This window comes from Alosa alosa, chromosome 23 (genome assembly GCF_017589495.1).
Source record: "Alosa alosa isolate M-15738 ecotype Scorff River chromosome 23, AALO_Geno_1.1, whole genome shotgun sequence".
NCBI lineage: Eukaryota > Metazoa > Chordata > Actinopteri > Clupeiformes > Clupeidae > Alosa > Alosa alosa.
The window spans coordinates 12293000-12365088 of NC_063211.1; the positions used below are offsets into that span (position 1 = coordinate 12293000).

At 42.0% G+C, this 72089-nt stretch overlaps 4 protein-coding genes across 4 annotated transcripts; 2 read left to right on the forward strand and 2 right to left on the reverse strand.

The window, feature by feature from the left end:
• The first annotated feature begins 3507 nt into the window (after window positions 1–3507).
• Window positions 3508–10413, forward strand: LOC125288970. Its single transcript, XM_048235683.1, has 13 exons — window positions 3508–3548; window positions 3640–3767; window positions 4044–4169; window positions 4487–4680; window positions 6281–6353; window positions 6722–6859; window positions 7080–7190; window positions 7568–7729; window positions 8123–8356; window positions 8752–9153; window positions 9251–9394; window positions 9692–9817; window positions 10176–10413. The coding sequence occupies exons 1-13, from the start codon at window positions 3521–3523 to the stop codon at window positions 10332–10334; spliced, it is 2025 nt and encodes a 674-aa protein (XP_048091640.1). The 5' UTR covers window positions 3508–3520; the 3' UTR covers window positions 10335–10413.
• Window positions 10414–17074: 6661 nt separating this feature from the next.
• On the forward strand, window positions 17075–27134 carry cnppd1 (cyclin Pas1/PHO80 domain containing 1). Its single transcript, XM_048234350.1, has 8 exons — window positions 17075–17255; window positions 18009–18111; window positions 18809–18890; window positions 20169–20289; window positions 20792–20920; window positions 21343–21404; window positions 23326–23443; window positions 24069–27134. The coding sequence occupies exons 1-8, from the start codon at window positions 17193–17195 to the stop codon at window positions 24714–24716; spliced, it is 1326 nt and encodes a 441-aa protein (XP_048090307.1). The 5' UTR covers window positions 17075–17192; the 3' UTR covers window positions 24717–27134.
• A 1541-nt stretch (window positions 27135–28675) lies between these two features.
• On the reverse strand, window positions 28676–33456 carry mylz3 (myosin, light polypeptide 3, skeletal muscle). The gene is made up of 6 exons (XM_048234357.1): window positions 33306–33456; window positions 32736–32808; window positions 30237–30380; window positions 29599–29769; window positions 29389–29466; window positions 28676–29197 (listed from the first exon to the last, which is right to left on the reverse strand). The coding sequence occupies exons 1-6, from the start codon at window positions 33306–33308 to the stop codon at window positions 29169–29171; spliced, it is 498 nt and encodes a 165-aa protein (XP_048090314.1). The 5' UTR covers window positions 33309–33456; the 3' UTR covers window positions 28676–29168.
• A 3957-nt stretch (window positions 33457–37413) lies between these two features.
• lancl1 (LanC antibiotic synthetase component C-like 1 (bacterial)) lies at window positions 37414–49843 on the reverse strand. Its single transcript, XM_048234351.1, has 10 exons — window positions 49748–49843; window positions 49260–49359; window positions 48848–48965; window positions 48326–48530; window positions 46907–47054; window positions 46357–46503; window positions 44362–44544; window positions 40984–41160; window positions 39639–39711; window positions 37414–38597 (listed from the first exon to the last, which is right to left on the reverse strand). The coding sequence occupies exons 2-10, from the start codon at window positions 49335–49337 to the stop codon at window positions 38521–38523; spliced, it is 1206 nt and encodes a 401-aa protein (XP_048090308.1). The 5' UTR covers window positions 49338–49359; window positions 49748–49843; the 3' UTR covers window positions 37414–38520.
• Between the last annotated feature and the right edge of the window lie 22246 nt (window positions 49844–72089).

Below are 72089 nucleotides of genomic sequence, written 5' to 3' on the forward strand. Positions count from 1 at the left end.
TACACCCGCATGTTTAGTTATTAAAGATGCTGTGGAGATTGCTGGCTAAAGATAGGCCTATTTCATTTCCACTCACTCTTCGACATCACCGTTTTCTCTGTTAACTCTTGGGACTGGTGAGGCAGGGAGTGTGGCTTTTATTATTGCCACGCTAGGCGACAGAGACGACCTCTGGCTTCGTCAATCATCGGCAGAGGTACGTAAGCTTCAGTTCTTTTATTTATCATTTCTGTCCTATGGTAGTTTGCATTATAGTAATATTATTATGTTTATGTATACTTTGGTTTTGTTGGCACGGTATAACGCTTAACTTATCCCCCTACTACATTAAGTTTCCTCAGGTTACAGCTGTTGTTTCATATGCAATAGAGTCAAGCTAATTAGCTCGACGTGCTGTAGGCTACCCATTGTTACTAGCAGAGATGAACTTCTGTGAATATTATAACATGGATTTTTATACAAATATAGTCAAAAAGTGGGTTCCGTTACTGAACAGTAAACGTTTAGCTGAAGCCAGCTGCCAAGATAGTTTGTATTATTATTATTATCATTATTATTATTATATAAAAAAATCATGCAGCTTTCAATCATGTATGCATAAGATGAAGTCTTACATTTCACCTTCTTCTCAGATATGCCACATTCAAGGCCAATAAGGACTCAAATGATCTGACTTCCTCTGTGAGCTCTGATGGACACGATGAGCAGGGATGGCTTTCTCAAACTGGCTGCAAGAGGCAAAACCCGTACCTTGGCAGAATCTGCTTTCACATCCTTTGCTGAACTTGTGTGGCCCCAGGCACTTGGTTGGCAGAAAAATTGCGGCTTGACTGAGATTTGGTACTTAATTTAGTTCCAATTGACAACAAATAAGCAATTCAGTAAACACACGCACGCACACTTACAAACTAGGAAATAGTCATTTAAAAGTCTTTATCAGAATCAGAATTGGGGGAAATTTAACTATGTGAACAATTAACAAGAACTAAGACCCAACAATTCTAGTCAGAATATGAGCCTGATATTGCTCCATTGGGATGTGATTATGGGGCACGTTTCAACTGATACAGGAGGCGAATCCTGTAGGAAGAACACCCGAACCATCCTTCTCCACAATTGCCTTAACATTGTTTTCTGGTCGTTTTTTAGTTATTGCACTGTCAATATCTTCTACAACAGACGCAATGGCGAAATCTACATGTCTACCTTCTAGCAACATTGTTTTTGTTAGGGAGAACCAGGATGAATGAAACACTTTGTAATTAAACGTCATTTACAAAGACATCATACCATACTGAAAGCTAATATTTTGTCACTAGCAACCTACATCTGTCCTCTGTCAAACACAGTGGCATTTTCAGCTCTGAACAAAATTGTTCTTCTGGTCCGAAACGCTCTGCTTCCTGACCTCAAATGTTGTGGGTGGGGCTAAGTTCGGCTGGCATCCAGGCTAAACTCCATAAACACACAAAATAGGAGTCATTTAAAAGTCTTCATTAGAATCAGAGGTAGGGGAAATGAACTAATACAACACAATAATTCCCATAACACACACTCAAAATAAAAAATAGTCATCAGATGGTCCAAAGCTGTGAGCATCCACAGGCAAAAGGAAAGCCTCTCACTCCCCCCCCCCCACCCCCAGCCAAGGACACAGGACCGCTATCTTCACTGTCAGCGGCCCTAAGGTGCTTGAGAACAACATCGCCCCCAACAATGAGACCTTTTTTTAGTGTATGCTAAATATCAATAATAATTCTGATGGAGCCAACTCTGTCCAAGGTCTCCCACAACTGCCCCAAGGTGAAGATAGCCTTTTTTTTCAGACTCAACCTGGGTTCCCTTGGGTATTTGGACCTGAACATGGTATGGACGCTGTAGCACCCGAGATGAAGATAATCTTACCACAAAATATTCCATTCTGGTTGAATTCTTCTGATGTAGGCCTGTCTCCAAATGGCCAGTGCAGTGTCTTGGAACTAGAAATACAATGACAATTTCATTACTTTTCCTTTTTATGTCATTCCTGAAAAGCTAAAGGAAAAACTGTAATGTGCCAACCGAGTCATGTTTGATTGTTCATTGAATGACATCACAGGACCAGAATGCTCTGCAAGTGCACAGAATGTTTTTTTGTAATAACTGTGCTAGTTGTTTACTTTAGTAATATCAGCCATCAGGTAATTTATGCCTTAAAGTGTGTTCCAGTTAGTGCCACCCTTGCCTGCTGTTCTGTGCCAGGGTATAAAAAACCTTTGCCATCCTGCATTAGTGTAAGTCTGTTGTGAAGTTCTGTGCATCTGCGAATAAATGGCAGTAAAGGCAAAGTTTTCCCCTGTCTGCGTGAAGTGAATGCTACAATACTATATGATTTCTAGTTCTAGGCCTACTGTAGTGTATATTTAGCCTATAAATCTAGACGCACCCTAGCGGTAGTGTTATTATGGTTCTGTAATTCATCTATAAGCTACACAAATGCTGTTTGGTGTTGTATTAGGTGTTTTTACTACTTGGCTGCGTAATGATCAGTATAAATTGCAATGGCAGTCGCTTAAAAGCTTAGCATTTGGTCTAGCTGGGAGGTAATCACACACAGGGACAAATGAGCATACGACTAAGCAATGCACAACAATTAGAATGACAATAATCAAATCGAAGAAATAAAATAGTGTAGTCTACATTAACACCGTAGTAGCACACTTGATAAAGTAAATACATAATCGTCAGCTCCTGTCATGAAGCCGAAAACATAGCCTACTAGCAACAACACATTGCAAAAGGGTTGCTTTCTCCTAGTTAGCTATGATCAAATAAAACTTGACCAACAAACCGTGTAATAGGCGTAGCGTTAACCACTTGCAACAGGCTACAACGTGAGAAAACTGACGCGCAACATTGAACGAGACAAATTTTAATAACTCATGCAATCTTATGTATCATTCAGTACCACGGTAAATATCGATATAAACTAATGCTATAGCTATATGCTAGTGATTAAAAAAAAGTCAGGAGAACTGCGCTGACAATGGGACTTGACCTAACAGCTCGTCCAGAGATGTGGGGCTTGACCTTGCGGCTCCTCTTACTGGCTCTGCAAGGAGCACCACCTGCAGTGTGGGACAGTAGGCCTACGTTATGCCCCTGTACGGGATTCTGTATGAAAAACAGATGCAATTGAGAGGGATGAGCTTGTGGTTAGTGAATATTTTATTTACTATTAGTTTCAGTCAGTGTATCACAGAGCATGGCTCTGGTGTACCATATTCGTAATGCATTAGTCCCAGAATAAAACTGCAAGTTCAAGAGGCATCCACGTTCACTATCTTACGACGTCACGTCGCAGACTGTGCTTTTATTACGTCATTAGGATTCTGTTGTTTATGTGGAATGTTAGTTGTTTACAGTTTTATTCTGAACATTACCTGGCTGGTGTGCAGACGTTTTTTTTTTTATCGCTCTTGATTTTAGAATAGGCTACATATCAACTGACTTAAAACTCATAAGGTGTGTGTTTGCCCACATGATCATGGGTGCAACGGTGGTCGAAGGTAAGAAAATAATGGAAGGCTACTCCTAGGCCATTTAAATATTGACTGATATTATTTTCAGCACATCCTAATATTCCAATCATGATTTCAGGTGAGCCACACGGTGGCGTACCTTCATACATGCCACCTTCATTGGAATTTTCTGGCCTTGAAGGCCAAACTGAGGCCATGATCATGGATCAAAACAATCCATTCAAGGTCTTAATTGATCAAAAAAAAGTAAGTGTGGCTAAATAACGGAAGAATTAAGAACGGAAGTTAGAATACTACAGTGTATTAACAGAATATATTCTGAGAAAAACAGAATAAATATGGATATTCATTAAGTATAATTACATCATGTACATCTATAAATAATAGAACACTATGGGTGGGATAGGGTAGTGCAACTGGGGGGCAGGGGGGTCTGTTGAGGGGCTAAAAATGGACAGGAGAAAGTTTCAAACGTGAAGACCATTTACCATTTTTTTTTTACCCATCGGCACATACCCACAGGTGCAAAGTCCAAACAAGGAAAAATACCTGTTGGGTATGAAGGTTTGGCTGCAGACCCAGATGGGAATTCAGCGTGTGGGACAACACCTTCCCCAACTGAACGGCACTGTCCCCTTACCTGAGGAGGTACCTGCTTTAGTCAACCCAGCAGTTTAGTGCTTGAGATTCTGAAACTGCTCTGGTTCTGATCTGATCAGCGGCCAAGATGCTGAAACTACTTTAGTTCCTATTCAATTACACACCAACATACTATAAATAAATCACTCAGATATACATACCCTGATTCTCACCCAAGATACTGAAGCTGTTTTAGTTCTGACCCGATTACACACCTATACTGAAAACACTCTGATTCGACATGATGGGCACATACTCCATTCCGGACTGCCTTTCAGCAGATAAGCTGTTCCCCAGTAACCCAGTCCCCCTTTTTGTACCCTCAGGCTGCGTTAGCGGCTGCTGCCTGCCCCTCTGTGGTGGATGACGGCTGGACATCATTCATGTTCAGCATGATCCATCGGATGGTGACGGAGGAGAACGGCCGAGCTGAGCTCTGGGCCACCGTGCTCCAGTTTAAGGAGCAGGCCCTCGTCCAGGAAGCCCAAGCCAAACTCGACCTGCTGTCCTGCCAACCAAGGCAGGTGTTGCCCATATGATCACACACACCTATACACACTTAAAGCACATTCACACTAGAGCCTTTGGTCCGGATCCAATTTCGTTTAGAATGTGGGCCATTTTTTTGCCCATATCATACACCGATACACACGTAAATGCACTCAGCTCTACTGTCTGATAGACTGGTGTCCAAATGTAGATAGATTTACGGTGATAAGATACATTGCGGTGATAATGTAGTGGTTAAGGAGCTGGGCTAGCTAAAGTTATGGATTCAATTCCCGGCTTCCACAGTTGTGCTCTTCAGCAAGGCACTTAACCTCGAGTTGCTCTGGGGACAGTGGCCTTGTAATACCTGTAATATAAATGACATAGAAGTCGCTTTAGATATAAGCGTCTGCTAAATGAACCAGAAATTCAATTCAAATCAATTGCAAATTTGATTTAAAATATATAGTGCACACATAGTTACTATGATGTTGCTAGGGTAGACAGTGTGGTTGTTATGCTAAATAAAGTGGTTGCTATGCTGGTTGCTACGGTTATCATTTTGGTTGCTATGGTGGTTACTAGGTTTATATTTTGGTAGTGGTTGCTAGGTTGCTGCTAGGGTAATGGAGATGGTTGCTAGGGTAGATATGGTGGTGGCTATGTTAAATAAAGCAGTTGCTAAGCTGGTTGCTAGGGTAATCATGTTGGGTGCTGTGGTAGTTGCTAGGTTGGCATTATGGTAGTGATTGCTAGGTTGTCGCTTGGGTAATTGAGATGGTTACTATGGTGTTGCTAGGGTAATCCTATTGGTTTCTATGGTGATTGCTAGGATGACATTATGATGGTGGTTGCTAGGTTGTTGTTTGGGTAATTGAGATGGTTGCTAGGTTGTTGTTAGGGTAGATATGGTGATTGCTAGGCTAAATAAAGCGGTTGCTATACTGGTTGCTAGGGTAATCATATTGGTTGCTATGGTGGTTGCTCGGTTGACATTATGGTAGTGGTTGCTAGGTTGTTGTGGTTTCCATGCTAGTTGCTAGGGTAATTATGTTGGTTGCTATGGAGGTTGCTAGGTAGGAATTAAGTGGACATGGATGTTGATAAACAGATAGTTTAATGGATGTTGATAGATACTATAGTGGATCAAGAACAGACATTTAATCTGGAGATGCAATTTATTCAACTACACAATAGCACACAGGACAACAGGATGAATAGGTGTACAGTATATTAACTTAACACATTAACAGTTATTCAGCTACCCAATAGCATAAAGAACATACCTGGGAGGCTGAATAGGCTAAATTAACAAGCCAGCGAGTCCAACAAACAAGTTAAAGTGCCCTCTTGCGGCTGTAGACGGTATTGTTTACTTTTTGGTTCATGTCAGTCAGTATAAATTAACATTTTAAAACATGTTAAATTATATATATTTTGATATAAGTCACAACTGACTATAAGTCACAGGGCCAGCCAAACTATGAAAACAAGTGCGACTTATAGTCCGGAAAATACGGTAAGTATAAATGTGACTGCTTGAGGCCTTGCTAGTCAAGGTTGATGCTGCTTGTTAAATGACTGGCTGCCTGACTACTGCTCCCTCCTACTCTCCTGTCCTGTCTGTGCAGGTGTGGTGAAGAGACAGGTCAAGGCCCTCTTACGGAGAGTATTCGTGTGACCTCCCAGCTGATGCACCAGCAGGTGGGCTATCTGTTTCCTGCAAATGGTCTCCTTGCAATAGTCAAAAAGCGAAACTGACAGGCTATGCAATGTAAAATACATTTTGATGTCTAACGGAACTTAAATTCAGCACTGTATTTCTCAGTGGTCCTTAAACAAACAAACTGATATAAAATGACCTGATATAAAATGTCTGAATGAATTGTGTCTTATTAAATATTATGATGTCTAATTATGAACTCTCTTTTGTCTGTAATATTTATTGTTATTCTAAGGTCTCCTTTTGCACTGTAGCATGATTGACAGTCCTCGTCTGTAAGTCATTTTGGATAAAAGTGTCAGTTGCAAATGAATACATATAAGTGTAAATGTTTTATTTTTGTCTGCAGGCCCAGATGAAGAAGCTTATTCAGGCCACTCAGGCTGCAAGCGAGGACAGGAAGATGCTCCTGAAACACCTGGCCGACCTCAAGACCCAGAGAGCATCAACCATTCAGCTGCAGAAGCAAGCTGAGGTCTACCGAAAGGTCAGGGGTCACCAGGAAACACACAACCAGCAGGAAAACACACCACACATTGCGGTCATCAGGAAAACAGACGACAATACAGTCACCAAGACAACACACACAATAAAGTCACTAGTAAAAAACACACATACTATAGTCACCAGGAAAACACACACACACACACACCTCAGCCACAGCTGCCTGCAGTGGAATGATTTGACGTCATAATTCAACTTTGCAGGAGGCCCAAATGTCTGAGTCTGTCGTAGAGACCTCAGTTCTGCAACCTGGTCAGATGCAGCGAACAGACCTGAAGGCCCCGGAGGCCAGGCTGGTCTCCCCTGCAGCATCTGTAAGTCATTGACTGATTTGTTTCCCTTTAAGCCACCTGTACTTACTGTGGGAAGGCCTGTGCCTATCTGATGTACAATACCGGTACTCTTACAGCCGGCCTACACCGGCTACACAATTGAAGCTCTCCATACAAAGAAAATTGTTGCAGCATAAATCATTATACTTCACACTGTAATCTAACCAGATTACATGATAGCAGTGTACAGTATTTCCATCTGTGAACTTGTAAATACCATACTGTAATCCACCCAGATTGTGCCCTTGAGTAAGGTGCTTAACCCCAAGTTGCTATGGGGACAATGTAGTCCCTTACAATAGAATTGACATATGTAAATTAATACATGTACATTTAAATAACAGTGCATTCATTTCCAGGCTCCTGACCAGGACACTAAGGTCCTCTACTCTGAGGTGCAGGATACTGAGGACCAGACCTTTGAACAAGATCTGAGTCTAAAGGTGGCGATGGGAGAACACCAGGAGAAGGTGGACAAGTCCTCATACGAAAATGATAAGTATGAAGAGCTCTCCACAAAGGTATGTGGTGTGCAGAGTGACTATAAGGGCATGATCAGACAGGGGCTGGTTTGTCACTCGTAAAACAGTGAGGTGCACTATATTTTGATAAAAACATGATGGTTGTTGGGCGATTTTCCTCCTCGAGTTGATTTTTCAATTGGAGGTGAAATAAGCAGCCCGTTAAAAGCTTACTGCCTTTACAACACAACAGAAAATCAAAACCAGTTTTGTTACAGATACATCATAAATCATGTACTGATCATGTATAGATAAACCATAAATCATATACTTCAGCTAGTCTTATTCGTTCAGACATATCAAGCATAAGGACATTGTAGACACAGAAGCAGGTTGCACCATTTCTCATATGGTCTCAGTGATGACCTTTCTGATACATTTCTGTGTGTCCAGGATCTTTATGACCTGCTTTTGGCTAAGCAAGGCGAGCTGGAGGAGATCTTCCAGAAGAACGGCACTCTCCGTACTCTGTCTCCGAAGTATGAGGTGGCTTCTCATGATGCTGCAGTGATGCCGGACGACACAGAGGACAGTGACCTTCAGTACAAAGACGACTTTGAGTCCGGCGAGGATGAGGCTGAGACCTGCTCGTCCCTCAGCAGCACTGATGACTGCGTAGAGTTTCTGGTGAGACCCTGCCTGACCTCTGACCTTCCCACAGAGTTCTAACCATATATATATATACGTCGATACCGCATGGTTCTAACCATAGATATATATACGTCGATACCATATGGTTTTAATACCCAACACAGGTGACACTTGGCACAGGCTGGGTCACATACTAGAGGCAACAAATATCAGGCTATTTTTAACACTTTTCTTTGGAACCTAATGTTCTGTTTGGTCTGATAAGAACCAGCATCAGACTGACCCGTAAATGTACAACCCAAGTCTTTTGGGGTGATGGAGAAGATTTCTCCAGGCACTAACGTCTAAGCACTAAACTAAGATTGTCACATTCCCAGCCTTCACCTGGTCCTTTAAGATCCTGTAAGTAAAACTCACATTCTCTCTTTTAGCTCACTGACAGTGCCGTGTCCGCTGCGGAGGAGACACGCCGAGTCTCAGCCCATTCTGACCAGCAGGCGTTGGGCCAGCTTAACCGCGAGGACAAGGCCGCCCCCTCCAACACCAGGGCTCAGGACCAAGCCTCCTGGAGCACTAAAGCTGGGCAGGCGGGGTCAAAGGTCACGATCCCCACCAGACAGCTGCAGGTGCAGGCCCTTGACACGCCGCACCACCCGGGCAAGGTGGAGATGCTCGTGCACCACGCCGTGCAGGAGATGTGGCAGAGCTTTGAGCTTGGACAAGACCCAAAGGATCTCTCCGGAGTCCGAACCCCCAGGCCATCGGAGCAGTATCTGGTGATGGATACCCCTGGACAAGCCACAAACACCATCAGCAGACGCAGTTACAACAAGGTTCGATAAGAGTCGAGGGAATAGGCAACAATACAACTTAATTGCATTGAGATGTTGTTCATTGATGTTTGTTTGTATTATTTCTGTACATGTGCAGCTCATCTTTGATCTGTCCTGGGAGACCCTTCAGGACCTCTGTGCCAAAGACCCTACCACACAGCCTGTGTGGAAACAAATTCAGCCTGAGCGCCGTAACTATGTCAACAAGCTGAAATCCTTTGATGGCCTTTCAAAAGTCCAGGTAAAGCAATAACATTTGAATAGACAATATATGACATCTGCCCATCTGTTTAAGACATCTATTTAAAAACTTCTGTAGAATTCCTGAGTCATTTTAACTAACAAACATCCTGTAATAGACCCTTTCAAATATGTTCCCAGAGGGTTTCAATGTTCAGAAACGTTCAAAACCAACGCAGATACTTTGGAATGAAAATGTGTAATGCTCTACAAAATGTTGTTTTTTAAATTTCGCATCTGTTTGTTTATTAAGTTGAAAGGGTCTATAGAGGGCTAATAGTCTCCTGTCTTTATCCAGCATTACATCACTGAGGAAGTCTTCAAGCGTTGTGGCCTCCAGGAAGGAAAAGATGCAGGGGCTTATGGGAAGGTTTTTGCCCACATTTTCAAAGGCCTCAATATGGAGAAATATGATCAGATCTTGGTGAGTTCCAATGCTGCAAGAGCACAACACTACATATGTTCTTTGGAACTGACCCATCATGATATATATAGGGCATACTGTAAAACATCCAGTACATGTTTGTAAATGCAATTACAGTTCCTTATCACCCGGAGAGAAGAAATACTCTTTTCTGATTGGCTGGGTGGCTTTAAATTCTGAATAACGGGACACCTATGAAGTAGATCTGGTTAAAAAAAGTTTAATCGCCGCTTCATATAACTAACATAGTAGGAAGACGGTTGAGCCTGGAGGCAGGCTTCACAACAATGGAATCAAACACAAAAAAATGGTATAAACACTGAACACACTAACTCTTCACATCAACTCGGTCCTCCAGATCAAAGACATACCTGTGGAGGAACACCAGTGGCGTGACCAAGACCGAGAGGCCTACGATGTAAAGAACAAGTACGCCAAAGTGGTTTTTGATCACTTAATAGACGACACCCTCACATGCCTGCTTGGCCTTTCAAAAAAGAAAAACAAAAGGTCCTAAAGCCCCTCCCATCCCCTGTGCCCCCCAAACCCCATTACTCCCTATTAAATGTCCTTGCAATTGTAGTGGTACGCCTTCTTCTTATAGGAGAGTGGTTGGTTACAGACCAACTAATGCATACAATGTATTGTAAAAGAGTTTAATCTAAAGTGTAAACTGGTAGTAATAACAAAAATTATGTATTTATCTATTTATTTATTTACCTTAATATTTAATATATATTTAGATCCAAATACACTTTTATGAATTTTCAAACCAGTTCAAATATATATGATCTGAATCCAGGACATTTTTCGCTCTGTAATACAATCTGCTTTTTCCTGGATAAGCTAAATTCAGGACAATCCCAGAAAGTATTGAAGGCATCACCTTGTTGAATTTATGTTACATTCAAAAGCTGAGATATATTTTGTCACTTTTGTTTTCATATGTTTATTTATTTATTCATTTGCAAGAGCTGTCTACATGTGAATCAAAAGTAAATGTATATATTTGTGAATTAAACAAACAAATCTGACCTCATATCAATTAATTGTAAATTTCACTTTTGTCTATTTTTCCTTCACCTCCCCTGAAGTCCTGAACACTAATTCTCTATGACTCCATTTTGGATTTTCTTCTTTACATTGTTGTTCCAACTATCTACACATGTTTAGTAGGCTACAGCACATCAGCATTTCAAAAAAGCTTGAATGATGTTGCTGCTTTTATTGTAGGGAAACAAGACTGAAGTAGACTGCTGTAAAAAGAGAGAGAGGGAAAAAAGCAAAATAAGTGGGAAGAGGGTGAGACTTTAAATTAATTGGATGAGACTCAAAGGGGGGGTGCAAGTGTGTGTGTGTGTGTGTGTGTGGGGGGGGGGGCGGGTCAGGGCCTTTTAAGGGTCAGTCAAAAAAATTCATTCTTTTAAAAGATGTCACCAGCTGGCCCGTCGCCACTCACACAGCGTCCAACATCAACGTCACTTACACCGTCATGTTGCTCAGGGGCCCTGGGTGTAAAAACAGCATAATTACAACAGAGGACCGCAACCATGCAGTTTGTGCATGTAGTATGAGGTTCTCATTACCTGGTGGAGTCCCCAGAGCAGAACCTGATAGCATCCATTTGCTGCAGGTGCAGGTGCTGTCTCATTAGATTAGATTCAACTTTATTGTCATTGTGCAAAGTACAAGTACAAATCCAACGAAATGCAGTTTGTGTCTGACCAGAAGTGCAAAAAAGCAGAAAAGTGCAATGTGATATACAAAGTATAGACAGGTGGTGCAGTTTGTGCATGTAGTATGAGGTTCTCATTACCTGGTGGAGTCCCCAGAGCAGAACCTGATAGCATCCATTTGCTGCAGGTGCAGGTGCTGTCTCATTAGATTAGATTCAACTTTATTGTCATTGTGCAAAGTACAAGTACAAATCCAACGAAATGCAGTTTATGTCTAACCAGAAGTGCAAAAAAGCAGAAAAGTGCAATGTGATATACAAAGTATAGACAGGTGGTGCATAGGCAGGAAAAGAAATATAGTGCAGTGTAGACAGTAGAATGCAGTTGGTTTACGGAAGGTGGTTTAGAGTAATATAAATTAGATATTAATATGTGCAGTGTATTAGCAGTTACTTTATAAGAGCAGAATAAATATGGCTATGTGATATGAACAGTGTTGGGGAAGTTACTTTTTTTAAAAAGTATTGTTTGCTCGTTGCTCGTTACTTCTATAAAAAGTAATCCGTTACTTTATTAGTTACCCTCTATGGAAAGTAACTTTTTATGTTACTCGTTACTTTTACATTATGGAGGACATAACAGGTATTTCTTTTGTGCTCTTTATTATAAAAAAAAGACCAAACACAACACTTGACAAGAAAACATTATTAGGACAGCGGGTAACCATGAAAATTGTGCACTTTTTGAAAGAAACATGAAACTTCTACCATAGTTAGGTTATACCATGAGGTTTATTTTCAGATTGGGAGGGAAGTCAAATTTGACCTCTGAGGCCCGGGAGAGGTCAAATCCAAGATGGCAGCCAATAATATTCAAAAGTGCCTCACGTTGGAACCAAACACAGTAGAAAAACACTTAAGGTGTCATTTCCCACTAACTTTTGGGTGCCCATTCTGTATCTTATAACTTTGAAACCACCAGAGTTCAAGAAAATGCATTTATGTAAAGGTCAAGGTAAACAAAACATCAAAATATTCATTTTTTATGTATCCCAATTAATTTCTTTGTTGTCGCTGTATTATTCAGTTATTAGGTGTTATTTCATGGTGGCTAAATTCATTTCTTTACAGCACAGAATTATCCACAGGTGACCCCACTAGACCATTTTCACAGACCACCTGCAATACCACCGCTGGTTGAAAAAACCCTGCTTTAGAGAGTTGTTGCTACAGGCCACAATGCAGCACAATGTAGAGAGCACTTCAATCGACATATTCTAACAGGTAAACATATTGACTATGAACAAACAATATTATTACATAATTACATAATATTATTCATGTTGCAAATTAATTTAACCATAGCCAGGAAGGAGTTTTCCTTGGTAGTTAGCTTTTGAGTTAAAAATCATGGACATTGATCAAAATAATTATCCTAGCTAAACTAGAAGATAGTCTGGAACATTTATGTGAGCTGAAGCTAGTTTAATGATTGAACAGAGTATATTGTAGATATGTCAGCTTGGTAATGTGAAATTTGTTATGGCTGAAATAGGTAATGTTAACAGAGTAGCCTAGTTAAAGGGACACCAGGCAACGTTTTTGTGTTAATTACTCATCTTCGTAAGTCGGTATATGGTTAAATGACTCGTTACAGGGCGAGTGAAGACTCTCTCGCCCGCCCCTATTGCCTGTAGGAAGAATATCCCGCTTGCAAGTTCAGTGTATCCTACCCGCCGACCGAAGCAGGCAGGCTAACAAAACGCTAGAGATTGTTGAAAACGTGTGTATGGCAGAGCCGGCGAAGAAGCAACGAAAACCCCTTGACAGAAGAAGACGCTTAAAGAAAAGGAAAAGAGCTTCAGACCCGGCGAGGGAAGTTTAAAGTAGAGAAAAAGCAGCAGGCTTGCCTGGTGTCCCTTTAAATAGTCGGTCAACCGGGCTTGAACACATTTGTAGCTAGCATGTTAATATAAGGCTGTGTCTTTAATTACTACTTAATTAATTACTTCTTACTGTTAAGACTATCAATTGGGAGATTGTTAGGGCAGGTTTTGTGGTGGACTGATGCTCAACGTTTGTACCATCAAGTACCATGTTGATGAAGGCCAAGAGAGATGGTGGCACAGCCCTCTGCTGGCAGTTTTCTTTGAATGATCCGTCAAAAGAGAAAGATGAATTAAGGATCTCTTTGCACACTACTTGTGCTGCTCGCATTAAGTGCATGGCATCACTGTCAGTTTGACAGACTATCATGAGAGCTGGTCCAATGTCCTTCTCAAAATTCAGGAGTGTGTCTCTTCCGCGTAAATGTGCCCTCAGATGTGGAAGCTCAGAAAGCAGTCGTTCTTTCAGTCTTGTGGTGTGAATCCATTACCTATTTCAGCCATAACAAATTTCACATTACCAAGCTGACATATCTACAATATACTCTGTTCAATCATTAAACTAGCTTCAGCTCACATAAATGTTCCAGACTGTCTTCTAGTTTAGCTAGGATAATTATTTTGATGAATGTCCATGATGTTTACCTCAAAAGCTAACTACCAAGGAAAACTCCTTCCTGGCTATGGTTAAATTAATTTGCAACATAAATAATATTATGTAATTATATTGTTTGTTCATAGTCAATATGTTTACCTGTTAGAATATGTCGGTTGAAGTGCTCTCTACATTGTGCGTACTGTGGCCTGTAGCAACAACTCTCTAAAGCAGGGTTTTTTTAACCAGCGGTGGTATGGCAGGTGGTCTGTGAAAATGGTCTAGGGGGGTCACCTGTGGATAATGCTGTGCTGTGAAGAAATGAAATTAGCCACACATCTCATGAAATAACAACTAATAACTGAATAATACAGGGACAACAAAGAAATGAATTAGGGTACATAGGGTACATAAAAAAATAATATTTTGATGTTTTGTTTACCTTGACCTTTACATAAATGCATTTTCTTGAACTCTGGTGGTTTCAAAGTTATCAGATACAGAATGGGCACCCAGAGGTTAGTGGGAAATGACACCTTGTTTTTTTTTCACCAAGTGTTTTTCTACTGTATTTGGTTCCAACGTGAGGCACTTTTGAATATTGTTGGCGGGCATCTTGGATTTGACCCCTCCCGGGCCTCAGAGGTCAAATTTGACTTCCCTCCAAATCTGAAAATAAACCTTATGGTATAACCTAACTATGGTAGAAGTTTCATGTTTCTTTCAAAAAGTGCACAATTCCCCTTGATTTGAGGGCTTAATCGCTGTACTATATAGGCTATTATAGGCTTCAACACCACCACCAAGACCGAGAGGCCTACAATGTGAAGAACAAGTACGCCAAAGTGGTTTTTGACCACTGGTAGTAATAACACAAATGATCAAAACAGTTTTATTTTTTTTAAATTTATTTATTTATCTATTACCATGTTTATGTATACTTTGGTTTTGTTGGCACTGAATAACGCTTAACTTATCCCCCTACTACATTAAGTTTCCTCAGGTTACAGCTGTTGTTTCATATGCAATGGAGTCAAGCTAATTAGCTCGACGTGCTGTGCCCATTGTTACTAGCAGAGATGAACTGTGAATATTATAACATGGATTTTTACACAAATATAGTCAAAAAGGGACTATAGCCAAAAAGGGTTCTGTTACTAAACAGTAAATGTTTAGCTGAAGCCAGCTGCCAAGATAGTTATTATTATTATTATTATTCTAAATAAATTCATGCCGCTATCAATCATGTATGCATAAAATGAAGTCTTACATTCCACCTTCTTCTCAGATATGCCACATTCAAGGCAAAAAAGGACTCAAATGATCTGACTTTCTCTGTGAGCTCTGATGGACTCGATGAGCATCGATGGCTTTCTCAAACTGGCTGCAAGAGGCAAAACTCTTCAGATTTTTGGACACCTGATACCCTGTTTGTACCTCGGCAGAATCTGCTTTCACACCCTTTGCTGAACTTGTGTGGCCCCAGGCACTTGGTTGGCAGACAAATTGCATTTGACCGGTTTGACTGAGATTTGGTACTTAATTTAGTTCAAATTGACAAAAAAAAAGCAATTTAGTAAACACACGCACACACACACTTACAAAATAGGAAATAGTCATTTAAAAGTCTTTATCAGAATAAGATTTGGGGGAAATTGAATTATGTGAACAATTAACAACAAATAAGACCCAACAATTCTAGTCAGAATAGAGTCTGATACTGCTCCATTGGGATGTGATTATGGGGCGCATTTCAACTGATACAGGGGGCGAATCCCGTAGGAAGAACACCCAAACCATCCTACTCCACAATTGCCTTAACATTGTTTTCTGGTCGTTTTTTTTAAAGTTATTGCACTGTCAATATCTTCTACAACAGACGCGATGGCGAAATCTACATGTCTACCTTCTAGCAACATCGTTTTTGTTAGGGAGAACAATGAACAATGTTAGATGAATGAAACACTTTGTAATTAAATGTCATTTACAAAGATACCATACTGAAAGCTAATATTTTGTCACTAGCAACCTTCTGTTTGCCACTAGCAAGCATCTGTCCTCTGTCAAACACAGTTGCATTTTCAGCTCTGAACAAAATTGAATATGATTGAATAAGCCACTTGTCCGTCATCTATTGACGTGCTACTTCCACCACTCACATCGAAGCCAACCCGTGACGCTAATAACAGACTCACAGTTGCTTCTACGCTATGTCACATCTATGAAACTCCCGCCCTGCGTCCTGATTGGCTAAACCATAAAGTTGGTTGGAGAAATCACTCTCAATGGAAGAGGTCCCAGATGGATGTGAGTGAAGCTAGGCGGAACGACATTCATCTGGCTAGGGTCAGGTTATGATGTAGTAGCCTATGTGATGAGATCAAACTCCCAATAGACTTGCTTAAGATGAGTTGAATATAACAACCTGTGTAGGTTTTTATAGACCGTATTATGCTTTCAATGCATTTAATATATTTTAAGTCAATTTATCAATTAGTTTCCACAAAATTCACCAGAAGTCATCATTTAAGGGGTTATTTTTCAAAATGTTCGTCACGGGGGAGCATGCCCCTGAACCCCACTAGCATTTGGGAGACCAAAAGTATTTTATGTTTTGGGGCCCAAATTCTCCAGCAGCAAATAATTTGCATTTTTGTACATTGTGACCACCTATTTCATTTTTGAATCACAAAGTATGTGAGACAGCAAGGGACAAGATTGTGTGCGCGTGTAGCCTACTGTGTATGGTAGTGGGCCTATTTGGAAGAAAGTCCAGGGCCTTTTTTTAGTCCCAGTCCGTCCTTCCTTGCTACCATGTGAATTCGAAGTATTCCACCAGGATGAATGATGAGATGGGTACAGAACTGTATGTAGGCCTAATATAATTAAATTAAAGTTACTTTTCTCGTAACTTTATGCTTTCATGTGATATGATACGATGTCTGTGTATACTTCGCGTGTAGTTCAACAGAGAATAATGGTGAGTTTGGACGCACTTTGGACGTGCGCTGCCACTTGTGTGAGGAGACGACGTAATGTTTACATGCCGTGTACATGCAGTTCTAGCTGTTGCGTAACGTGTTAGTTTACGTTCCAAAGGGAGGGAACCGCTCGAACCGCTAGAGGGCTCAGAAGGAGCAGCAGGAGTACGCCCTCGTCCGTGTCGCGCTTTGTGTATATCTAGATTTTCTGTTTAAATGTTGATATTGTTTGGAGAAAATGGATTTTGGTGAGCTATTTGACGAACGAACGTTTCCATTTTCGGACTTTCAGGAGTTTACGGTATGTAACTACCAGTTCTGTGACTTTAGTACGCGAGTTAACATTAGCTCTAGCTCGTTGGCAGTGGTGGCTTGTCACGTTAGCTGACGTTAATGAGCTTTACTAGCTATGCTAGAAGTATTTAACTAAGGCAACTTATCGCCAAATAACGTTGGTCTTTAAAGATACCTGACATTATTCGAATGTGACGACTGCAAGGCGTGGTACGTGTGTTTGTAGCTGTATAATCGGTAAACAAAGTGATGACTGGGTCGTACGGCAGAACAATTTCCTAACTAGCATGCATCAGACTGGCTTGGTTTCTATGCTATCTAATGTTATCTATAACTCAATAGATATCCATGGCTGTAACTCAAGTGAGTTAACTTATAGCTAGCTAGCTAATGTTACCTTTAATGTGCATGTCAACACTTGCAGGAATAACGTTTTATTTTGAATACATTGTCATCAATGGTCAGGCGCACGGAGTCGGTAAAAATAAATATCAGGAAACGTTCCTGTGACCCACCATTTTGCTGTCGATGTCGTTTCCTTGTAGCTGCTAACCATAACATGGGGAGCTAGTGCTAAGCTAACAATACACAATCAGAAGTTTATTAACTGCAAATGACGTTGTCCTATGTACCTTTTCACTAATATAACTAGATTCTGTCAGGTAATAGTACGTAGTTTGGCATGTATTATCATCGCATAGATTTGGACAGGCTCCTCCCTCTGTATGCAACTAATGCAGCTAACATTGTTTTGTTACAGTTTCTACCCGGACACCAGCAACTGGCAGACCGTGTTCGAAAGCGTTTATACTATGGCCTTGATCCGGATAGTTCGTTGGATACCCTGTCATGCCCAGTGACAGGTGATTTGCATTATACTTGTACACAATGACATGGCAACTGATATTTTAAACACCCAGAGACATTTTTTTGAATTGCATCGCACTCAGTGTCATAGAAGACGGCATTGTCTAAATAAAGATAATGAAGAATATATATCAGAATCATTTTATTGAGTTTTTGTTTTCGTTTCCACATGAAAAAGAAAATACAAGGAATTGGTGAAATAGTGCAAGACACATAAGAAGTATTTAAATACAATAATAATATAATATAAGCCTATACATATATGTACAAATATGACAAAGTGCAGATGCAGAAAGGGGGATATGTTTTGTTGAGGGGACCAATTGCAGAGGGGAAGAAACCAGCTGTGGCGTGAGGTCCTGGTCATGATGGACCGCAGCCTCAGGGGGGAATGTCTCAAAAAGACTGTGTCCGGGGTGGGAGGGGTCTGCAGCATTCTTTCCTGTCCGCCTCAAGGTCAAGGTACAGACTTTGGAGAGAAGGCAGGCTGCAGCCAATCACTCTCTCAGCAGAGCAAATGATGCATAATATACATTTTGGTACAGTTTACATTTAATATAGTGACAAATGACTGATGGCACAATTAGTATTTTTGTCAGATGGGTACAGTTGAGTCAAAGAGCTTGTTGTTTTACGATGATAGACTTGTGGTGAAGTTGGCCACCTACATAAAAAACGTCCTCTGTTTGCTAGACATTGCCGTGGAGCTGCTCCAAAAATCTGCACCAAGCCCAATCCGCAAACTCCAGAAAAAATATGCTGCCCATGTAGCCAGGTGAGTGTCCCAGCCTAAGGCGGAGATCACATTAGGCAGCGGCAAGTGTAACGCAACGCTCAGACCATAATAAGTTCTATCTCATTCCTATGGTAACACAAACGGTTTGCCTTAACTGACAATTGTATACGCTCGCGTTGCGCTTTGAAAGTTGAACCAAGCTCAACGCTCAGCTTGTTCAACGCTAGCGTTACGCCAGCGTTGCCACCTTTCCGCTGCCAAACCATAGAGAACAATAGGAAACCTGCCGCTGGCTAATGTGATCCCCGCCTAAGAGTCAATGTATACCTGGATACAGGTGTACTTGCTATACATGTGTACCAGGTGTACATGTAGTCTCTATATACTATTTTGCTGTTGCAGAAATCACTCTGCAAACAACTTCAATCACTCAGTCACTATGTTTGAAAGAATATCAATCTATTGGTCTGTATTTTCTCTTACTTAAATAGGGCATGTATACAAATGAAAACGTGTGCTGACTGTACACTGCTTTAGATAAAGCATCTGCAAGATGAAGAGAGTAAAATAGATGCTGATAGATTTGATTTCTCTTGAAACTAAATGTTGAAGCTGCATGGAGTGTCTGGGCAGTGCATGCTGTTGAAAAGTGCATGGGCCTTTGGTACTTTGGGTACTTCTCACATTTGAACCGATATCCGTACCGATATAAGGACGTGTTGTTCAGTACCAGTACCCAACGGTACTTTTTTTGGTACTTTACTCTGCAGTGATGTGTATTGCGTACTCATTGGCAAACAAAACAATTTGTTTGACCAGCTCCTCTCACTTGTTCATAGAATATTGAAACTGGGATAGATTGTCTCCTCAGATATCAGATAGGCTGACAGCTGATATCTGACAGATATGTCCATGACAAAAAATTGTTCGATGATAGTTGGTGTGCATGCGAAATTCATTGGATATCTGAACACGCATAATAGCCGTTTTTTATATTACATCAAAACGGCTGTTTCACACCTCTATTTCTAGGTAATTATTGGATGGTGTAAACTTAAAAGTAACTGCCGTATAGCACCTTTTATGGAGGTAAAATCAGAGGATTTTAAGGCCGTTTACTTAAAAACGACACAAACCAATTAACGACTACCAAAATTGTTGTTGATTAATTTAATAGCTGACAACTAATCGATGAATTGATTAATTGTTGAAGCCCTTATTAGTTGTGATCTCTAAAAGCAGGCCAGTTTCATGTCATCATAGCTGTTTGCTAAAGTTCTTGTCCTTTATTGTTGTTGATGTTGTTGTCACTCTCAGGGAAGCCTGCATTTCGCCCTGTGCGATGATGCTGGCCCTGGTGTACATTGAGAGACTACGACACAGAAACCCTGAATACCTGCAACAGATCTCCTCCTCAGACCTCTTTCTGATATCCATGGTACGTGTGTGTGTGTGTGTGTGTGTGTGTGTGTGTGTGTGTGTGTGTGTGTGTGTGTGTGTGTGTGTGTGTGTGTGTTTTGTGTGATACCAACAAATGTTGTATTTGCCAGTAATATTGTCGTATTTTAAGTAGGTGGTTTAATGACGGCTTGTTTTGCAAGGTGAATAGACCTCTGAAGTTCGCCTACAAAAAAGAACCAAAATGGCCATCTTTGTCCATATAAGGAGATCCGGTTGTTAATTGAAGCTAACTACCTATGGCATTTTGTTGTTCTTTTACCATGTAATGCAGTTTCAAACAGCTTTTTTGTGGTGGATGCCATTGCTATATTTATAAAGTGATGAGCAAGATTAAGATGATCGACTCTGTGGAAACTGTCCTATGGCAGCCTATTCTCCTTTGGTTTTGTTCTCTGTAGTAATCGAGAAGCAAAAATGCCTCTTGATGGATGCAAATGGGCAGTGGTGTTAATTTGATATTCTTGTATGCTCATATGCAGATGGTGGCCAGTAAGTACCTGTACGATGAAGGTGAAGAGGAAGAGGTTTTTAATGACGAATGGGGAGCCGCGGGGAAACTGGACGTGCAGACTGTCAACAACCTGGAGATGAACTTCCTCAATGCTATTGTGAGTGTCACACAATGCTATTGTGAGTGCCAACGCATGCTGACCTTAAATAGTTCAGTACATGTCGGCACAGACATTATTTATGTAAGGAGTATATGTTACAGCTCAAAGGGAGTGTGTCTACTGCGAAATGTTTTTCTACCGTAGGAAAAAAAATGCCACTGAAAAATTGGGCTATCTGAGGGCACTTGAAAACAAGCACTAATTCCTTTGTTCAGTCCGCATTGGACACAGATTATTGTCTGAAAGCCTTATCCTGCTGTGGTTAGTATGTCAGCTCATAATTGAACGCCAGCAGTAAAGATTTTGCATGGCAAAGACATTGCTTGGTCATGATGTTGGGTCTGTTATGAAGTGGTGCCACAGCATGTCCAAAAATGGGCGCCCAGCAGAATGTGAGGATTGTGCCTGTTGTATTTTAGGAATGGAGCCTGTACACGGACCCTAGTGAGTTGTTTGACATCCTGACTCAACTGGAAGCAAGGTTAGTGGCACACACACACACACACACACAGATATAATTACTTCTTGACTGGAGTTACAACATACTCTGTGGCTGGGGTCGTAACCTGTGCAATAGGGCATTGGGGTTGTATTTCCTAAGATCAGAGGTGTTAGTGTGAGGATCATAACGCTTACAAGCAGGGCTCTACGCTAACATTTTTTTCCAGGAACACTTGTGCGCCCAAGTTAAAAAATTTAGGAGCACAGACAAAAATTTGGGCGCACAGTCAGTTCTGTACTTAACTTAAACATAATCTAACATTACACTGCAGCTAACACTTAAACATGCCAGTGCACCAATTCTTGAATATTAAGAATGACTGACAACATTTAGGCTACAGGAAATAGGATTTTAAAGATCAGTGCCTACTTTATTTTCAGTCTGTTCTATTTTCCTACATTTTGTTAATATAAAAAAGTATAATACATTGCCATATTTGCATTTAGCCTGTATATCAAGTATCCTGCCAAATGTAGGCTAATTTATTTATTTGTGAATCCATCTGTAGCTAATCCAAATATGCCCATGGTGACCTATCTGACTGCATACTGCCTAATACTACTACTAAAACAGTCCATTTTCTCTTCCACAAAACCCAACATAGGCTAATCAAGGATATATATATATACTTTTACTTTTTATTTGAAATATCTGCATTGATGGGGGCAGTAGGCAAACTTTAGGCCTACTTTCGTTTTGCACTTCAGCTTGTATTCGGTGTAAACAAACAAGCATGCGTGGAAGCCTGGAGTGGTCAGTAGCGTTCTACCTTTGAATAAAATGGGAGTATTATGGGAAGCTACTTTTGTGCCTGTTCGCTACAGCAAAATTTTGCATATTGCAGCCAATACGTCAACTGGGCTAAAAGGCATGTTAGGTTACCTTTCCTTCTCTCACTGCATTCTCAGAATCTCATCCTGTTCCTCCGATATCCAATGAATTCGCTGGATAGAAGAACTAATTTCTTCAATCTTTGCATCTTGGCTGGCTAGTCTAACTTTCCACTTTTTCTGCATGCTCTTGGATTTGATAGAGGCGACTACTAGCGAGTCAAGCTTGAAACTTCTAGCGTTGATGGGAGGTGTAGTTTTTATGCTGCATTCGCGACGTGATTCTTTTGCACCAGTAATGTTTCTTGATGTTGCGGTGTATTTTGTAGACAAACATTGACATGGTTAGAAGTCATTCGTACCAGTGCGTCTAAATATTTTTTTGCACTCACACGCCATCATTTTTACTCGCATGTGCGAGTGAAATGGGCGCACTGTAGAGCCCTGTTACAAGAGAGCATGAGACTGCTGAATATTGTAACATCTTTACAACTGTAGTAGTGTTACTCTCAAATAGCACATTGTGTACGGGCACATTGTGTACAGACACATGAAGAAAAAACTGCTTCCTGTGACCTCCATTCATTTGTTCACCTGTGCATGGTGGCCTAGTTTATTCTTTATCATACTGTTTAGTGTAATGGAGTCCCTTCTTCCTGTTTCAGCATGTTCGCCTGTGCATGGTGGCCTAGTTTATTCTTTATCATACTGTTTAGTGTAATGGAGTCCCTTCTTCCTGTTTCAGCATGTTTGCCTGTGCATGGTGGCCTAGTTTATTCTTTATCTTACTGTTTAGTGTAATGGAGTCCCTTCTTCCTGTTTCAGCATGTTTGCCTTGACCCACTTAAAGGTCTTTGAACCATGGGACATATATAGTGTACATAATGCATATGGACTACATAGATTTAAGCTTTATGTCCAAAACATCCTATTCCCTTGGGTGTTTTAGATTTCACAAGGATGCAGTCTTCTTTAGATTGAAAAAGGTCCTAATTTTCCCTGAAATGTTAAGTCTTAAGTAAATAGGGGATTTTGTCTTGTAATCTTTGATGTCTCCGTGGCAACCTCAGCATTGCAGAGCGGCAGGGCATAAAGCGAGGCTGGTTCACCTACACGGATCTGTGTGTGCTGTTGGAGCAGTCGTCATGGCGACAGGCTCTGACTGCCATCTATCTACACTTTACCAAGGTGAGCACCTCTCCCTTTTCACCACACACACACACACACACTGTTTTAGGGCCGGGACATACCAACCCGACGACCGACCGTTGGCAGAAAAGCAGTCAGACTGATTAGTCAGCTCCCGTCTCCCCAGGCAAAAGTAAATTGTTTATTCCGTGTCCGAAAGAGTGTTTCATTGGCATCAAACACAAGCAATGACATTAAAATAGTACACAATATACAGTATATTTATATGTTCTTATTGCTTAATCAGTGAAGTCCGAAACTAGTGCCATTTCAGTCTATTGGCTGCTGTTATGGAAATGTACTGTATTACGTCCTGCGCACGCGCAGAATGTACGTTTGGCATTGCTTCAGTGTGTTCCGCGGCACTTTTTTGACCGACTTGGGGAGACGGGAGCCGACTGATCAGTCCGACTGCTTTTCTGCCAACGGTCGGCCGTCGGGTTGTTGTGTCCCGGCCCTTAGAGACACTTAAGCCCTTGTGGTCACACCTCCTGAATAGGTTTAGTTTCGTTCATCAATTGATATGCAAACCAGGTTCTCAGAATCCAGTGGCCGGCGCTCCGCTAGTTCCGCTAGCACTCCGCTAGCTATCATTGACATTCTCCCTCTCCTCTCTCGCCCACAGGTGGCCTGCATGATGGGCCTCCTGTACCTGACCAGCGTGGCCAGTCTGATCGCTGTCTCCTCCGTGCTTCACCAGCTCAGCACCAGCTCCAGCTCCAGCTCCACCCGCGTCGTCCACCTCCTGGACTCCCCCCTTCTCGTCCCAGCGTCGCCCGCAGGCCACCCCAACTGTTGTGTCCCGGACAACGAGAGTCAGGACCACCACGACCACCACCCCGACGACCCCTTTGCCTCCTCACCTTTCCCCATCCTCTCCGACACCCGCCCGGCCTCTGCACTTTCGCCGAACTCGGTGCTCTGTTTCTGGGACACGCTTCTCTCCTCTCTGGCCTTCTCTGATCCAGCTCTACCTCCCCTGCCGAAACCCCAGGCCGTGTTCCCTTCCTTCCTGCTCGGTGCAGCCTGCTCAGACCAGCACCACCCCCTTCAGTGTGCCACTGCCCAGAACGCGTCAATCTCTCACTGCGGTCGCTGGAACCCCTCCGCACTCCTGGGTCCCTGGTTCCCTCCTCCAGCCCTGCTCAGTGGCTCGCCCCTGGCCCAGAACCCCCCCCACCAGAGCAGATGGGTGTCCCTGTCGGGGCACACGTGCTGCCCACACACCTCGCTGCCCTTTGGGAAGGTCCCAGCCCTGCTTGTCCCTGGTTAGGCAGGGCTCACCTTACTGAGGAGAGGCTTTACACAGAATCTAAACCAGCGCAATTGCATTTCTCCCCTCCCTGCGCCATGTCCCCTGCGGAATTCAACTTACGACACAACCAACCTTTATAAAATGATAGTGCTCCCTATTACGGCCCTCGATTTTTCAGTCATTTCTTTTCAACAATTTTTGCCTGCAAGGCAACAGGCCTAGTCACATGTCAGAACCCCTGTCGTAATTGAAGTGGCATGATAGATTATGTTAAATGAAGTTCACCAGGAAACTTTGTAGCTCAGAGATACTGCAGGATGTGGAGAGCTCTAGCAGGTAGTAGAAGACTTTGTTGACCAGTGTCTGTCCTGGTGTTGTAAGGAACAGTGGTGGCTTTGCTGTGTGTGTGTGTGTGTGTGTGTGTGCGTGCCATAGACCGTTCTATACAGTCTATGGTGTGCGTGCGTGTGTGTGAGCATGCTCTTTGCTTCGTTGGCTCAGCTTCTTAAGGGGTGATTTGATGCTTTGGGTTGATGGGGCTTTTTGTGTTTGAGTGCTTGGCCACCACTTTAGAGTGTTTTGTTCATTAACCCAGTTTGACAGAGAGAGACTCTGGAGTGACTTGTAATTACTAAAATGTGTGTGTTCTCGGCAGTTCTCGGGGGCCTGGGTTTGCTCCTGCAGTTTAGGCTCTCGGGTGATGAGTGAGATCAGATGGGGCAGAGAGGGTTTTCATTAAGTTTACATTATCGAAGGTGTTTTCCAAGGTTTGCCTTAACCCAATTAAGCTGTTGGCATATCCTGATATGTTCAGCTAGGAGTTAAATTGAATCTTTTGCAAAAGGGATTTTGTGTGAATGAGTATGCCATGAAAGACTATTTTGGAAGTCCTTGTTCAAAATTATAGTAAAAAGAAATGGATGACATAGTCTGCTCCAACAGGAATAGATAATCTTTCACCATTTTGTTTTCTAGTCACCCTCCAGGTGTACAAATAAGCACTTGTATATGTGGTTGTACAGAAACATAAGACAATGTTGCTCAATCCAATAGAGAGATCAAAGAAGAAATACCGCTACGGTGGAGTAGGAGCAAGGGGCAGTTCTTTTTTTCAATACAGTCAGAGCACAGTTCATATCTGGCCGACCTGCTACTCTGTGGCGGATTCTGTCCACCACTTCATTCTGTAGATAAACTTCACACATGTTCTTCTTGGAAGGTCATTTCCTAAGTGGACAGTTCCCAAGTTCAAACTGTCATTCAGTTGTATCAGAGACCAACACGATGACTTTACAGAAACCGCTTCTGTTAGACTTGACCTTTTCCCTATGACATGGATGTATTATTAGATGTATGAAGAAAAACATTTAAAGATTGGTCAGGAGGGGAGAACAACTTGTTTACAAAAAAAAAAAAAAATCCGCCTCATTTATAGTTATTTTTTCACAGATCCATGACCGATGGGATAATGCAACATTTTATTAATGTAATTTGAATATATTTTTACACTTATTTAGCATTTTGCCAACCAACATCCACTGCACTGAACTGAGAAACAAAACAAAAATGCCCATGTTACTGGTGTCTGTTAGCATCCGAAGTACCTCAGTATGGCATGTCTGGTCATTCTATCTAATCTTCACCTACCAGACCTCAACAGAAAATGTTAAGATTGCTTTTTTTCCATGTTTATAAGGCGTTTTGTGGACATAAGGAACCATTTAAGTTGGATTTCAAGCAACACAGCTTATACAGCAGCAGACCTTGTTCTTTTTTCTCCCTAGATATGATAAGGTAATATCAGTTGAACTGAACCTCAGTTGTTAAAGGATATCTGTTCAGTTTTGAAAACCAGATCATCTGAACACAGTTGGAACACAACACAAACATGAAGTTGTTTTAACGTGCGCACTGTGCATTAATGTATTTATGTTAATGCTTTGCAACCTTATATTTGCTAATGCTACTTACTGTCCCTTTAATACCTTACAAGGCTGTATACACTCTGAGAGAAGACTTTTGTTTTCTTACTCGTGTGTGTGGACTGGAGTCGTGTGAACCGGGAGTGGTGGTCTTGTGCTCAGCCTCATTTCACCTGTGGTCACTCCGTGTCCAGTACTGCCACACAGGGATGTGGCATAGACCAGCAGAATCTGCACTTACATTGGTCAGTCGTCATGGGATTAGAGACCCAACGCACACACAGACACGCACACACACTTCTGATGTAGTCCTACGCCACCCATCATAATTTGGATTGTTTCCGTCTGCAACCATGACGTTATGTTCAAAGCATTTTGGTTCAAATGTGCCATTCCAGAGTTTGTGACGAAGCTGGCAAGTGTAAACAGCCATTGATTAAGGGTGCACAGTATCCTGTAGATAATATGTAAAAAGCGCTCAACCATCTGTAATAAAGCAGCAGTTTCAAAAGTTCAAAGTTGTTGCTTGTCATTTCTATGGCAATAAATCATTTTGTTATTTACTGTCTTTGAAGATGTGCTGAGCCACAGCATGCAAAACCATTTACATGGCTGTGTAAGACTAGAATCTTTTTTTGTGAATTAAGGAGGGATTTGCCTAAAAGGACTTTGGTAAGCAGAACTTGTAGCCTGGGTGCCAGCTGAATTTAGCCCTGCCCACAACATTTGAGGTTGGGAAGTTCGGTCTGGTATGCCAGAACCAAAGCGGTTTTGGACTGACTAGAATTTTGAGTATGACAACGTCAGGCTACAGAACCGGAGGAAGTTATTTGTGTTCATGTTGACTGTTGAGCCACAAATATCCACCATCCATTGCAGAGGTCTTTGAAACCACATGAGGGCGCAGTTGCCCTATGATTTGTGCTATGACGTTCCATTTACAGTACTCGCACAAACCAAGAGATGCAAGTTTCTGTAAAACATTTTTTGCTTCCATTCGATGTTAAAGTCGCATTATTCGCTGTTTGCTATTCAACAGCACTGTATTCAGATATTACACGCTGTTTGCTATTTAACAGCACTGTATTCAGATATTACACGCTTCAGCTGTACTCTCTTTTAATGGTTGATCTCTGTGTAGTTGAATCACTAAAAGACAGTTACATCTCAATGCTAATGAGAACATCTGACATGGAGATAAAGGAACATTTTACCTTGTCAAACATATTCTCACTATCAGTTCCATTTCCACTTAGGGACTTTGCAGTACCATATTGGGAACAATGGATGCAGGCCTCAGAAGATTTCAGAATTCAGTGAAGTAATTGCTTTATCACAAAACTGTATGGTATCTTGATAGCTATTTCTATCTGAGAATATCAGATATGCATTGCATGCTTATGAGATCATGTCTCTTCTATGCAATGCCGATTTCTCCTCTGTATTAATAAACTTCAGTGGTGAACCAACACTATTGATTAATAAATCATGGCGTAGCCTACTCATTTAAACTGGCAGAGCATGGTGCTGTCAAATTTATTCGTATGGGTTCGATTTCAAATTATGTCTCACTGAAATACAGATATCTAATATCTGCTAAAATATATTGGACTACTACTATAGGTGATATTTAATAAAGTTATTTGGTACCATATGGATATTGTATTTACCCCTGGAAAATTAGTTTGAGATATTATCACTTATTTTATCATAAATCTGTACTTACACCAAATAAAATTAATAATGTAGTGTGTGATACAGGTGTTGATAAATCTGAACTGGATACATCTGTGTAGACACTGATCTGTATACACAAATTTAGTGTTTTACTTTAAATTGGAATAGTAGGCTATTGTAAACTTCCAATAGATGAATAGCACATCAAACTACCTTCCAGTGAAAGTGAAAGAGAACATACTATCGTGTCACTCACATGAAGTATACACATTGATGCTAGATTTATGAATAAAATATATATTTATTACATTGGAACATTAGCAGAGGAATAATGGAATAAGTTAGTGGAAAAGATCAAGAATGAACAAGGTGAGTGTGTACTTTTGGAAAAGGTTTTATTCTGAGTGAAAATAAAAGATGACTTTGTGTCTGGGAGGGGAACGTTTCGGCGAGCGGTTCACAGGCGTGCCAGGTGCCTTTAGCACGGCTGGCCGGTGATGAAGTGACCGGGGCGAGTCGGGGCAAGGCAGGGGGAGACCCCCACTTCATGGGTGGCCCACCCTTCCTCCCCCGTTTCCCGCCAAGCCAGGGAGCGCCGCCCTGGTGGGGAGGGGAGTGAAGTGGGCGGCACAGGGGGATAAAAAGAAGAGAGAGAGAGAACGGTAACGTCCAGAAAGAGGTTGAGCGGAGAAAACAAGGGAAAGAAGGTGATGTGGATAAAAGAAAAAAAAAAGTGTTTTTCTTGAATAGTGACATCCCATAGTCCTTTTAATTCTCTTAGGTTGGTCTTAGAAACAGAGTTGGATGTCCTGACACCCTGAGGGTTTGTAGATTGACTTCATCTTCTTCACCACTTCCACCTGGGGGCCTCTTACACAGACATGACGTGCTTGACGAAAGCTGGGGGTTGAAGGAGGGGGGGGGGGGGGGAGAGAGAGAGAAAATACCATTTAGAGCGCCTCGCCATATTCCGTTTAAGGACATCTCTGTAAATAAACGTGTCAGGCACTGGGAAGGCCTGAGACTGCAGTAGGCTAACCATATGTGTCTGTGCATCCCGACATTAAAAGGTGAAAGGGGACAAAACTTACCCTCGTAGTTGACACAGCCGTTGTCGTCCTCCTGACCTGTCATGAGGGCATCAATCTCATCCTCCTTCATCTTCTCACCTGTGGGTATTGGAAAGAAAATAGGCTGTGATCTAAGGGAATGCTAGTGTAGTTCTTAGTCTATACTTTAGATAGGCTAGTAGTTTAAAAATAGACAAAAGTCTCCCATGGTTCTCTGGCGTGACTACTCACCCATTGTGCCCAACACGATACGCAGCTCAGCGCCCAAGACTGTGCCGTTGCCCTCCTTGTCGAAGACGCGCAGACCCTCAACGTAGTCATCATAGGTACCCTTCTGGACCTTGTCCTGCTGTGCCAGCAGGGGCAGGAAAGCGTCGAAGGCCATTCTCTTGTTGGCCATATCTGTCCAGAGAAGACACACGGACAAACCAACATTCGTTAATGTCTGACACACACACACAGATACGGGCACTGCACGCTTTTATCACCTTTTCGATGAATACTGAACTGATGGAAGCCTATAGATATAGAATAGAGCTGATACTTTACTCACTAAATGATACAAAACTGAAATGTAAATGTAAAACCTTGTAAAACAATTAGTACTCTATTCAGTGAGAAACAGGCATGTATCCAGCAGGGTTGTGCAAAATTAAAATTGCAATTCTGCTTCCTGTTTGCTACCTCAATTGAAATGCAAGTGAAATTCAAGAATTTAATTGGAATTTAAGAGCCAGTTTCAATTCAATTCTGGAATTTTGCACACTGCAACATATCGAAGGGTAGATATCAAATATGTGTCATAATACATTCAACAGTCAAGCATGATTCAGAAGCTGATTTAAAATATGTATATTGTAGTGGCTTACCCTCAACGGATGGGCTGCCCAGCAACTTCTTCACCTCTCCGTTGGTGGGGTTCTGGCCCAGAGCGCGCATGATATCGGCAACCTGGTTGTATCCAACCTGGTTGTCACCAACTTTGTCGAAAAGACCGAAAGCCTCCTTGAAGTCTGGACAATGGGAGAGAGAGGTGATGAGAGTGTTAATAGGGTGATAAAACATGGTGGTTTTACTTTACTTAGTGCACTTAGGGACACTTAGTACACTTCCGCTCTCTACTTCTCCTAGGCACGATACTATTGTTATTACTTAGGACTGGAAGTGCACATTAGTACTGCAATAGGCGTTCCTCTCATAACAACTCAGGAAACAAACATTGTTAAAAAAATGTCTTTGCCCTTCCAGATATGTGGTAATTTATACTACATGGTGAGAACTCGTCACATTTCAAGCCACACATTGCTCACATGTTTTTGTACCATGCTTTCCTACCACCTGTCCTACAGTTAGTTCAAAGACATTTCTCCTCTGCTGTCTCTCTCTGTGTCTCTCTGTCCTCCTCCACTAATTGAGCTGAACAGCTGTGTAATCAATGCCCAAGCGGAAGGTACCGCATAGGCGACGTCTGTAGGAGTGAAAAACAAGAGATTGCAATGTGTATGGGATCCACTGGGGTTGTGGAATTGACAGGGATCTGCTGACAGATTAATGGCCATGCATGATTTTGAGCAAGGCCAGCTGCTGCGGGGCAGATCATGTTTAGATGGCATTTAACGGAGTGCGCTGGGCAATCAATACGCCCCAAGAAGCCAACCCTGGCCGTAAAAGGGCAGTGGAGGTCTCGCTGCGACCCAAGCTGCACGCAAGAATGCTGACAGCAGCGTAATCAACACCCGCCAGCATGGACTCTTGCTGAGGAAGGTGCAGCTTAAAACCTGCACACCGATATAACTGACAGATGTACTCGTCATGTCACAGTTCTAATTAATCTAGCGATGAGATTTTACTAACACAGTAGGCACTATCACTATACTTTATTGAAACTAAAGAACATATGTATATTACTAAATGTTTACTCCCCATTGATTGTCTTACATCTAATATAAATATATATTTTGGAGCACACTACTTTTTGAATTAAGAATTATTCTAAATGATCCTCAATGGATGTCTTAATAAAGGACATCTTAGCAAGGGGCTGTAAAGTTCAGTGAATGAAAAAAACTTGAAGGGGTGGCAAGGGCGTTGGTGCAAATGTATTTTGAAAACTGACCCTACGCCATCTTTGAATCTTCAGCCCGTAGCTAGAGATTAGTACAAAGTCCAAGGACCACTGTGCAACTGAAGCCTGTGTTACCACCACTGGGAATAGAATAGTTAAGAATGGCCTCAACAGCTGAGAAACATTTTCCAACACTTTGTGTTGCTACCAAGACAGCAGGTGTTTTGGGGCATGTTTTTATTATGGATACACAAGTCCCATAACAAAAGAATGTTTTTCTCTTTCTGAGAAAAAAAAATTGTGGTTTCGTGGTTTTACTCCCCAAAATAACACATCTACCTGCTCTGGGTATTATAGAAATGTCTTCTGAACAGACTTTTTCACATTATCTTTGTGAGATTTTGTTCATGCTTAACAGTAATTCTGACAATAATTCTATATATCATGGAGAAGAGTTTCAAGATGGAATCTCTTCTTTATCCTGAAAGCTATGTCCATTGACAACCACTACATCTACAACAAGGAAACAAGAGTCTGAGTGTCAACTATCTTGTCAATTGTGTTGTAACATCACATGTGACGACCCATCCTTCAACTGGTACATATATATATTTAAACACTGTAAGATTAGCTAGCCCTCAAACATGCCTGAACACTCCGGCATCTTGTTTTTTTTTTCAGTCAAAGAGGGTACACAGAGCATTGGCTAATTCACAGACAGTACAGCAACTAATTTACACAGAGTACACCATGTGGCCTACTATAAGTGCACAATGCCATGCCGTTTAAAGATGCACTGAGAGTGCTTCCCTGTACTTTTGCTATAGTTGTCGTAGTAGTGATAGAATAGCATAGTATTGTAATTTGTAGTGTAGTATGTTGATTCTGAAACTTTAGAACTGATCAACAGCACACCAAGCTACCTTCTACTGAAAGTGAAAGAGCACATACTATCATGTCACTCACATGAGTATTCATATTGTTGCTAGATTTATGAATAAAACATTTTTATTTCATTGTAACATTATTGTACTTTGTCATGTCATGTCCAGTGATAGAGGCATACCCTCAAAGTCGTGTCCAGCAATAGAGGCCTCAATCTGGGCAACTTAGAATGCCTCCCATACTGTTATTTTCCTATAAAGTTGTGTCCAGCAATAGAGGCCTCAATCTGGGCAATTTAGAATGCTTTCCATACTGTACTTTTCCTATAAAGTCTTGTCCAGCGATGGAGACTTACCCTCAATCTGGCCAAATTAGAATGCTTCCCATACTGTTGGTTTCCTATAAAGTCGAGACTTACCCTCAATCTGGTCAGCGGAGAAGTCACCACCTGCAGCGGGGGCCGCGGCGGGAGCCTCAGCGGGAGCATCACCCTACACAGGCACAAGCACCATGTTAGTTCTACTACTAAAGAGTATCACTACAGAGACACACACAAAGGCATGCACACACACACACACACACACACACAAGCACACATACATACACACACAAGCGTTTACATAGACGTACACATCTTCTTCCGTCAAACACTGTAAGTCCATCTAGAAGTTACTAATGGTAGTGTAGGAACTGAAACGTCTTCTATTTTTTCTTACATATTTCTTTTTTCATAAATTGTATGTATTTTCTGACAAAAGTCTTTTTTTTGTTTTTTTTTTTTGATTATATGATATGAAATCATCCCTGCATATGTCCAATATCTGTTATTCAGAACCAATTGCAGAGTTGAATTGCATGCCTTGACCAGTTTGGTTAAAGACGTATCCTATATTCGCAAAAGATGTGTTGGCAGCCACAGATCCAAACAAAGAGAGAGAGAGAGAGAAAAAGAAATCCATAGAATAATGCAAATATCCACAGTACACACCATGATGATATGTAGATGGAGGAGCGGTTAGGCAGAAGTCAACAGAAGCCGGAGTCCCAGGAGAGTGGTCCTGAACCATGGGCTTAGGCCCTTCTTATTTAAGTTCAGACTGTGATGTCACATGTCGGATCAAGTGTCGCTTTGGAGGTTCTTTAGCTTTCTTAGGGCAAATGGGGAAGGAGACCGATGGCCTTGGCTAGGGGGCTGGACACCGCTCCAGAAGGGGAGGGTGATAAATTTAGAACATGTTCAAGGACTGTTTGAAGACTGCTTGGCTTGGCTCGGCTCAGCAATTTAATTACTCAGATCTGAATAATGGGTTAGTCTTGGGGGCATATAAGATTTGGTGCTAGTGTCCAGCACAATTGACATGTGAAATGCATAATTCAGCATTGTAAGATTTGCTTGTAATTGTGAAATGACTCCTAACCTATGTGTCTAGTTTGCATGGTGCGATATTTTTAACCCATAAGACGGTCGACTCGTCCTCTTATGGTTGGATCATGGGTGCAGTAAAAAGCTGAAGTGAAAAGTGAAAAGACTATGTTCTCTGATTTCCTCTTGTTTCATCTTTACACGCAATACATTAGGAGGGTGTGAAATTCCACTTCATGTGCCAAGCTTTGGATGCTGCTTGTTAGGCAGTTGGCCACTCTATAAACCAACATCAAAGCTTATAACTGTGTTACATTAACCAAAGAGAAAACAGGCAAGTCAACAAATCTTTCTTTGAATCTAAGCTTAATATAACACTTTAAGATTTTAGCCTACAATTCACACAGCATTTGTGGGGCCACTGATTTGTTTACAAGAATATTTATATTCTGCTGTATGTAGCGACTGCATATGTGCTATCCAGTGTCACAAGAACAGGTCTTTCATGTAACATGCCAGCTTCTGAGAGCCACTGATTTAATTGGACGCTTTTGGAGCTATCCGTGGTGCTGATGAAAAGCAAATATGGATGTTTGAGTGCAACAATGTTTCATGTTGTTGGCGGAAACAGCATAGAATAGGGGGGAAAACAACCTCGACAGTGGACACCGTGTTAGAGGGTCTGTTCGACGCGTGTTACATAATTATATGGGTAACACAGAGTAACGCAGCTTCTTTATGCATCCAAGAGGACCTAACCATCGGCGAAGTAAAGGCGATCATGGAGTTGTGTTGTGGTAATGCAATAGTTCCATCCTTTGCAGTGATGCACTTTTATAGCCTCTTTTGAAAGACTACTAGAATAGCCTACATATGTGGTCTCACTTTAATTATGTTTGTTTCGATTTCCACAGTCATTATACAGTGATAGCACGTCAATACAGAAAAAAAAAAACTTTACGGACCTCTCTGTAAGCATAAGCCAGCTAGTTTGCCTCGTGACCTGTGGAACTGGAAGATGCGTCCTTAAACAATATCAATGTACTTTGCATATATCTGTGGTTTATCAGCTACGCTATTATGAGCCCACGTGTGCGACCATACAATGCTTTAAAACTACTATAAAGCAACTTCGAATTAGCCTCTGAGTGCATTTCCAAAAAGGCACACGTGCACGCGCGCGTAGGCTACAGTATACGTCTTCAACGCTCAACACAAGTGTTTATTGCCACCTAAAGTTAGTTGTAACAGAGAATTGACAGAGACAATCAACTCAACTAGCCATCATGTAGAAGCAATGCAGTGACGGACAAAATGACAGTGGAGTTCGCAGCCTGACCCCTTCCCGTTTCTCCGTGTTCCGGTCTGGAAGAAGTGGTGCAGAGGCCGCGCCCCTGAGCAGATGAGTCCTATATTTAGGATCTTCGTCTTCTGTCGTGTCGTGTTTCTTCAGAGGTATTCTGAACAGGTCGCTAGCTTCTCAAGGGGTTGGCGACATGTCTGTCACTCCCACCCACACTCAACCCTTGTCCAGAAGCCTTGGCCTTCCCCCCCACCCACACACACACACACACACACACACACACATACTCTCACCCCCCCCCACCCACACACACATACTCTCACATACTCTCACATTCACACACAGTTGGCTCTTTGTTATTAAACCTACAACACATATTTAGTTTCTAAAGGTGAAAAGATTTTTAACAAGCTTTTAATAACTTTCAACATTTCAGAGAAGTTGAGATGAGATATTGAGAAATTACACTTGAACGTGAAAACATGTGTTTAGTGCCAGCTCCAATCAGTTATTAATTGGTTGTAGGCTAATAGAGATGTAAATGAGAAACAAAATACCACTGCTATCACTGATCATATATTTCTAGAAAAAGGTCATGATCTCTCAAAAATATTTAACATGAATTGAAAACGTGTGACTGTTTGTCAAATGATCTCACAAGACTTTCAATCAAGTGTCTACTTTTCACCTGACTTACATCACATTTCATGTCAATTATTTTTGCTGCAAAACAGTGGAACAGACATCAAAACAGTTGTCTAATGATCTGATGGTTTTTTGATGATTCCAAACGTTTCAAGTATGGGACACTATCTGGACACTATCTTTTTTATCCATGGCACCTCTGATATAACCTGACCATAGCCAGATGAATTTCGCTCCGCCTAGCTCCACTCATCCATCTGGAACCGATCCATCGGAATGGTGTTTCAGAAGGCTGGGCCTAATCAAAAAATGCTTGCATATGATTGAATAAGCCACTTGTCCGTCATCTATTGACGTGCTACTTCAACCACTCACATCGAAGCCAACCCGTGACGCTGATAACAGTCTCACGGTCGCTTCTCCACTACGTCACATCTATGAAACTCCCGCCCTGCGTCCTGATTGGCTGAACCATAAAGTCGGTTGCAGAAATCACTCTCAATGGAAGAAGAATGGTCCCAGATGGATGTGAGTTGAAGCTAGGCGGAACGAAATTCATCTGGCGAGGGTCAGGTGACCTCTGATATACATTATTTTCATTTCATTCTCAGCCTCTTATGTTTCTGCCATCTTTTACTACTTTGAAGTTTAGTAGTATGATGGGTCCATATTTTACCATTATACTATACTATTGTTATTATTGTAATGAGATGGTGACCACAACTTTTTAATTCAGTTACAAGTTTTAATTCTGACATCGAAAAAACATGTCAACTGAAATGGGCGTATAAACATTTAGTCCATGATACAACATAACTCGAGAGGATATCCATTTTGGTTAGAACCGATTTAGAATAATTTTGTGTAGCTGATGTTTGAATTGATATAAAAAAGTGGCACTGGTAAATTCAGTGATGAAAATATTCCACTGCACCACACCACTAGCCTGGGTGTTCCCATGCTGCCTTGCGCGCGATTTGATTCACGCTGCTAAGGCAGCCTGGAGACCATGGAGCAAATTTTCGCCTGAGATAGGGAACCAATCACAGAACAGGGGGGAAAGCAAGACGATGATGAGCTATGCACAGACGCATTTGATAGACATCCGTGGCACCCAATAAACGGATCTGGGCATTTTTTTCTAATACGAGAAAATGAACGTTTGGTTCCCAGACCACGTCTCATTGAGAAGTGGTGGCGCTAGCCAGGCTACCACACCACAGCATTCACTCCGAGAAACCCAGGTCTGCAGAGCATCCCCCGAGACATCCTGGTCTGAGATGATCATGTGGCAGGCTTCGCTTGGTTCACATCTTGTCAAAAGTGCCATTTCTGCCTCAAGCGCAGATTAGTGCCGTGCAGATAAGCAGTGCCACTTTGTGGAAAAGCTCTGCTACTACAGGCTTGCTATGCTACTTTAACTGACCCAAAGGTGGAACTCCTTACTTTATGCAGAATGTCATTTCATGACTTAATGCATGCAGGGCTCCATTAGACATTTAAATTCAATCTCTGTCTTTCTATAAAATTGTTCTGGTACTTTCCCCTAAATAACAGTTATCCTAACCCTATAACTAGAGGAAATGAACGACACCACTGAAAAGCCTGAAAAGTTGTGGGTTCTACCGTTGTGTTCTTGAGCAAGGCATTTAACCCCGAGTTGCTCTGGGGAGAATTGCCCTTGTAATTTAATTGACATCACTTTGGATAAAAAGCATCTGCTAAATTAATAAATCTAAATCAAGTAAACATTGTCAACGGTGCATAAAAAGTGGAAGACAGATGGACAGACGTAAAAATATTATTTTATTATTGAGCTAATGGAGATGTAAGAAACAAAGGTCAGGCAATGTTGCACCTACATGGTCTAGCTCAGTGAACAGGTTTACAGTTACACTGTTTAGTACTTATTTACAAGTCATATTAATGCCATAAAAAAGAAACTGCCTGTGTAAATAGCAGGCATGACAAATTCAAATAAAAAAAATCATACATAGCCATGCTAAGTGAATAAAGGACTTAGAAAAAAGAGATCAATAAGGGGAAAAAAAAACAGAGTCATTATGAATTGCGCAAGTGACGTTCAATCCCACTGGCTATATCCACATACAATACTGACACCGAAACATTTTTTTTTCCTTTTTGCTTGTAAGCAACATACATATAAAAATGAATGGGCAGCACATTTTATGCACACAATTAGGTACCATACATGAATTTGATTCCTAACACCACTACTTATGCCTTTGTTCAGTCACACCTTGATGACAAGCAGACAGAATTGCAACATTCTCTCCCCCTTCCCCACACATTTCCTTAAGACAACTCTTAATTCAAAGTAATATTCTTTTTTTCCTTTTTTTATGAAACCTATGATGCCGGCGGACACTTACAAGCTTTTAGCATGCAAACCAACACGGCAAGTGCAAAGGGTGTTCGCCTACAGATCACTGTTCTCTTACACGGTTTCTCTTAAATCCTTGGAAGCTTTGGAGCAGTCCAATGACTATTCATACACCTATGGGCAATAGGCATGAGTTCAAGACCAGACTATAGAAAATTATACCAGGACTTGGACATATATTGAGACTTCTGTGGGTTCACACTGACTTGCACATCACGTTACCATGTGTGGTCACAGAATGTGTGTGTGTAGTGATGTAAGTTGTTTTGTCATCTCTGTGTTTCATGCCAATTCTTTTTTTTTTTTTTTTTTTGAAAAAAAAAAAAAAAAGAAAAATTTTAAAGCATGTAGCCATGACAACTAATGTGTGTCAAGACTTTAGAGTTCTCATGTGCAAGCAGAAAGAGAGAGAGAGAGACGTGAAAGAGCCTTCCAAAACATGGTAGTTGAAGTAGCCTTGGACTCGATGAAGGTGGCCATGGATACCTTTATATCTCAAAGGCTGGGAACTTTGACCTCATAGGCTGAAGCAGGTCAGCCAGGAAGTAAATAGTGCCTGCCATGCCTGTGTAGAAAAGAAAAGAGTGTCAGCATAATAAATCACACTTGTAGCAAAAGCCTTGACACAAGCTACACACCAGGATCATTGGCACTTGAACACAGTGCAGTTCATCTACCTAACCTCACTTATAGTATGAAGTGAAATTCCTAACAATGGCACTGCACACAAGGAACACTTGATATTGCACTTTAACGTTGTTAGGATCACGGTCCAATAGGATTGTGATCTTTTTAAATCAATGTATGACTAACTGGGTACCGTCTTAGCACTAAGTGGCGTTGCATATTGACGCTACGGGGCATAGATTGTGTGTTCTAATTTAGAGAACTCTTCTTAACAAACAGGAACTTATCTAAACCTTTAATAACCTCATCTTACTTAAATATGCTGTCTGTGAAAGGTTGTAATTTTTGATTAACATTTAATCAAACTACACCCCTACACACGAGATGATGCAGATGAAGTGCCTTGTCCAAGGGCACGACGCACAACATCAAGTGACCATCTGGGATTCATATCGGCAATCTTCCGATAGCCAGCCTAACCCCCTAGCTATGCATATCAGCTATGCATACTGGACTACTGCCTCCCTAAGCAAAAATGCACTGATCCAGCACATACCTCATCAATACAACAATCTGATGTCATTTAAAAGAAGGGAATATTAAACAGACTGGAGAACAGCTCTTAACTTATGCATTTCTTTTACACGATGCTCACACTGGCGAAGATCAGGGGGCTAAGTATTTAAAATAAACGACGTAATACAGGCAATTAAGGCCTCAGTAGCCCACAACCTCATTTCTGCAAGCTTGTGCGTAATTGCTCACTAATGGCAAAGACTCCTGCCAGTAAGTGCTAAACTAATCTGCGACCTGAGTAAATCAAAATTAGGGTGATGAACAATAAAAAGGCAGTAATTAGGAGGCAGCAAAGTTTAATTACCCATAATTAGCAAGGGAGGCACATTTATTAAAAAAAGTGCGGATTATAATGAGGCATCATCAACTTAATGAATTGGCATGGATTTTCGGTCGGTTTTACCTTCAAAGAGAGAGAATGGAGTGTCTGGAGTTCGGCAGCCATGTTTGCCATAATTCATGCACCAGTCCGCAAACTGCAGGAGGAGACAGACGCTATTAGTCATCAGGCAACTTTCCAACAACCTTGAGGGAATTATCCCTCGCCTCAAACCCAATCAACAACGTCATCAGACTGTTTGTGACAAGACACATATCTGGAGTACATTTCAGAAGTGAACACAGCTTGAAGGGAACACTGTGAGAAATATTTTGTTATTACAGTAACTGTTATCACATTCAAAGGTTCGTCTGATTCAATTTAATCAAAGTTGAACGTCAAGAAAGGTCACACACGCTTTGCTGCTCAAAAGCAGGCCACCATCCCTCAAAAACAAACACACACATACACACACACACACACACAGAGTACATGTAACACACACACACACACACACACACACACACACACACACACACACACACAGAGTCCATGTAAACACACACAGAGACACACACACACACACACACACACACACACACACAGATCCCCATCGAAAACACAATCCCAATGGAAAGCAGTGCAGAACAAAGCTGAGTGTGAGTGTGAGTGTGAGAGTATGCTTGCAGCCTTGGCCCGTGTGGAGTAGGCGCGTCTATTTTGGGGGACGGATATAAATACCCTCCGCCCGATGAAACTACCCTCGAGGGCGCCTGCTGCCACTTGGAGGGCCTCCAGGCGGTGCATGGGGACCAAATGACACCCCCCACAAGCAACCACCCCCCGCCTTCCAACCAACCCCCCCAGCTGCCTGCCCCCTCCTCTGATGCCAGAGAGAGAGCGGCTTCCAATCGTCTATGTAAATAAGAGATGGACATTCCTGCGGAATCAGACGTATTCAAATTGTGGTATACTTTTCCATTTAGGCCTGGGCGGCGGCCAGAGCCTGCAGGAGGCAGCGCTTGGCTGCACAGCAACAGCGGTGTGGTGTGCCTGTGTGTGCCCTCGAGAAGCACCAATGCACTTCTCACAGCAATCACCATGGACCTGTCTAGGACACTGGCCAACACCTTCTGGAAAAAACAAAACAAAAAAAACACCCTCCCCCCCACCTCTCCTGCCCAACACATTTGAGACTAGTATGGCACATTGCCTTGGCAGGACTGCAAGCATAGCCAGTAAATGGCAATGCATTGCATTGTGTAACTTCACCTGGATACACACCATTTACTTCCAAAATGTCCCTCTCTATCCAAATGGCACATTTTGGAGACAAGCATAAAACTAGAATAGGACATAAAACTAGAATAGAAAAAGAAACCAACTGTTCGCCGTTTTTCATGTGGGTATCTCTCTCTCTCCCTCTTACCATGCAGGCGCGGTAGAGGTGCTTAGCCTCGCGGGTGACCTTGAAGAGCGCCAGGAAGCCGTAGGCGTTGCCCGCGGCGCCGTGGCACAGGCCGTAGCCCTTCTTGAGTAGGCCACGCTGCCACAGCACCTCTGCGCACTGGGAAGCGTCCTCCAGGTACTGCTTCACTCCGAACACCTGCAGAGATGAGAGGGATAGAGAGAGAGAGAGAGAGAGAGAGAGAGAGGGAGAGAGAGAGAGAGAGAGGGAGGGAGAGAGGGGGGAGAGAGAGAGGTGAGAGAGAGAGGGAGAGGGAGGGAGAGGGAGGGAGAGAGAGAGAGGGGGAGAGAGAGAGAGAGGGGAGGGGGGAGAGGGATAGAGAGAGGAGGAGAGAGAGAGGGGGAGGGGGGAGAGGGATAGAGAGAGGGGGAGCTCTGGTGATGGCTGGTTTACACAAAAATCTGGCAGTGACTGTAACAGCAAAAAATAAGCTTTTCCTTTCATTTCTGATTTCTGATGACATAAAACACACACACACACACACACACACACACACTTATCAAAGAAACATCTACAGAGCTATAAAATGTACCAAAAGGTTTATGTAAAATTGTCAGACATTTCAGATGAACTTATTCTGCACCTCTGACTGTTTCCATTCAAGAAAATTGTAGAGAACATCCAGAAGACTCTATCTTAGTGTATAGATACAGACAATGTAAGTATAAGTACTCTTTTGATCCCGTGAGGGAAATTTGGTCTCTGCATTTATCCCAATCCGTGAATTAGTAAAACACACTCAGCACACAGTGAACACACAGTGAGGTGAAGCACACACTAATCCCGACGCAGTGAGCTGCCTGCATCAACAGCGGCGCTCGGGGAGCAGTGAGGGGGTTAGGTGCCTTGCTCAAGGGCACTTCAGCCGTGGATGTGGGCATGGGAGAGCAGTGGTCAACCACTTCCCCGCCACCTTTTTCCTACTGGTCAGGGATCAAACCAGCAACCCCTTAGTTACAAGCCCGAAGCCCTAACCAGTAGGTCACGGCTGCCCCCCTACAATAATACCTATCAGGTAAAAGGCAAAAGCATCCAAGCACAATGAGAAAACTAAATGATGAATGAACAATCATTTTTTATAATTCATAATTCAATTTTGTTTCTCAAACTACAGGAACAGTAACTACACACTCTGCTTTCTACCATCTGAATCACATTTAAAAGTCACCATGTGTTTGAATTTCAGTTCTCAGTGACAGCCACCAGGTGGCAGTAACGCGTTCCAAGTCTCCATTGGTCACAGTGACTGAGTTTCCATGCAACTCATTTGGATATTTTAAGTGCATTCGTGAAAATTACACTAAAATGCAGGTCTGTATACCTTTCCATCCGCTGTGCTCTGTGAATTACAAACAGAAATCTCAGGCTGTCTAGGGAACTTTGTCGGAAACACTAAATTGTGAATAAACTAGTTCTCTAGTCAACAGTTGCATAACTTATCGTGCCTAAATTTCTTAATTTAGATTTGTATGCTATATTGTATGCCGAAGGCCTTTGTTTGCTCCAAATCTGTCACCTGCTCTCATTGATAGCCTTATCATGTGAAGAACAGAAAGTATGCACATACGTACACGTATGACTTATGACAGTTGATTATACACATACATATATGACTTTTGATTTATGACTGCTGTTTCAGACATAACAACAGCTGGTGAAGAACACAAGCAATAATCTAGTGAAATTAACAATTAAGTGGGTCTGGTTTAATTAATATAGACAACATATTTGATTCATTTATGAAAAATACCCTTTCAATAATAGATCCAGAGCTTGCTAAGATTATTTTCATAACCAAAACCATAGCAGCATCACAATGGTAGTATCATGCTCTTCCAGAGAGTTTAGGGAAGTTTTGTATCAACAAACCTGTTGATTCTGCAGTAATAATTGGTGTGTTTTTAATAGTAATACAAATCTATTAAAGTTTCTATTATCTGTAATGTAATGGTTTGAATTCAATGAAAATGCTTTCACCGGGTTTGTATTCATGTAATTCAATGAAATATATTTAATTTTTCATGGGACCATGACTTCTTTGGGAAAGGATTGAATACTTCTTTTAATCAATTAAATGAACACTAAATGAATTAACATTGGTACTTAAACCCGAACAGTCATAGCAGCCGCTGAATAAAATAAACACATTTTTGTGAGAAATGATTCGAATTTCATAAATGATAGGACACAGATGCACAGGAGTCATTTTGTTTGAGTTTTCCTCTGGGGGACCAGCTGCTTAGGCATATTTCACACCTCTCCCTGCACAAACCCACCCGACTGATCTCATCACATCATCATTAAGCTCTTCATTAGATGAACTACTCCGGCTGTGTTCAGCTAATCAAGAACCAGGTGAGGTGTTATACTGTGCTGCTGCACTCCAGAGAACTCGTGGAAGTTGGATATTTCCTTGAAGTTGGGGTAGACCAATTTTCCCTGATTTTATAGAAGGTTGGAGGAGGTGGGGGGGGGGTCGGGAAATCGGTGATGGTGGAAAATGACAATTTCTGAGTTTGCTTGGAATGGAACCGAAGCCCAAAATGAATTCCAATAGCCCAAAGAGAATAAAGAGGAATAAATCGCTTATTGGAGAAAGCGATTATATAAGCAAAATAAAAAAAACATTTATTTGCCAAGCACAAACTGCAACTGTCAAACATAGATCTGTCAATACACTGACAGGTCAGATTACAAAAGAGACTGACAAATCTAATGGTGTGCTCAGTCTGTCTGATTCTGACTTAAAGCCCTCAAACTGCTACTATTATTAAAAAGAACTGTTGCTTGCATAGTGCTGCTTTATCCTGGAAAATCCAGACCAAAATCTAAAAGATTAAGGGTCTGGGTACGAGTAATGAAAATGGCCCAACTCGAGGGGTGGCACCCAGCATGCATTTGAAAATATCACTGCACGCAATTGGATAACACTATGACCCAATGTTTACTGACTGATTCCGGACTTCGGTGTTGCAGCGCTGTCGTCATCTGTTTAGCTCGCCTCTGGCCCGCCTATATCAGATACACCAATGTGATTGGTGCAGCTCGGCTACATGGGCATAGGTAACAAACATCATTACTTTTCGCCAGAGTCGCTCGCTGAACAAATTCAAATTGTGCTCTCGCGAGAACTCTGGATTTCCAGGGTAGTGCTGCTTGGTGACAGCTTCACTTTAATCAACCTACACTTTAGTAATGCATGCATACCACAGGCTGCAGCCTCTACCTTGTAATCTGATATCTTTTAAAAAATAAATAAATCAAAAAATCAAAAATCAAATACAAAGGTTTGTTTTTCTCCTCGGCCTCTTTTCTCTATTCTCTTGCCTTCAGACTCACCTTGTAGGCCTGCAGCAGCATGTACATGACCCCCGGGGAGCCGTGGCACCAGTGCACCAGGAGGTCGCGCTCGTCGCCCACGCAAGGCGGGTAGTTGCCCGATGGGAACTTCAGCTGGCACACAAAGTCCACGCTGGGCTTGACCAGCGTCGTCAGTCTCTCCTGGCCCACCACGAAGCCTGGCTACAGTGCGCGCGCACACACACAAGCACACACACGCACACGCACACACACACACACACACGCACACAAACACACGCACACAGAGAGGAGTGTTAGGAATGCAGGATAGCTATGGCAACAACAAGGCTCTTTGGTGTTTAAGAGCGTGTTTCTTTCTACAGGAGATTTGAAGTTTTCTTAGTCACCACTCTCCACTCTTTGCTACAGGGAGAACTGATGGGAGATAAGTTTTAAATTCCGCAGCGGAAGTCACCTTAGGGGGCTTCAAAAGAACAGCACCAATAGCCCATGATCTGCAGCTCTCTTAGAAAAATCCATGTTTTTGAAGCAAATGAGTCATCTGAGTGGTTTTCTTAGACCACTCGAGTGGTCCTAGCTCACATTTGGGTTCTTTTAGCCCCGACATCCCATTCGCTGCTCTGATGGGTCTTTTTTTTCCAGAGCACCTGAGATCAACTGAGGCCAAACTCAGAAAGATGTTATCAACATGACTGTCAAGAAGTAGACAGAACGCTTTGAGTGCTTCTCCAACTTAGCCGAACGCTCCCAAGATGATTCACAGTTCATGCCTACCAGCCAGGGAGCTGACACGCAAAGCGCTTCTCCCTACCCACTGGGAACAGCTAGTGCTCCAGCCTCTCCTTAAAATGCACTTTTACACACGCAATGAGAGTGCAATGTGCAGCTCAACTCCAACTTGGAGTTTGTTCAGTAGCCAAACTACTGGCGCTCATAACACACAAGGACTCTTCCACAGTTTGAGACATATCATCAACCTTTCAGGCCATGCCTCTTGCAATTTGTCTTCGTTATGGTTATTCTTACTAAAGTAATACAGGAGCCATAGGAACAGGCTTCACTCAGTCTCTTTAGTTTCTTAGTGCTGGACTGAACTTATAACTAAGTAAAAGAAGAAGGAAAAGGCCACACTTGGCAGTTCTGTGGAAAACTGGAACCTGGAAACACGCAACAAAAGTGAGAGAAAACCTTTCACAGCATGACATTGCTGTCTATATCGCCACAGACAACAGTTACACTGTAGTATGTCCGCAAGCATCTATCGATGTCAATTGCTAGGCTCTGGCGGTGCTCAAGGTTTTGGCACATGCCTTTTCAGGGTTTCAGCTCATCAACTCCGTAGTGTTGCTTTAAGTGAGTAGGTCATTTTCCATATTATGTTTAGCTTATGTTACTAGTAACAAGTGACAGTTGAGCTAAGCAGATGGTTTAGGTCAAAATACTAGTGGGCCAACACGTTGAAATCCTCGTTGAAATGACATACAGTATGTGTAGCCTGACCCACATCAAAATGTAGGGTCTGGGAACTTACCATTGGCAATGCTACAACGCTACGCTACAACTCCCATGCATTTTCCCACCAGCGGAGCTAGTTGGCTAGTTGATCAAACTTTTGCCAATTTAAAAGAAAGCTTAACTCGAATCGTGATTCAAAGACCGCTGTTCGCCAGCAGCAGCATCCATCTTCATTGTTTTCAAGTAGCAGGGAATTCACACGGAACCGCCACCGACTCTATATACAATGTTATTGGCCTGATTGAAGTTTCAATTTTCCAGCGCGCAAGCCAACAGAGAGTTGCTAGACTACCTTGACTGCAAATTATATTTGCTGCCGCTAGGGTGCGTCTAGATTTCTAGGCTAACATATGTGTGTAATGGTTATACATCTCATAGGGTTTGTTTTCACCATGTTGATTATTCTCGTTAACTTGTTTTTTAAATTCTCTTTCTTGTTGTACTGTCCATATCGAGATACGGCCATGATGACAACCTGCTGAGCCAATCAGACGGTACCTGCATGAGGAAGTAGTAGATGCCGGCCAGGCCGTGGGCGGCGCCAACGTACTGCTCCTGGTACCACTCGTACATGAGAGGGCTCTGCTCCTGGGTGCGGTTGCGCTTCGCCAAACTCTCGCCCGAGGCCAGAACCGCGTCACAGATCTAACCCAGAGATATATCACACACACACACACACCGAGCAAAGAGGAATAGGGTTATTAAAGCTGTGATGTATACTCTTTCTTTGAGGTTTCAATAGTTCTACTGCACATCATCAGCACCTAGAAAAAAGAAGGGCTGTGCACAGGGATTTTGAACTTTGAAGGAATAGGGTTAACTTTACTTTTTGTCACTTAATGTTGTGTCCATCATATCTATCTCGTGTCAATCCATGATTTTGGTAATTTTTTTATGTTACAAAAAAAATGCTACCCGGGGCCAATTCTAATATACACAAAACAACAATGAGAAATGCAAGAAGCATGCCGAGTAAACATGTACAAGTGTAGAATCTCAATGTCAATGTGAGGTGTTGCTTCAGGTGTGCCAGGTGTCCGGGGCTCACCTGTTGGATGTACTGCATAGGGATCTTCTCCTGGCCGAACTGCTGGTTGATGAAGACCAGAGAGTACAGGTAGCCCACACGGCCATACAGCAGCTCGTCAGGCAGGTTCCCAACGCCCTTCACCACACTCTGGTGCAGCTGCAGCAGCCTGGGCGCACACACACACACACACACAAAACACAGAGAGACACACTGAAAACCAAATCCTTTCTGAGTCTATGGGCTAAACAAGGACACTTTTCCTCAGGGGACCTGGTGACCTTGTTTTGCAGTGACTGGCTGTACATTATCTATTGCATTTGATTCACAAAACGTTGACAGTGGCAGTTGAAAATGAGTCAGACAAAGCACATGGGAAATTTGCTTGGTGTTAAAATAGACGGGGTAAATTCAGCATTAGAGACTTGCATGAAACGAATCATACAGACATATATGAATCTCCTACAGCAATTTATGGCGAAATGACCACAATATCAACTGTGATCAATCATCAACCATCTCTCAAGGTGGTAAGGTGACAGAGGTCAAGAAGTTCACATAACACAATTATAAAAGTATAATAAGCAGTGAAATGCTTACATACCTTTCCGGCTGTACACAATTTGTGGATAAGATGATCAATAAAAACAACCTAAACAGCAGTCCAGGGTTCCTACACATTTTCCATTTCAAAATTCCATACTTTTTCCATACTCAAATGTTCAAACTTCTCGGTAGATTTTTCTGACCATATTCTAGACATTGTCAATGGAGTGTTCTACTAGCATTGTAAATAGCTGTATAACAATGTTTATTATTAACTTGTTAGCCCTCAGAAAACACTTGCCCATTGTTGAATACTTTTCGTTGGGGAAGTGCTGAGTTAGAAGGTGCACTCACATTTGATCCAGCATAGCCTACATATGTTGGAGACTAGTGCACTGCTGGCAGAGGCCTCAGAAATCACCGTAAACAGTATTATTTGTTTGCAATAACAGTTTATCAGATAATGCAGTATCCATGTCTTGGTAACTTTTACAAAATCAAAAAAGTCTACTACTGTAGTGTTTTAGCCGAAAATAGCAGATACGCAAACAAACCAGTGCACAATGGTGTAGAGCATGTGCATAGAACAGGGGTTCTCGATTTGGTTTTGGTACCAGGGTCCCCTTGTGGGAGAGATTTTTTTCTGAGGACCCCCATTCAATTGTATATTGATGTGGACTGACAACTTAAGCTACACAACAGTAGGAATGGTTCATTATGACCTGAGTAAAGTGATTAGAACTGTAGATGCAATAGTCTGGAAACACAAATATTTCTCCATACCCTTGTTTCTTTTTTCCATACTTATTCAGACCTGGAAATTACTAAAATCAAATTCCATACTTTTCCAGGTTTTCCATACTGCGTAGGAACCCTGGCAGTCATGTGACTCACCTGTTGACGCACTCGTCGGCCTCCTGGTTCCTCTGCAGGCGGTGGTAGACCACAGCAGCGATGGCCAGCGGTCCGGCGTCACCACACAGGAAGGTGATCCAGCGGCCAGTCAGGCTCAAGCTGCGGCTCACGTAGTCCAGCGCCCTCTGCAGGTAAGAGGGCTCGCCAAACACGCCGTGCAGGTGCAGATAGAGCAGCGCAATGCCTGTGTGTGTGTGTGAGTTTGTGTGTGTGTGTGAGAGTTTGTGTGTGTGTGCCAGGAGAGAGAGAGAGAGAGAGAGAGAGAGAGAAGTTTCAGAAAGGGGGAGTGTATTTGCATACCACTTATTAGAAAGCTGTATACTGAGTTCTGTAAATTAGTGAACACTTATGATTAAAAAAAAAATAAAAAAATTAATTAAAACAAATTAACTTAAGCAAAAACTCTTTTTGTATTGACAGAGTAGTTGTTCGATTTATTTGACTAATTGTTTATGGATGTCTATAAAGTCCAAATTGTATGCAGAAACATGTTGTCTTTACCGGCCCATCCTGTGTAGCCTGTGCAGTCCCTGGGATCAGCCGACTTCAGGCCCTTTTCCATGGCCGTCAGAAGGTCATTGATCTTATGTGTGATTCGGCCAGCAAAGGATGCCGTTAGCTGGAGACAGAAAAACAGCACATGCAATTTGATACACTGCACAATCTGTGCCTCTTAGGTGTTTCTCACCTTTCCTGAACTATCTGGACTCAGGACGACATAATATGCTCTAAATATGAATGAAGGGCTTTTACAACAAAAGTAGGAAATGTTGATGAACTGTCTTGCCGTTTTTGAGGATGCTTATACTTTGTCTCAAGCATGTTGACAGATCAGATGATGGCAAATTGTGCAGTCACTTTGTTGCCTCTAAAGGAGAACAATGACGTTACGGTACATTGACGACAAACTTACGTTTCCTTGAGCGTCAAACAAGGTTTGGGTGCCATCGTAATCTTTGTAGGGGTTCTTCAAAGCGCGCTCGTCAGGCATTTTCTGCTTTCTGGGTCAGACGCTGGAGAATCGAGACAGGAGACAGACAAATGATGATGCAGAATGCAGGATGCTCAGCATCTGGATGCTGAAGTGACATTTGAGAAGTCTAATTTACTCAATAAGACAACATGCAGACATGAACAACTAGCTGATGCTACATGATTTAAGCCAGCATTAGCAAGCTAGCTGCCAAGTGGCAAACGTGATCAAGTTAGCAAGCTGGCAAGTCTGTCAAAAATGGATCCATTGAAACGCCCCCCTTAGCTATTGAAGCTACAGGGTCTCTTTCTGAATACACCGGGTCGCTGATATCAATATTTGAGCATTCACTGATATAGTTCCGCGTTTCAACTAATCATATATCCTACATAAGTTTCAACATAATGGAATATTTAAAGCAAACATACCAATGCTTAGTGCTACCTGCCGCACTGTTGTTGAATCTGCTCTTTCTTCGTGCGTTTTACCGCTATCCAAAACTGTATACGCTATGTGTATTAGTGACATCCAGTGGTCGGGAGGCGCACGGGAGCCAGGCAGGTCCCGTAACCAGCGTGTTGAACATGTCACTGACCTCAGGTAAAGTAGCCTATAGCCTCAGAAATGTACCCTACATAATCTAGTATTTAACGTAAAACGTATCAAAGTTGTTAACTTTGCGTAAGCGTAGGGTACTGTAGCCGACAAAGATTAAATTTCACTGTTTCATAAAAAAAGAAAACGGGTAGCTTGCCTTGCCTTCCCACCCAAGGATGAACTTGCTGACAAACATGATTGAGGTGATCATCACTAGCAGAATATGCTAGGAAAATATCAGATTTCCCCCTACGTGTTAACAAGGAAGAAACAATTGAATAGGATGGTTGGTCGTCGGTACACATTTTGCTAAAACACTTCTAAAGACGTTTTCCGTTATGATGAAGCCATGCATGTTTTGGGTGCTGCCACACGTGCAAAATCAACCCCCCTTTTGCGCCAGTATTGTCCCATCCATAGATGGAAATCGGCCTTTGTTAGCAAGCAAGCAATGATGTGAAATCAGTGACAATAGGCCTACCTAACTCAAAAGTAGGCAAGCCTGTTTTGAGTGAAAGGAGTAAAAAGGAGTAGCCTTAGGAGTAAAAAGTGGCCTATAGGCTACATATTTTCTGTAAAATGTAGGGGAGTAAAAGTAAAAAGTTGTCAAAAATAAATGGCTTAGGCCTACTCAAGTTAAGTAGGCCTACAGAAACCTGAAAACTAAGTAGCCTAGGCTGTTTGTACATTATGTATAATATACATCTTGTTCATGAAGAAAAATAAGTCTTACACACTTAAAGCAACTTAATGCCTAGTTTTTACCTTAAGAAACACTTTTTAAATTGACCTTAAAACAGCTTCAAACTTATTTTGAAGGCAGTAACTGAAGCCTTTCGGGAGAATGCCAATGTCATTATCACTCTGCTCTGAAGATCTGCACTACTTTGGTGTAATGAGCATGACCTCTGTACTCTTTAAGTGTCATTTTCCAACATGCTGGGCAAAGATGTGCCATATGTGCATATTGATGCCAAAAAATAAATAAGCAATTCTTGCATCTTATTGCTTTTAAATAAAGGCCTCAAAAAATACCTTTTGATTTGGGTATACTGACAGATTTTAGGTGGTAGAAAGAATAGCCATTGCATGTGAAGTGATCCTTTTTGTCATTTTTTAACACTTTTTTGTCATTTTGGGGTTATGGAAACTTTCTTTGCATAATGAATCGCTGCATGGGTCATTATGAGTGGAATCAGTGCTTGTTTTAAAGTTACAGCAATGACAGCACTGAGCTATGAAGAGATACAGTAGCCTATAGCAATTCAGTAGCAAAGAAAGTTGAAGAAAAAGCAAATGTATTCATCAAGTGCAAAGACATTTCTTCCTTCCTTGCGGTTACGGAAAGGCTATCAGCTTACGCAGTGAGTGGTGAAGTCATCTGATTAACCCGAGGTACACCCATCAGGATTGGAAAGAATCCCCAATGGAGCATGGCCAGACCCTATTCACCCAATCTGTTAATGGCTAAAAAAAAAGAAGAAAACAATTGCAGCAACTGCAGAAACACCATAATGAAATGAAATCTACCTGGATGTAAACATCCAGTTGAAGAGCATTTGCACTGCTGCCTTCTGAGTACTGTGGAGGGCCAGGACAGAAGGGGGGGGGGGGGTTAGGCAGCTGGAGCGGGAAGAAAAAAGATGCACTCTTAAAACAAATGTTAAAAGATAACACAACTTGTGTTGTTTTTTGTTAACACATCTTTATGTCCAGATAGGGACAACACAGTTTGTGTTGTTTCTAACACATTCGTTTTAAGAGTGTGTGCTCTCAGGGCTCTGTGTGTGGATGTCCTGAAAGAATACAGGCTAGAGGCTCTACTTAAAGTAAATAAATATTGACATATATCAACAGACAACAAACAGAATCACAGACTGCAACATTAACTATTTGCATAATGTCAGGATATAAAATGTAAGGGTAGCGTAATTTTGAAGGTCCACATTTCTGCCTCAACTCTTTTGTTGATGGACGGTTATAACAGTTATATAATAGTCCAACTAGTCTCCTCAGGACCTGTACATAATACCATAAAATAGGCTACATGATACTCGATTTTGCTGCTGTGAAAATAAATGGTAATCCACAGCAAACACATGACGTTCTACTGACTTTAAGTAACGTTAGCCTATAGTTCTCCTGTGGTTAGTTTTTCAATAACCTTCTGTGTATGTTTCGAGAACGTTAGCTCCAGGCAGAGGAACCATCACGCAGAGGAACATTCTCCTAATGTTCTCGGGAACTAAAAATGCAAACGTTATGGTTGCATTGTGCTTTTCACACAACTACTGTGCTTTTCACACAACTACTGGGTTGTTGTTTTTTTGTTTTGGTATAAAGCTTTCTGCTCTGCCCTCCATCTCCACACCCTGTCTGTCTGTCTGTCTGCCTGTATCTAAAAAGAGATTCCAGAACATGGCCCACCCTGTAAAAAGGACCTCCAAAAAGGGATGTGTTATCCACTGAAAAAAAATAAAAGGGCACCTGTGCTTGTGGGGTCGATATGTGATGTGAAATATGGTAAGGCAATTCCTTCTCTCACTCTCTCTTTCTGTCTGTCTCTCTCTCTCTCTCACAATCTAGAATACCGTACCTCTGATTTGGCAGCCTCACCTTGAGATTGGGTAAGATAAGTCAATATTCCCTCCCATTGTCATAGTCCAGCATAGACAAAATCCCTAAAATGCCATCATAGACCTTTTCAAAATTGCAAGCCAGTTCTCACAAAAACACTCAAATCTTGTTTTTTAATAAGTCCATATGGTTTGACTCTTTAATATTTTTACCCCTTTTAAAATAATATGTGGCTCAGACTGGGATCACATTCATAGAGTTTCCAATGTTTGTTCATAATTCTTTTCACCTGCTTAGAGGCTGTGCAGTACTTGGACACAAAGGTCACTGTACTCTCTGATTTTTGATGATTCCTATATTTTTGGCTGGCCTTTACAATTGCCTGATTAATCACTGTATGGACATATCCTCTTTCTGTGAATCTTTGAGACATTTCCTTGGCTTTGACCTTAAAGTCTTCCTCAATGCTACAGATTCTTCTAAGCCTAAGCCAGATTCTTCTAAGTTATGGTTATGGTATTAGACGCTTTTGTCCAAAGCGATAGCCAGTTAGTTACATTAGTAAAATTAGTTACATGGTCAGGGTGGAAGCTTGATGAATGAAGGATAGTGTTCCTGTCAGTTTCCTGCCTATAAATTGAGGTCTCCAATTTATTGTTATTGATCGTAATTAGTAGATCTATAGATGCTTTTACAGCTATACTCCATAGTGAACCTCAAAGTAGGATCTGTATGTATTCATTAAAAAGACTCAATTCCTTTTTAGAGGTTTTTTTTTATTCACATGGTTGGTGGAACGTTACTGCAACCAAATGGAAATGTTCTCTAAAGGTTATCCCAGGTTGCCATAAAGAAAACGTTAGAGGAACATCGGGAGAGCATTCTGTAAACCAAAAGACATAACCAAAATCTAACATAAAATTTCCGTCAGAAAAACTTTCCTGGACATCCAAAGCAACCTTCAAGCAACATTCCCATAACAAAAAAAAAAAAAAACTTCCCCCTAACATTCGGTTCTTATAACCAAAATCAATAAGCAATAAAATAACATGAAAGATGAACGATTGAGCTAAAAAAGATGAAGGATTGAGCTAAAAAAGATGAAAGATCATCTGAAAGACTGAGCTAAAAAAGATGACCTATTAGAAATAATATTTGAAAGATTGAGCTAAAAAAGATGACCTATCAGAAATAATATTTTTTTGTCTTGGAACATAGCCTACAACAATGCATCCTATAAGGAAACTGGCTGTTACTTTATCTCTAACCGATTTCTTCATATAGTGGATTTGTGGTTCCTAGCGCAGTGCACATCATGTACAATGCATTATCATGTACAAAACACAGAGATGCATGTCTTAGAGGTACCAAAACACTCATCTTTTGAGTGTTATAGACCTCCAGATTAAATCACCTGCTTGGAAGCTCCATTGTCGGGATGGAAATTGAAATCCCTCTTTGCGGTCGCGCTTCATTAGCCACTGTCATTATTTGCCTGATACGCCGGGATCACAGTGTAATTGTTTGATGACTAAGTGCTTATGTGTGCTCTCCCATATGTCACGTTAATCCCTCATCATGAAGTGAGTTAGCGTGCCGGCTGATCTGTCAGTGCCACTCAGGGGCGCTGATAAGGTGAGCTAGCGACCGCATTTCCAACGGATTAGCAATCGTCATGGGGATCGCAATGGGGATTGGAGCTCAGAGAGCACTGAAGGGTTCGGACATGTCGCTGCCATGGAGATGCGAGCATTCCCAAATGGTTTGCCTTCGACTTTCCACAGGGAACATACATCTGGCCCAGATGGATGAATAATATATAAATAAATAAATAGCAAGCGACTTGCTCTGAATCAGCAGGTGCTTGTTTCTCTGACACATTTTTTCTTGCATATTTGAGGCCATATTTAATATAACACTTGGTATCCTACAATACATCTCTTGAATTTCCCCTGGGTATCAATAAAGTATCTATCTATCTATCTATCTATCTATCTATCTATCTATACATGACATATCATACATATTTCATAAGTTACTTCCCTGGTCTGGGACTTGACTATATTATTTACTGTGAAGAGGCATGTGTCAGTCATTGGAACAATGTCAGCATTGAATATATTACTTTGATACTCCAATGATAAATATTAATCTTATATCACCATTTCCGCATGCACAGGAGGCCAGAGGGTCGGTATTGTATTAGCATTCCAGGCGTTCAGACATGACCAAGACTGTGTCCTTCACATTTCTAATGATTTGTTTCATTGCCACAATTCTGGTTGGTGCCATGCACGTAAACATATAGTAATTGACACAACCTCCTAACAGCCCCCCAGCAACCTGCAGGGACTCACACAGCTGAATCCTGGTGATGTTGTCCAAGAGAGAGAGCGAGAGTAAGATGGAGAGAGAGATATTCTGAAAACTAGGACAAGATAACGACCTTCTTGCAGATACATATACATTATTCTATGCATTCCAGCTGTCCGAGGAAGGAAGCATGGTACAATGACAGTGTTGTGAGACTCCAGTGACAAATCATGACGGACACTTCTTAGATCCGACTTTGACACAGCACCATCTCTCTCTCTCTCTCTCTCTCTCTCTCTCTCTCTCTCTCAAACACACACACACACACACACACACAAACACACCCTGTGAAATATGCATAGGCTGACACTGACTATTTCTCAGACATTAATTATCATTCCCCAGCTCTCGCTGTCTTCTCCCTCAGTAATGTGATACAACAAAAAGGAGAAAACATGCTTGCTCAGAGGGTTCAGTCCTACAGATCCTTTTGAGATGTTTAAAAATCACCTCGAGAGGATCTGTACTGTATGACTGGAGGAAAGAGAAGATGAAGACGGAGAGGGATATTCCATGAATGTCTCTGGGAGAGTTACAGTTACAGTTACTGTATACATTTTTCAGAAATAGCAGCAGAGAAGTACTCTGGTAATGCGTGATAGGCTAACATACAGTATCCCTACTGCACTAAAGTCTTGGGCACCCATTAGATTTGTTGTATTAGCAAATGCATACATATTTATCACTCCATATTTATGTATTTATTAGAATACAACCAGATGATATAGGAAATATTTTGGTTTCGCCCTTAGGCCACCATTAAAGTTGTTGTTTTAGCAGGGTTAGGACCAACCTTGCAAGAGGGAAGCTGGTATGATCAAAGATTTATATTCAAAGTGCTTCAATGATACAAACGAGATGGTGTTCCTTCTTGGGTGAACAATGAAGAGGGTCATTGGAGACATACAGTATGTACGTTTTGGGTGGCCCCTCCTCATTGCGCCCTGCTGCAGGCGCGCGGGAATCTATTTTTGACCAGGGGTGCTGAATAACAAAAATAATGGATGTCCGATGATTCTCCCCCCCCCCCCCCTCCCCTCCCCTGGACATGTTTCGGATTTTGACTGCTAAATAGCCTACGTCATTTTAGTGCGGTGTGCGGGTGATAGCGAGAAGTTTTAGAAAAGTCCTGGGCAGCCACAAATTCCAATGTTCCGCGTCAGCACTCCGAGTCCACTGCGCCCACCCTAACCCCACAGAAGCGCACTTGACATCATTAGCCTATTTCAGTATAGCTAAGGAAAATTACTTTTCTGATTGTCAAAACCACACCAGAGATGTTAGGTAAGGGATAATGCCCGACGAGGTGTCCATTATCAGAAATAAATGGACGACGCGGAGGCATGAACTGTCTCCATTTATTTCTGATAATGCATTGAGGGCATTATCCTGTTTATACCATGGTCACTTACGAAATAAATAAATATGAAATCAATTATTAATACTAAATGAGTTTTAGAGTTAAAATCGTTCGTTTTTTCAGCTGTTTATCGCAACGCTGTGGAATGTTGATAAGTCACAGCTGAGCGGACTAACTCAGGTGTTGTCAAGCAACGTCATAATAATTTTATAGGTGTAGGGCCGTTTATACGAGAACGATTGCGAAGGAAGACGACAAAATATTTTATCATAAGTGCCTTTCGTTTACACGGCGACCCCGCCATCGGGGCTTGAAGACGCAAAAATCTGAAGACTCCTTCCAGAGTGTAGAGTTTTGAAGACGACCCGGGTTGCGTCTCCATCTAAACGGCTAAACCAAAGATCCTTGATTACCTCACTGGCTAAACTGTCAAATTAGAATGTCTGTGCGTGACGTACCGGGGTTCTATCACACCACCACCCAGCGGTCTGGAATGCATATCCAATCGAATATCACATACTCTTGCGTCTTCATATAAACAAAGATTTCCCCCTGAGAATGCTTTCGTCTAAACGCGAATAAAAAAATGAAGACGAGACGCCACTTCTGCGTCTTCTCTTTTCATCGTCACCGTATAAACGTAGCCTTATGACACCCTTTTCAACCTAGACCATGGTATAAGTAAGGGATAATGCACGACGAGGTGTCCATTATCAGAAATAAATGGACGACGCGGAGGCGTGAACTGTCCGACACGAAGCGGAGGACGGTTGCTTCCGCGAAGTCCATTTATTTCTGATAATGGACGCATCGAAGGGCATTATCCCGTTTATACCATGGTCACTTACAAAATAAATAAATTAATTAATACTAATACTATTAATACTAAATGAGTTTTAGAGCTAAAATCGTTCGTTTTTTCAGCTGTTTATTGCAACGCTGTGGAATGTTGATAAGTTGATTGTTGATAATGCTGCCTTGGTTACCAACTAGCGTTTGAGCCAGCACAGTGATTTAGAACTGTCATCAGGCAATTCGAACGGAACGTCTTTTTATAGGTGTAGTATATCACCTTTTAAACGACACCCTTTTCAACCTAGACCATGGTATAAGCTTTAAATATAGGCTAATAATCAGGCTGCAATGATCTCGCAAATAATTTCTGAATAGCCTAAAGTGTGTCGTCTCCACAGAAAGTATGTGTCCTAATAATTTCTATCTTAGCGACTAGGATAGTGAAATGATTTCTCTAGCTATACATTTATTAGTTTCTTTCAGCTTATCCATGCTTTTTTTGAACGTGTATATCGCATAGAATATGTAGGCCTATATCAACCGTAGGCCTACACACTTGATCGCTATCACATAGCTGAAACCACGCTACGGTTCTTACAGTAACTGACTCACGTTCACGTTGATCTCTATAACTGTTAATTTTTAGTAGCCTATATTCGAACCTATCCATAACCATGACTTATCATTTCACATACAAAAATATAAATAATGTCAGACAGCGAATTAGTAATCATTTAAAATAATATATAATAATTTTTTATAATCTATCTCCTGCCAGCAGGGGGTGCTGCAGCACCCTCAGCACCCCCCTTCCCGCGCCCTTGCCCTGCTGTGGTGGTCTTGACACCGCACAGTCAGTAGCTGATCTAGAGACCTCCATCACAGACGAATCTGCCAGCAGCTTCTGGCGGGCAAGGCAGTGGCCTGGGTGGGTAACGACAGCTCCGTCAACAGCTTCCCTGTTGTGAGTCATTGAAGGTCATTATAAATAAATATATATTGTCCTTATAGCATTGCTGTAGTAAAAAGTTGTAAACTTGATCACAAGTTCGATTTGTGTGATTTTCATGCACACACACACACACACACACACACACACACACACACACAGAAAGAGACACGCAGACACACACGCACACTCAAGCACAGACACACACTGTGCACACAGACACATCAACACTCACACACACAGACATACTGGCAGTACACAGAGGTTTTAAAGACACACACACACACACACACACTGTAAAAATGTATGTCAAAATAGATGTACATCACAGCAATGTGTACTATGAGCACCAATAAATGGCAGAGGAGTACTTGGATATTTGGGAGTCACCATAGTATACTTTACCGGTTGCTGCAAACTTGTCAAACACACACATTCACACAAGTTCGAACACAAGTTTGTGACCTTGTAAAGAATACAATGATGTGTGTGGCTTTAGAACATATATTTATGTACCAAAACTTGCAACAAACATTTTGTGAAATTTACATGTATACTTAATATAAGCAAACCTGTGAGTGTCAATGATCATTGAGCAAACAACTGAGTATGTAAAAGTTGCTGTTTACAAGGAGCTGAAGGAGTATGGGAGATGATTTATTCTGGAAGATTGATTTATTTTCTAAGCTTTATTTGTATAGCACATTTCATACACAGAATGCAGCTCAAAGTGCTTTACATTTGAAGCATGTAACACAATAATAGTCAGTCAGTCATTATCAATCACTTTCACTTTCATCTCTAATGATAATGAGGTTTCCTTTGCCAGTGATTTAAATACATTATTTTCCAGATTTGAATCAATTTAAACAAAGGTATATCCTCATAACCAGATATCCAGATATCCTCATAACCATCACACCGATAGGACAGACAGACAGAATGATCATGACTACCGAGGATGTAAGAAAAACGTTTCAATACACAAACCCAAAGAAAGCAGCAGGGCCAAATGAATGCATTCCTTTTCTTGTGAAGAATTTTGCCTATCAGATGGCTCCAGTCCGGCAACCAATTTTCCAGGCATCCATTGACACACATATTGTTCCTTCACTTTGGAAAACTTCCCACATCAATCCGATTCCAAAAACCCCATGTCCAAAAGAACATACTGTGACTTCAGGCCAATAGCTTTGACCTCAGTAATTATGAAGTCTCTTGAAAGAATTCTACTCCGCCATCTGGTCAACACTATAGGCCTGTACGAAACAGGAAAAAATGCTGCCTTTAAGATATCTAACAGGGGAGCAAGGCATCGTGGCATGTCCGAATCAAAAATGCTGCCTTATAAGATATCTTCGTTTTGCCCAATTTTGAAGGCAGCATAGATGTATCCTTCATGCTGCCTCCAACGTCCAAAATTCTATTTTATTGTGAGCAATCGAACATTACGTTATTCTTCTTTTTTGGTGTTCTGTGTTGCTATCTTGCTAGGCTGTCCGAAACAAAGTTCGTAGCCGGTACCTTGATGTCTGCTGCGGCAAGTGACTCGGTAGAGAGCTGAAGACAGCGAGGCAGCAGACAGCTGCCTTCCATTTCATACAAACCCTATGAAAGAGCAAGCTGATCCAATACCAATTCGCCTACAAGCAGGGCTGTGGAACTGAAGATGCTGTCACCACACTGGTCCATTTCATAACAAAACACCTGGATAAACCTAAGACCTACGCCAGAGCTCTCTTCCTAGACTTCTCATCAGTGTTTAACACAATACAAACAAATCTTTTAGTGAACAAGATGATCCAGCAGAAAATAAACCCATTCCTAATCCATTGGTATGCTTCATTTCTCACCAACAGAATCCAGATAGTTACGGTTAATAGAACCCTTTCATCTGCCACCATAACCAATGTAGGAGCCCCACAAGGCTGTGTGAGCTCAGCAGTGCTTTCTACCCTATACACCAACAACTGTCGCACAGAAACACCTAACCAGTATATTATAAAGTACTCTGACGACACAGTCGTACTGTCTCTCCTGAATAATTCCAACTGCCCCAAGATACACCAGCAGGGGGTGCATAAAATGGTAGAATGGTGTGACCTTAATGCTCTTAAGATTAATGCAAAGGAAACAGAAGAAATTGTGCTTGGGTCACCACCTGACTCACACATAACCCCTATTCTAATCCACAATAAAACAATCAAGCAGGTTCCCTGCTACAAGTATTTGGGCGTATGGATAGATCACCTGTTAACCTGGAATGACCATTTAGACTTTGTCTCCAAGAGAACAAAACAGAGGATATACTCTCAGATTCTTTGGGGTGAGCAGTCAAATTCTTCACCTCAGTCATAATGAGCATTCTACAATACACAATAATAGATGGCGTATAAACATACAATAGTATTATAACATTGTTATTAAACACTAATACAATGCTAATAATAAGATACTGGGCCCTAATGTAAATGGTGGGCAAAGAGCAAAGTCTATCAACAAGCAAAGTTCTCATCCATGAACTACCTATTGTGTGGCATGTGAAAGCATTGAGCTGACTCATCAATGTTCTTATCCATGAAGATAAACTTGCAAATTGATTTTGCTTGGTTATTAAATTAGCTTTAGTTAGACTTAATGACTTTGTACTTTGCCTATAATTAAAAAAAGAGCCCACCATTTTGAAGACTGATATCCCACCCAAATGTATATGTGTATGAGAAAATAAGATAGAGTAGCCTGTTTCAGGCATCACAGCAATAAAATCACTTTGACACATTAACCCTTCACAACCCAATGAGCTATTTACATCCATGCAAATGGCCGACACAGCCCATCTGGCTGGGCTGATCTGTGAAGTTCAGTGTCCAGGCCTGACAGATGAGATAAGGAACATTCCGGTCCCTGACACACAGCCCCGGATTCAGCCATGACACGTCTGGAAATAGAAACGGGGTGGTGGTGGTGGTGAGGGGTTGGTGTGGGGGGGTTGTGGGGCAGTGCCTGTGGGAGAACACAGAGAATTCCCCGTCCGTCACACATCACTGCCATTAGGCCGAGAGAGAGAGAGAGAACAGCACGGCGGGTCACTTTAGGACCTGTTGGGAGGCACTATGGGAGTAGTTCTTAAGTGTGCTCGGAGTGCACGATTGCCTGTCAGATCGAAAGCGATGACTGTTTCTATAACACATTCTAGACTCCTGGGAGATGAATCTGTTTTCGCTTTATGGCGGCTACAGCACACTGCAAAACTCAACACTCACTCACTGACTCACTTACTCACTCACTCACTCACTCAACTTTTTTGAAATAATGTGCTTTGTCATTTTAGTCATCTCAACCACAGAAAAATCCCAGCAGAAGAAAAGAATCAACTAAAATATTGGCAGACATGCAGGGCAGAAAGTTGGAATGTTGAGTTTGAATGCATTATCTTGAAAGGATATATTGTTGTATGTACACATGTTACCTTGATGACCACCAAAGATGTTAGTACTTTTTTTTAAAAACGAAAATGTAACTATTTTGCAGTTAATTTTGTCTTTTTTCAGTTACAACACATAATTAAAATAATTTTGGCATTGCAAAGATGTTTTAACTGTAAGTTAAAGACACTTGCTGTGTAAAGGACATCCCTGAATTCTTTCCCAGAAGGCAGAAAGACAGAACCTTGACGTGTTGCCAAGTGGAGGCATGCCAGGCAAAGGAGACCGGATGGGATCAGGAGAAGGACGATCAGGAACAAGGTGAGTCACACCTAAGTCGAACCTCCCCACCTCCTCCCCACTAGCATCCTGCCAAATTGAGTTATGAAAATTTGATCAGGATGTAAATAGAAAATAAATAAATAAATAAGGAAGCAACAACACGTCGGCTGCTCTCTGTGCTTCCTCTTCACTCAGTGTAATTGGGAGGGTGAGAATAATCAGGCAGTTATTTTTCCTTTTCTGAATGGACCAAGTGGAGAGACGGAATACTAATATATCGTTCCATTCCTCAGGTGAAGTGTGAGGTTCCGTTTTTTGCTAATCTCAAGCTCTTTCACATTGGCAAAGGGGGCGCGCGTTTACAACAATGGAGTGTGTTAAAACTTGTTGCTGATTGTCACACGGTCACAAGGGTCGGGATGTAGGTGGTCATTATGTTTCGGATGCGCGTGATTACAGTTGGTTTTGAATAACTGAACCTCGGCTGCATGTGTGTGATAGGGAGCACGCCGCCTGGGGCTCCTTGAACAAAAACCTTTCTCTCACACACACCTATTGTCTGTATAATTATCAAGGCTATGGGGAATAAAGGCGCAGTCTGAGAAGTAATTGCGCAGGTATAATCCCTGCCACCCTCCACTTGAAGAAGTTTTAATACCCAAGTGGTGGCAGTGATGAATATTAAGTGATGTGTTGAATGCCAAGTGGGTATCTTGGAGTATAGATCTGTGAATGGAGTAATGGTCAGACGAAATGAGAAATGCTTTTCACTTTCCCCCTCCCTCTCTGTCTCTGAAAAACATATTTTGAACTCTGACTTTTATTCCAGTTTTAGAAGTCTGAACATGCAGTTGATCTCACTGTATACCGACAGTTACTCACAGTGTATCAATAAAAAAGTAAGTCAATTGATATAAATGTATGCATTACTGCTAGCATTTCTTTTTAATAAAAGGAGTATATGATTATAGGCTGCTGTTAATTCTTTTTCCAATTTAATTGTGCTCATAGAGCGCCAAAACATTACACATGTATCATGTTGGCGCTTTACAAAGTGTAGACAATCAGAGAAAAAGAAGAAAAGAAAAGAAAAGAAGGCCCATGGGCAACAGGGTAACAGGGGCGAGGAAAAACTCCCTAGAATTGGAGATACATATAGGAAGAAACCTCGAGCAGATCCATGACTCAAGGGCCTGACCCATCTGCCTAGGGTCAAATACAGGACAGTAAGGTCTGTATACATGACAAATGCATATGATAGTCAGGTATAGAGAATAAGACATGGTGTTTAAAGCCACCTGAGGTGAAAGTTAGGTGGGATGATTACATATCCAGTATGATAATGCATTAATCCTAATTTAAGGATTAAGGATTGTTAAAGGCAAGCAATGTGTCATAGAAAGCTATGGCTGATGTCTCCAGATCTGGAACCTTCTGCGATCTCCATACACCATATGACTTGAGGTTGCTACACCCACAGTTAGTCTCTAGGTGTCAGTGTTGTAGTGAGCACTCACCAGGAACAACTCCTCTGAGAGCTCATGTTTGCCTTGTCGCTCTAGTTTCTATCAAGGTCTCTGACTCATAAAGTTTTCCCTTCACTAAAAACAGCACCTGCAAAATTATGCAATGCCTTTTTGGCCTCTCGTAGACTCTCTCTCTCTTTCTCTATCTCTCTTTCTCTCTCTCTTTCTCTCTGTCGGTCTGTCTCTGAGTGTCTCTCTGTGTAAGTGATGCATATGTGCTGCGCATGTATAACCAGCTTCTCTTCCTCCTGTCTGTCCATCTCCTGGTGAGAGTCTGCGTGATTCACCCGTGACATATTAGCAGTCTGCCCAGCCACAGCACAAAACAACACAAACAATGCAAACCCTCACTGCTGCCTCTGTTGCCGCGCTGCCTACTTAGCCGCACCTTATCTGAGAGTGGGGCGCTAACAGCTCGGGCTGCCGGCTCCCTGAATGGACTTAATAAACATGCTCCTCATTAAAAGAGACCTTGATTTAATTGCATGGAGGCCCGGGCCTCCCCCTTCTATGTGCCCTCGCGGGAAGAAAACCTTAATCAGGTCTAAAGCCGCATTCATTGTTCCGCGCTGTACACCTGCATGCCACTCCAGGGAGGGAGAGAGGGAACTGTGTGTGTGTGTGTGTGTGTGTGTGTGTGTGTGTGTGTTGTGTATTAGAGAGTGGATATGATTGTGTATATTGTGTGTGTGTGTGTGTGTGTGTGTGTGTGTGGGTGGGTGAGAGAGAGAGAGAGAGAGAAAGAGAGAAAAGAGAGTAACACTGTAAGGGGAGAAATCGAAACAGAGAATTGATGAGAGAGAGGGAGAAAGGGTGAGAATTAGCATGCAGGGATAGAAAGAGGAGACACACACACACACACACACACACACACAACCAGGACTGTGAGACAAGACAAGACCAACAAATCACACATATCAGAAAAAGGAAGTCAGAATCCTCTGGAAGGGTAACCTCATGACAAACGATTTATGATTATTACAGTTTGCGAGAGGCCAGTGCTGTGAATGACTCTGACCACAGAGAGGGGTCATTTTGGATGGCACCACGAACCACATTGACTCAGTGACCCCCTCCTCGGAAGTTCTTCGAAGAAAACCTTCAGAAAATTGAATGAAGCGTTTCCTCTCCCGTTACTTTGTCTCTCTCCAACGCGCTGTCAACACACACGTCCGATTTTTAAAATTGGTGTCTTGCTAACCTCCTCAGGAGCCTCTGCTGACTCCTCCAGGGTGCGACTGAAAGAGGAACATAACAGTTGAATGGTGAAAAGCGAGGAAAAAAAGCCTTGTTTATAGTCTGTGCATAGCATAGCAAACCAATCTCCAGGCCTTAGCCCTAACCCGAGCCAGCGTCAAAGCATCAATACACTTGCCAGAATATAAATAGTTCCTCTGTCAGCATCTCCGAGGCATTTGTGGGTGCAAACTCATCTGTTGAGCATTTATTCCTTACCCTGAGCGTGTGTGTGTGTGTGAGTGTGAGTGTTGTCCTCTAATACACAGTCCACTTAACTTTCTCTCTGTCCCTCTCTCTCTTCCTCCCTCTCTCTCTTCCTCCCTCTCTCTTCCTCCCTCTATCTCTTGCCCATTTCTGCACATCTGCAGTCCTCCTGCTCCATTTCGCTGTCTGGGGGCTTAAATCTTTTGAAGCGCAGATGGAAGCTGACAGCGGTTATCTCTCATCATGCCATGGCAGTTTCATGTGTCACAAGCACTCAATACTCCTCTGATAGAACTATATAGGTGCCATAATGCAACCCAGCGCCGAACCCCAAACGAGCCAGACTGCCAGCAGATCTGGGCACCTGCCAATACTGTCAGGCTTCATCCCCGTCGACTCAGCCCCGGCACACAGGTAGCGCGGTGGAAGAGGGCCCCCAGGAGGCTTCAGGAGAGCCAAGCCGGCATGGAGGGGTGCCTGGTGGTGGGCCCTCGTCTGTTCAAAGCCCTCCTACTGCACGGAAGAAGAGGAGGATAGGTATGGAACTGCGGTGAGTTTGAGTTCAAAGGAGGAAATGGGTGGTTTAGCTCCACCAGGCAGCTGTGATTTTCATTGGGCCTGTGTGGTGTGGAGCTTTGTGTTTGTCATAAACTGCATGTATTTTGTGAATCAGGTGAATGACTCGTCTTGTCTGTTCAAAGCCCCCCTACTGCTGACATCATCAGAAGAGAAAATATATTTTGTAGAACTGCAATTGCCTCTGCAGTACAAAGGGATGGAGTCAGATTAGATTTTTCTCAAATTGGCATGCTTGTTTTGTGCATTGTCTTGTGTGAATTTGGTGAACTGCTCATATTCCAAGTGTGTCCACTTCCTAGACAGAAAGATACAGAGGTGAATGCAGGTGGGGGGGGTACCTTTAAATGTCTCTGTGGCATGTTCATTATACTTTTTCTTGGAATGTGAAATGCGGATTCGTTATTTGTAATCACTTAATCACTAGATATGTACACATCTCCCAGCAAGAGTCAATTGAGTGTTGCCTATGCTTGACCATGCTTGCTCGTGTTACACTCACCCCAGTGGCATGCATGCCCCGGGCCTGTGGTTTTGCTAGTTCGGTTACAATCCAACAATCCAATTATCCGCACGCGTTTAAACCATTTCCGCACAATCCCAAGCATTGTTAAAAATTACTGGCCCAAATGCGCAATTTTAAACACGGCTCCTTTGGAGAGGAAAATGTGTAATTGTGTGGATGATTGAATCAATCAGGCCCTTGCAGGAGCATTGGAAAAAAGAGGGGGTAGAGAGAGAGTGTGATGACGGTGGAGGAGGAGGAAAGGGGAGGAGTCTCTCTTTCAGGCGGCTGTCTGCTACGATGTGCATACTTGCATGAGCGTGGAGTGGTGGTTAGGAGGGAAGTGAGCAGTATAAATATTTACCGGCCGAGAGCAGCTCTGGCGGGCCTACTGGTTGCAAAGCTGTCTGTCCTGAGCTCATCAATCTGGAGGCGGAGCTGGCACCTCCCTGGTGGCTGGTTGGAGCTCCCACTCCACCTGCTGGTCACTGGCTATTGTTTGGTGTGTGTGTGTGTGTGACTGTGTGTGTGTGAGAGAGAGAGAGAGAGAGAGAGAGAGAGAGAGAGTACATGTGTAGGTGTGTACAGTATGTGTTGTCTGTTCTGACCTGCTCCTTGCTGAACAGTATGGGCTGATGATGACATCTTGGGTCACATCAGCAGAACTCGCCAGAGGGGACAAGAGGCCCTTTACTGCAATTACATCATATGGAGGATATGCAGTAGTGTGGCTGAACAGATAGAGAGAGAGAGAGAGAGAGAGAGAGAGAGACTGTGAGAGGCGGACACAGATGAGGAGACAATTATAAAGATGACCTTGTGTTTGTGACAATTATATGTCAACCAGCATCAAAGAATTCCTTCTATGCTTCACTTTTATAAGTGCTTCACTCATCTGGCCTTCAAAGCATGATGCCGTGTTACTTATCATCCATTCATCTAACGACTCTTAACCATTAGTCAGGGATTAGAAATGGCTCAAAGAACAAAACAAAAAAAAGAACGAAACGTCAAACAAAATTTTAAGAGGACTGTAGCCAAAAACAGGACCAAAACAACAAATTGATTTATGCCACTTGCCATGCAATGCAGTGTCATTTGAAGTGCTATTAACCATTCTTCTATACAGTTCTAACCAGTCACCAGTTTCTACAGAAGAAGCCTTGGAACAGGCATGCCATTAGGATGTTACAAACCATGAATTTAATTACGCACCCAATAGACTTGAAGTCCATCATTTCTAATATGGCAGCTTTTCACAATATTGCTGACTGTTAGAGCTGTTTTCTTTTTACAGAGTGCCATATTTTCAAACTCTTATTTGTCCCTGCCCTACCCATGGGCAAAGACTCAATATTTAGAACCATGCAAACTGAAATTGGCAAGACACTGTATAGACCCTTTCAACTGCATAAACAATCAGGTGGATTCCTAAGGCATTTCTGGTGGCACAGAAAACATCATTGAGCGAATGCTAACTTGGGGACAAACAACAATTTGAGAAACAAGTTTTACAGTCGACATTTTGTAAAGCATTACGCTAAAGTTTGATTCATTTTCATTCCAAAGCACCTGCATTGGTTTTGAACATTTCAACCGGAAACCCTCTAGGAACAGATTGAAACAGTCTATTAAAGAGCTAGAGCAGAGCTAACTTGGACTACTCCTTTTTAGTGGTGTGTTGCTGTTAGACCTGCCCCTAACAGAAAAGTTTTCTGAGTCAAAATGCAGTATGCGGTAGTTCTGATCTTTTATTTCTGTGAGTAAGCTAAGCAAGTAGGGAGATTGAACTTGAAGAGTTTGAAGTTCACATGACAATGGCCTGTGCCAGGCCACATTGTCCAATGAAAATTTAGTTTTGGTGCTGTTGAGGTCAAACTAGGTGTTATTATTTAAAAAATACAATAAGAGTCAATGGTGTTTTATGTTGTATTGACACAATAGTGTAATATTAGCCTATTTTAGCTGCTTATTTACCGTGATAAAAAAAATCTCAGCTCAAATATCTCTGTGAGCCACAAGCAGTCAACAAAAGAGCCATATCTGGCTCGCCAGGCTGAGGTTCCTGACCTTATTTCAGAGTGTCTACTACTTTAGCAGTTGCAGTCATTACATGCAAATCAGTGTGTGAGTGTGTTAACTGTTTTGGTTGTGTCTGTCAATGTTTTTATTCAGCCTTGCATAAAAATGACATCTAATTGCATCAAGGATATGCTGTTTACAATATGCAATTTTTCGTAATTTACATCAATTATCTTTAGTAGCATAAATGACAAGTTTGTAATGGCTTTGCCGGAGGACAAACTGAGTTTTGCTTTGAGTTTTAACTTTACCTGAGATTCCTCCTTTCCTCTGCTCTGCACTGAATTGTGCTCAGTGCTTCTTCCCAGGTGTCCGTGATTAAATTTGCTCTGATTGGCCAATCCCTCACCCATCAGCGAATCAGCAGAGCAGTGGGAAACATTGGATTTTGATGAAAACCGCCAACCTGCGGGTCGCCTCCCTCCTGCCTCCCTGACACGTGCGCTGAGTGTCGGAGTGTGTGTGCCACAGGCGGAGGTTTCCCTCGCCTGAGCCCAGCCTGAGAGAGAGAGAGAGAGAGAGAGAGAGGGTTGATCTTGTTATGCGTGGCTTCTCATCAACAGGTGTCAGACCACGACAGACGTTTTGTTTTTCATCCAGAAGTCTGAAAGGGAAGCGACACCAGGCGAACGTACGCGCCGCTATCCACGTCTGGTGTAGCTACTTCCATTGATTATAGTGGAAGCTAATTGTTGCAGCAGACGCATCGCAAGCGGAACGCTTCAGTTATGCGCCTGGTGCAGCTTCCCTGTGAGTCTGATGCACTCAGTCACCTGTCTCTCATCTCCGTCTGGCCTCTTTGTGTTATTTTCACTCTTTCTATTCGGTTACACTCGACATGACACTGTCATGAACGTGTCATAAACAAGTCATAACCATTTATGACATAACGCTTCTGTTATCAAGTGACATTCGGTTTTTGTCATAAAAAGTTAGGGTTAGGATTAGGATTAGGGTTAGGTATAGGGTTAGGTTTAGAGTTAGGGTCAGGGTCAGGGTCAGGGTTGGGTTAGGGTTAGGTTTCATGTGTCATGACAGTGTCATGTCACTCTTATGTCGATACTGTCAAGTAAAGTGTTGCCCTATTCTATTCTTTCTCCTTTTCTTCTTCTTTTTTGTTTGAAACAGTCAATTTATGTGCTGTATCACCCCCCTCCCCCACACACACACTTCTTCCCTCGCTTTCCTCAGCGCCTCACGTCCACATTGTTGTCTGGCCGAGTGGGGTGCTGGGAATTTGCCGGAGCAGAACGCGACGCGGCATGCCGCGTCCCTCTGCTGGCATGCTGCGACGCGGCGTGCCCAGTCATTGGGTTGACTGATGAAGAATAATAATGGCCCGAGATTGAGTGGACAACAGAGAGAGAGAGAGAGAGAGAGAGAGAGAGAGAGAGAGAGAGAGAGAGAGAGAGAGCAGAGAGAGAGAGAGAGAGAGAGAGAGAGAGGGAGGCTAATGTGGTGGTGGGGCATTCTGTGCACCACACACACCATCCAGCCCCTGTGTGTGTGTGTCTGTGTGTGTGTGTGTGTGTGTGTGTGTGTGTGTGGTGCATTGAGCGTGTGCGCCGTGGAACTCGCCGTGACCACTGAAGCAGCCTTGGGCTCAGGTGCGCCAGACTGGATGAGGAGGGAAGGGGGGCGTGACTGAGGCACAGAGAGAGAGCATATGGTGTTTTTGTACCTTCAATAAAACAGTTTCTCACGAAGACAGTTGGAGGGGGAATGGGTTCATTTTATTTTGTCAGATCTGAGACATTTCAGGACAACAGGGTGTCATTTATCAATAACAGAAATCCTACCGACATCAACCTGCAATATAATTGGCATGTAAGGCCTATATTCCCACATAAGATGAGAAGAATATTTGCCCTTAATTTCAGCTTTATAATGGTAATGTTGCTGATGAAGTCTCTGCTATTACCATTATTTCTGCCAATGAGTAAAATTGTAACGTAAAAGTGTAGAAAAACAGCTAGAAATAGTTTTTGGATGTCTTTGGTTCTCTTCCTAAGATAGAGAAGCACCAGTAGATGTAAAACTGCAGATCTTACATCTTGCTCACAGCAAATGTTCAGAATTGGCATCACGAGTGCAGAAATAACATTAGCCAGACACTTAGGCACCAATGCCCTGGTCCTCTCTCCCGACTTGATGTGCTTGCAGGAAGAAAATTATTGGAGGGCTAAATGAGATGAAATCTTGGATCAGCGCATTTTCCATTATTATAGAGGGGGTTATTGCATCGCTTCCCCTATGGGAAATTGGAGTTGGGGAGCTGTTCTTTTAGTAGGGATGACTTAGTTTCTGCATTCAAGAGCTTTTCTCTCCTTTTTTTTCCTTCATGTAGAATTCAAAGTTTGTCATTCTAATGGGACTATTGCATAGACCTCTGCCCATACAGACATTCTTTTGTTGTGGGGAGCAGTGAGTCAAGGTTCTTCCTGGGAAAAATGCCAACAGCAGGTGTTCTCTCTCTTCGCCAAAAAAGAGTACAGATGACACTGTGACGAGGGAAAACCTAATTAATGCCCTGATATTACTTCATAGCGATTTGAGCACACGTTTGAACATGCCAGTCCTAGTTGTGCTCATGAACACTGCATATGAAACCATTTCTAACAGTTTCTAAATTTGAGCATCATAACCGTCACTTGAGTACGAATTGATTTAGATTAAGTTTTATTTAGTATAATTTGTATTTTAGTATATTTAGTATATTCTTTATCTTCTACAGTCCTTATTGCTTAGTTGTGTTTTTTTATATTATATACTTTTAATTACTTTTTCTGCTGTTATTGAATGTGTGTGTGTGTTGTCTGTATGCTACTGTGACCTTGAATTTCCCCTAGGGATCAATAAAGTATCTATCTATCTACAGTATCTATCTATCTATCTATCTATCTATGATTACATGTCTGTGAAAAGCAAATAAGCTAAAGGCACAAAAGCAGTACAGCATCCATGGAACTATACCTCTTCCCAGTTGGTGTGTCCTTGCAATGTTACAATGCAATGTGTTGAGATGTAATGGTGTGTTGTTTATGTGTTTGAGTGGGATAGTTGCCCATGCAGGCAGTAGACTCACAGGACACTTTAGAAGGCATAGCAGATGAGATGACAGACTAGCCAACTTATAGAGATCACAAGCACACACACACACACACACACACACACACACACACACACACACACACACACACACACACATACACACAAACACGCACATGCAAACATACACTAACACACACACGCACAAACACACACAAACAGATACACCAACGACAACACATACATATACTGCACGTATCAGTTAAAGCTAAGTTGATGCATCAACGTGTAATTCTCGTGAAAACGCTTAAAATAAATAGGAAAGACCTCAGTCTCTTCCTTAAGATCACTGTTCATAACCCCAACCTTACTGCACACTGATGGTGGCTGGCTGACAACAAGCAGGTGTAGTCAACACATTTGTTTCAAGACTCTGTGGTGTTGACAGGATCCCACCTTTTCTGATCGCCTGTTCTGAAAGGATTTCTTGAGATATACTGCAAGATATGCAACAAATACCCCTCCAGCCTCTTTGACAAAAGGTCTATGAGCAATACCTTGTATTTGTTGTCTCGGCGCTAACTATTTCACAGTAGTGTGCATCATGTAGGCCTAAGCTACATTGTGATGCAGTCCATGCGTGTTGTACATTAAAGAGTGTCCATTAGTGAGAAAGTAAAGGTGAAAATTAACTTATTTTCTTTGAGTGTTTAATTTCACACAATATTATTGAGTCTAGCCACAAAAAGCCCTCTCAAGGCAAAGAGTTATTTGGTTGAGACGTCTGGGTGAGCTTGCCTTTTCTGTGCCAGAGAAACGAGGGAAGCATTCTGTGTAGCGGCTTGCAAATGATCACTCTACATATTCAGCCTGCAGCCAGGAGGGAGCCAGCATCCCCCTCAAAAGAGGTTGCCTCAAGGAAATACATGAATTTTTCAGGCAACTCAAAAACTCTCTCTCTCTCTCTCGCTCTCTCTCTCTCTCTTTCTGATATTCCCTCTGTCTGTGTGTGTGAGTGTCAAAGACAGAAGCAGAGCAAAGACAATCTGACAGAGAGGTTAGTATTCGTGGCTGTTCTGTGGGTAACAGTGGGCTGTGTGTCTTGGTAACAGGAGACATATCACTTTCAGTTGAGCTTCAGAAGAAAGAAACATTTTAGACAGACATTTTGGTTAATTCAACACAATTTTCTGCCATTTCATGAATCCCAACTATCATGACACCTCACCGGA

Excerpts from the sequence above, each read along its gene's own strand:
- lancl1 (XM_048234351.1), bottom strand. The coding sequence starts at position 49,337 with ATGCCTGACGAGCGCGCTTTGAAGAACCCCTACAAAGATTACGATGGC. Across the intron at positions 46,504-46,906 it reads CTATGCAGTACATCCAACAG|ATCTGTGACGCGGTTCTGGC; the intron begins GTGAGCCCCGGA and ends TCTCTGGGTTAG. Across the intron at positions 41,161-44,361 it reads TGCTGCTGCAGGCCTACAAG|GTGTTCGGAGTGAAGCAGTA; the intron begins GTGAGTCTGAAG and ends TCATCTCTGCAG.
- cnppd1 (XM_048234350.1), top strand. The coding sequence starts at position 17,193 with ATGGATTTTGGTGAGCTATTTGACGAACGAACGTTTCCATTTTCGGAC. Across the intron at positions 17,256-18,008 it reads CGGACTTTCAGGAGTTTACG|TTTCTACCCGGACACCAGCA; the intron begins GTATGTAACTAC and ends GTTTTGTTACAG. Across the intron at positions 18,112-18,808 it reads CCTGTCATGCCCAGTGACAG|ACATTGCCGTGGAGCTGCTC; the intron begins GTGATTTGCATT and ends TCTGTTTGCTAG.
- mylz3 (XM_048234357.1), bottom strand. Across the intron at positions 29,770-30,236 it reads GGGCAGCCCATCCGTTGAGG|ATATGGCCAACAAGAGAATG; the intron begins GTAAGCCACTAC and ends TTCTCTGGACAG. Across the intron at positions 29,198-29,388 it reads CGGCTGTGTCAACTACGAGG|CTTTCGTCAAGCACGTCATG; the intron begins GTAAGTTTTGTC and ends TTCAACCCCCAG.
- LOC125288970 (XM_048235683.1), top strand. The coding sequence starts at position 3,521 with ATGATCATGGGTGCAACGGTGGTCGAAG. Across the intron at positions 4,681-6,280 it reads CTGCTGTCCTGCCAACCAAG|GTGTGGTGAAGAGACAGGTC; the intron begins GCAGGTGTTGCC and ends CTGTCTGTGCAG. Across the intron at positions 8,357-8,751 it reads ATGACTGCGTAGAGTTTCTG|CTCACTGACAGTGCCGTGTC; the intron begins GTGAGACCCTGC and ends TCTCTCTTTTAG.